Here is a 72,089-nt window from a genome sequence, read left to right as displayed (position 1 = left end):
TGAAATCGAGAGAAATTCGAAATATTTCTTTTCATATGTAAAAAGCAAGGCAAAAACCACATCTAGTATAGGGCCCCTGCTCAGACATGATGGATGCAACACAGATGGCAACAAAGAAATGAGTGAGATACTGAAATCTCAATATGACTATGTTCAGCGACCCACTAATCAGTTTAAAGATAGGTAGTCCAAACAATTTTTTCATGAATGAGCCTGAATACCCTTACAATGTATGTCAAATTTCTGACATAACCCTAACTCCACTAGATTTTGAGAAGGCCATCAACAACATGTCCATTCACTCAGCCCCAGGCCCAGACTCGTGGAACTCTATGTTCATCAAGAACTGCAAGAAACCCCTTTTACGGTCCCTAAGTATGCTATGGAAAAGGAGAATAGACACAGGTGAGATTCCATAGTCACTAAAAATAATGGATATAGCCCCACTAAATAAAGAGTTATAGACCAATAGTTTTAACGTCCCAGATAAAAAACTTTGACAGAGTTCTAAGAAGCAGGATTGCAAATCACTTGGACTCCCAAAAATTGCACAATCCAGGGCAACATGGGTTCAGAGCAGTTCGCTCTTGCCTCTCGCAACAACTGGACCACTATGATGTGATCTTGGATGCACTGGAAAACGAACAAAATGCAGATGTAGTATTCACAGATTTTCCAAAAGCCTTTGATAAGTGCGATCATTGTGTAATAGCAGACAAAATGCTTACTAAAGGGAAACTTCTGGGGAATATTACTTAGCTAAGGCTTGATTGGAATTGTAGTGTTTCGTAGAATGTTGCACTGTCTTCCACTCAGTCGGGAATGTTCTGTATACACTCGTATTGTTGCACTACACTAAAATCAGAGTTTGTCTTGGCTTCGTGGTATTTCACAGCAGGAAGACCTGTTACACTGCACTGTGTCAGTTGTTCTACAGCGAATTTCTGAGATTGTACAAGAGAAAAACACACAATTGTTCCTTTGTTTCACGTTTGTCTCCTGAAGGCAATCTGAGCTCTCCTGCACACTTGAACCTCGGTGCGGCCCCTAATTGCTGAGTTGAGTGTGATTCCCCTCCTTGCTTAACATCGTCTCAGTATTCAATGCAAGGTGGTTGATTTCTTATTATCTAACTATCGACGACAGTTCATTATTGTCCTACACTGTAAGTGGTGCAGGGTTTCCTGTAATTTTCCTGCTAAGGGGAAGAGAGCTATTTTTCTCGTTTCACTATTACACATATTAAACGAACACCATGGTGCAAGACAAGTGGCGTGAATTATGCCACTTCTAGTCGCATGAGAATTCAATTAAACTGTTTATGTGGAAGCAAGAGAGGCTATCAGCCCCTCTGGAGGGCTGAGTCCCTCAAGTCCCTCAGGGGCTGAAGGGGGCTGAGAGAGCTAAAATCCCCTTTCTAGAGAATTTTCTCCACACTGGGGGGCGGGCGGAAGTTCGCAGCAGGTGAACTATTCATCTCTTAACATTAATTTGATTTTCTCACTCGCCATCACTGCTGATTGTATTATCTAAGCAACTTCAATCTATGGGGTTTCTGGAGAATCACTAAGTTTGTTTTAAGCACTGTAATTCTAACAGCACTAGTTTATATATTGTCCGCTTATTCACTACACCTTTGCTCAAAACATCAACCGTCCTGATGGTTCCATGTGCATCAGGTCGTATGGTCACTATTTTTTCAAGAGGCCATTGAGATCTCGGACCATCATTATCAATAATCACTATGTCACCAGGTCTTCAGGACGCATGATTTGCAGGAACACCAGCGCTATAGAAGTGTTCGTTCATTGAAGGGAGATAGTCTTCTTGCCAAATTTTCTCTCAACGTTCAATCACATTATTAAGGTGTTTGAATTTACGTCTGAGTTGCTTAGGTTCGAAATAAGTAGGATATCCTCTATGATTTCTTTATCATTCATGGGAGGAACAGATTTGAGCCTTCTGTCATGGAGTAAATGAGATGGACTTAACACTTCTAAATTGTCCAGATCATCGGTAACATAAGTTAGAGGTCTGTTGTTAACTCTATTTTCTATTTCAGCTACAACTGTACGGAATTCTTCTAAGTCGATTCTTTGACGATGAAGAGTATTTCTTAAACAACGTTTAACGATGCCTATCATTTTTATGTTTTTACTAACACATTGGCCGTTTCCCACCAAGGCAGGGTGGCCCGAAAACGAAAAACTTTCATCATTCACTCCATCACCGTCTTGCCAGAGGCGCCCTTGCACTACAGTTATAAAACTGCAACATTAACACCCTTGATGAAATTAAGACACATGTGCAACATCTGGGTATGTTTACAATAAAGATACCCAGATGTTGCACATGTGTCTTAATTTCATCTTGTCGGTATTATATACCATTCTTGCATTAACACCCTTCCTTCAGAGTGCCGACACTGTACTTCCCATCTCCAAGACTCAAGTCCGACCTGCCGGTTTCCCTGAACCCCTTCATAAATGTTACCTCTCTTACTCTCTAACAGCACTTCAGGTCCTAAAAACCATTCATCTCCATTCGCTCCCATCTAACACACGCATGTTTGCTGGAAGTCCAAGCCCCTCGCATACAAAACCTCCTTTACCCCCTCCCTCCAACCTTTCCTAGGCCAACCCCTACCCCACCTTCCCTCCACTAAAGATTTATACACTCTCGAAGTCATTCTATTTCGTTCCAGCCTCTCTACATGTCCAAACCATCTCAATAACCCCTCCTCAGCCCTTTTGATAATAGTTTTGGTAATTCCACACCTCCTCCTAATCTCCAAACTACGGATTCTGTGCATTATATTCACACCTCGCATTGCCCTCAGACATGACATCTCCACTGCCTCCAGCCTTCTCCTTGTTACAACATTCACAACCCATGCCTCATGCCAGGAGCTTGGACTGGACCCTTGCAACCTCAACTAGGTGAGTACACCCATACGAGAGTTGGTATAGCTATACTCTCATACATTTTCCCCTCTTTGCTTTCATGGATAGAGTTCTTTGTCTCCACAGACTCCTCAGTGCACCACTCACCTTCTCCCCTCGTCAGTTTTATGATTCACTCCATCCTTCATAGACGCATGTGCTGACATGTCCATTCCCAAATATCTGAACACATTCACCTCCATACTCTCTCCCTCTAGTCTGATATCCAATCTTCTTTCAATCATTCTATCATAAAATTCGCCGTGCCATGGAGCCATGGACGAAATGTGTCTCCAACGACAACGACGCTGACTCAGCATCTGTTGTACTTCTGGTTCATCAAAGGTCTTGCTTACATAAGTAGCACCAGCAACAAAATTCGTTGCATTGTCTGAAATTATCAGTTTGGAACATGCCCTTCTGGCTGCAAACCTTCTGAATAGTTTGCTTATGGTTTCAGCAAACATGTCAATGGCTACTTCTAGATGTACTGCTCTAGTCGTAGTACAGGTGAACAAACAAATGTACACCTTGATAAGAACTTTGTCAACTATTTTAATTAAAATTATTGGTCCAGTGTTTTCTACAACTGTCACCTCAAATGGCATGACATGACAAACTCTTTCAGAGGGATATGGAGATGGACCTGGATACTGACATACATATCGTAGTGACGACAAGTAATGCAGTCTCTTATTTATTTTTTCACACTTTGTCGACCTTGAGGCATCCAGTAGGATTGTCGTATATGACAAAGTGTGTCAGCTACCCCACCATGTAACACGTTACTGTTGGGGTTTTGAACAATCAGTTTTGTTAGCCAATTATTCCTAGGGCTCAATATTGGATGTATTACTTCTTTAGGTAGTGAAGAATTATGAATTCTTCCTCGACATCTTATAATCTTTTCTGAGTCTAGATGAAATCCTAAAGAATTAATCGTATTATATTTCTTTGGGGATTTATCCTGGGTTTCCAGAAATTTATACTCCATATAGAAGACATCTTCCTGCATTTTTTTATCCAGTATTTAATGGGTTCAGCAAATTCATAATTTGGTTTTGTTTCTTTAATGACTTTGGATATCTTAAATAACATGAATCTGAACCATTGTCTTCAGAGGTTCAACTCTGGCAACTTGAGTATGCTCGAGACATATTCTCTTAAGGAAAAGGAAGAGAAGGAGTAAACTGGGAAGAGAGAAATGCTCTCTCTACAGGCGATGGTGAAGAATCACAGAGCTTCTCCAGGAGACTATGAAATGCAGAGGTAGGAAACATTAAAATTAGGTTATATGATTGAAACAGGATCCAAAAGAGACAGAAATAGCTAAAAGCAATTAATGAAATTGAAAGAAATGCAAAATATTTCTTTTCATATCCCTCAGTCAAAGCAAAAACTACATCCAGAATAAGGCCCGCGCTTGAACAAGACGAGACTTACACACACGACAGTAAGGAAATAAGTTAGGTACAGAACTCTCAGTAAGACTGTTTAGTGATCCATAAATCAGACTAAAGATCTATAATCCAAATGATTTTTTCATGAACGAGCTTCAAAAGCAGGTCAATGTATACCAAATTTCTGACATAACCCAAACTCAACTGGATTTGGACAAAGCCATTGATATGTCAATGCACTCTGCCCGAGGTCCAGACTTGCAGAAATCCATATTCATCAAGAACTGCAAAAAACCCTTTTTGCATGCCTTAGGCATTGTATTGAGAGGTAGCCTGGGCACGGGAGTCATTCCACAGTCACTAAAAGTAACTGATATAGCCCGATTCCATTACTGAATTCGAAAATGGCAGTAGGTTTTTCAAACTGGCTCTAGTTTGTGAAATGCTGCATTCCTACCCTCATTAACAGGGAACATAGCCATAACGCGTGTATTTGTAGTGATAATTTGTATATACAGATATTTTTAATAAAGATTAAAATTTTGTTTTTAAAAGATTTAATATGTAAACGAAAGGAGTTGTATTAACAACGACCACGTGACAATATTGTAATGTTTAATTAATTTTTTCCAGATAAACACGAGTTCTTCACGATGAGTCTCCTTATACTATCACAGTGCATTTTGCTACATTTGTGGCGAATACTCTTTTTGAAAAAAAAAAAAAAAAAAAAAAAAAAAAAATCACAGATTTTATAGAATAAGCTTATCTTACTTATTTTTGAGTGGCACTTGGAGATCAAGACAAGTCTTGGGCTCCCCATACGGTTTGCAAAAATCTTTATAGAATGTTTTCGACAGTGGAAAATTTGGCATCCGTTTGGCGAAGAGAGAACCGATAGCCACTGCGACGGTAGTTATTTCTGTATGGTGAATGTGAAAGGTTTCAATCAATACTAGAAAGTCATGGGGAATATCATGATTTTGAGTCAGCAAGGAGACCTGTGCCACACAGTGAAGACGTTACCATACCAATGTTTACAACACTGACTCATATTGTCAGACGTTATAGAAACTCAGGGTTTAGGATATAACAGGTGACAGTAGTGGAAGTGAATATGAAATAAGTATTTCAACCCCACAACAGTTCTCCCAAGAAGAACTCAGTGATCCTGTATGTCACCTCAGTCTGTTAAACCAGCATACAGATTAAAAGTTTATTATAATAAAAAAGAAGTGCTAAACCACAAAGGTTATATAGCGCTTCAGGGCAGGGAATGATGCATTGGTATTGGGGAGTAAGAGGTAGAAAGGACTGTAAGTGGTAGAAGAGGACAGAGAGAGTGCTAGAGGCATCATCCTTAGTTGTCAAAAAGTCAATAAGAGAGTCAGGATTGGAAACACGGTTGACCGCATGCTGGAGAGAAACTGCAATGAGGTGACAGTCAGCGCCTGTACAAGCTATAGCAAAGTCATCAACATAGAGTGATGACCAAATATTGGACGGAAGAATAGAGCAAGGAGAAACAGTGTTGTGCTCAGAACACATCCTTGGAGGACACCTTCAGCTTGAACAAAGTCCGGGGAAAGCATATTATTAACCCGAACACGGAAATGTCTTTCAGTTAAGAAGTTAAGGAAGAATGGTAGACTGCCTCGGAGGCCTAAGGAGTGGGCTTGGGCTAAAATATTATATTTCCAGGTTGTGTCATGTGCGTTCATAAGGTCAAAAAAATATTGCAATAACTGAGTGGTTATTCACAGAGGCATTACGAACACACATATCCAAGCGTAGTAAGGGTCAATGGTAGAACGGCCTTACGAAAGCCATACTGACTAGTGGAAAGATTATTGTGTATCTTCAAATACCACGTCAAACGTCTATTTACCAGACGCTCCATCACCTTGCCAATAGTACTGCTAAGAGTAATGGAACGATAGTGAGAGGCATCATGTCCATTAGTACCCAGTTTGCGGAAAGGGAGAACAATGGCAGATTTCCACAGTTGGGGAAGAACTCATTGTGACCAAATAAGATTAAGGGCTGACTGATGTAAATGCTGTAGCATACGAATATGCATGTCATCAGGCTCAGCTGCCGATGATCGATGATCGGCAAGCCGAGAGTGTCGCCTCCAGTTCCAGAAGCGAAAAAGGCACATTATAAGATTCTTCTCTGATAAAACAAAAAATTTAAGTGCTCTAACTCTCTGGCAGACTTTGAGGAACGAAACGAGGGGCATAGATGAAGCCTCTGAGAGATACGGACATGATTACCAATTTCGGTGGCATCGTCAAGAGGGTTGGCAATATCACCACTGGCAACCCGAAGAACAGGAGCCGGGTCGTATTTTTCCCCAGACTGCACTCATAGAGGAAGCAGAGGTGATGGTGGAAACAATCTCGCCAGCAAGTGCGTTTAGCGTCATGGATTACATGGCGAGCAACCGCTCGCTTCTGCTTAAACTCAAGGAGTCTCTCTGTGGTTCTACTGTACCAGTATCTGCCCAATACAGTGCATTTCAAATGTACAGCACGAGCACAAGCAGACCACCACCAAGGTATGCACTTCTGAGAATGGCTGTCAGAGGTTTGGGTTATAGAATGTGAAGCTGCGGTTAAAATTGAGGTCGAGAAGAGGTGTAAAAGCTCGTCAATGGAGGACGAAGAAGCAACCTCACTAAAAGCAGTTAGTTGCGAGTGAAGGTCCCAATTTGCTCGGTCGAATTGCCAGCGCGGGCTATGGAGGGGGGGGGGTGAATATGAAGAAATAATAATGATCGGAAAATGATCGCTGTCATGTAAGACAGGGAGGAGAGACCAGGTGAAGTCTAGTGCAGTGGAGGAAGAGCAGACCGAGAAATCGATGCAAGAGAGAGAATGAGTACTAGGATCAAAATGGGTGGGAGAACCCGTATTTAAAACATGGAGGGGAAGAAAAGCAAGAAAAGCCTTCAACTGAAGGCCGTGGGAGTCAGAGTGAGAACCCCCCAGAGGAAATGGTGGGCATTAAAATCGCAAAGTAACAAATGTGGCAGCGGTAAAGAAGAAACCAGAAATGCATTACCAGAGATAGATAAGTCCCGAGAAGGAAAGAGATACATAGAACAGACTGTATACCACTTATTAAATACAAGCAGATATGGGCTACAATGTAATGCAGCGAAGTATGAACAAAGAGCTGATGGAATGGAATACTGATGCATAAAAGGAGTGCACTTTCAATAAAGGAGAAGGAAAAGGAGCCAATGAATATAATAAATCGTAGCCTGAGATATGATGGATAACAGTGGAGCATAATTTGGGTTCTTGTAAACAAACACAAACAAGGAAAAACTGGGAGAGCAACACCTGGAGCTCACCCCGGTTACCTTTGAGTCAGAAGATATTCCACTGTAAATAATCCATGATTTGAGAAGAGAAAGATACAAGAAATCTGAAGGTTGAGGTATCTATGGACTAATAAGGTTAGAAATGTCAGCATATGGAGGTAGCAGAACACTTGTAAGCAGCAAAGGATTGGGATGCTGCGAAGAAAGTGGTTGTGCAGATAGAGAAGAGTGAAGAGGAGGAACAGGAGGTGGATCAGTGTCCATCATTGGTCAAGTGTCCTAAATATATTCTGAGATAGCTTCAAATGTTTCTGAGGACAAGGATGTTGTATGTGATACAGTATTGGAGATGGAAGGAGGGTGAGTAAAGAGTGGGGGAAAGATTGACTGTACCAAAGTAGGGGGGGGACGAAAGGGTAGACAGAACTAGAGAAGCTTGGGAGGGGACATCTGGAGAGGAAGCGACCTGGAAGGGGGCAGAAGAGGAAGAAACTTGGGATGGGCATTGAAAGAAGGTACTGTATAAGGAGGATGAACCTCCACTTTCGTAACAGAGCCAGTTAGAGGTGAAAAACTGAGAACAGAAACTGGGAAGGAAAAATGAGCGGGTTGCAGAAGGGAAGGGGGGGAAGAAGAAAGGAGATTTTAACAATGGGGAAGTTATGGACTTTGGAGGAGAGGGGTAATGGGGAGTTGGTGTTGTACAAGGTCTCGTAGACAGAAACTTCTGAGTGAGAAGAAGAAGAAGTGAGAACAGAATGAGGTGTCGAGGTAGGGACTCGAAGCCTAGGGCAGCAAAAGAATTAGACATGGGTGACTGTGAAAGGGGTGACCACAGAGAAGGCTGCAGAAGTTGGGACCCCAGAGGGAGGACGTTTAGTAAATCGAGAATATGAAATACGGGGAAGTTTCCCTTGGAGGCATAGATGAGAGACTGTCATAGCATATGGGAGGCCTTCTGCCTCTGAGGCAATGGATTTCACGCTCATTTAAGTAAAACTGGCATCAGCGAGAGTAAGATGGGTGAGCCTCATGACAATTAAGGCAAGAGGGAGGGAGACTACAAGATGTATTGGCATGGTCGTCGGCACCACAGACTGGGCATTCGGCGACGGCCCTGCAATATTTTGCTGGATAATCAAAACGCCAACAATTTATACACTGTTGTGGTGTAGGGATCATCTTTCATACTTATAAACGGTGTTCCGCTATATGTACAGAGGATGGAAGCTCACGACAGTCAAAAATTAAGCAAGCTACATTGCTTGGGATCGTCTCTGCCTGCAGGCAGGGAGGACATAAGTGTCTGCTTTGAGGACTGGGAGGTCTTGGAGTTCTAGCTGTTCCAGAATGTCATCGCCACATGTCCAGAAATTCTGTTGGACAATGGTATTTGGCAGAATGACAGTACCACTACAAGAACTAAGGGAATGATACTTGTAAGGAGAGAAAGTTCGTGAGCTTGGGTAGCATTCTGGACAGTGATGATGCATGTACCGCTCTTGAGAGCATGAAAGGATATATCTCTACCAACGTGGCAGAGGAGCGCCTTACCAATACTATCGTCAGAAAGACTGGCACTAGAGGAAGTCTGTCGGAGAGTAAAAGACTTAGTCCTGTAAGTATTTCGAAACATAGCTTGTAAAGGGAGTGCGTGATGTGTCTGTGGAATGAGAAGGAAGTGAAGCATCATCAGGTAATGGTCGTGGGTATTTAGGCGCGGGACTGGAGTGGGTCTGACGTGGGATGGGAGGGCAATCCGAAAATTGCCACACCATAGAGGAAGAAGCTGGAAGCATAATCAAAGAAGAGCAGAGGTCAGACGTATCGAAGGTGTCGAAACGGCACCAGCAGGAGGTACAGGGGCTTTAGAGATGTCTGAAGAGTAGTCAAATAACGAGGCAGGGTCAGAACAGGGTGCAGCATCAGAAAGTGGCCTGGGGGAGCAGGTTCACGGGATGGGTACTTCATGGTTAGGTCACTCCTTTTATTTTTTAGAAACAAAGAAAAAAAAAGAAAAAAATGGGGGGAACGTGGAGGAATAGCTCGTAGGAGGAATGAAAGGGCCGTAAGTCCTCCTATGCGCCCAAGAGGACCTCAGCACCGCTAGTAGTGCAGGTGTGGCATGGAACCCCTGCCATACCCTACTCTTCATGCCAGTAAACCAGCAATCCGGGATAGCAACCTCACATCCGCCGAGCCACCTCTGTGGACAAAAGAGGGCGGCCAGATAACCGCCACAAAGAACACCCCCTTTGGCCACCACCTCCCGGAATCCGAAAGGTAGCCTCCAGAGATACACCCGTCACCCAAAAGACACCCAAAGTCACCCCTCCCCCCGAGACACTGGAGAGGGATCGGGACATCCCCAGGTGTTCCAGATTCCACGGCAAACTACGCTACCGCCAAGGACCTCAATGGAATGGTATGGACCCCGGTACCCTTCCCCCTACCTAGGAACTAGATTGCCTAGAGCAAGAAGCCCAAAGGCTGAAAATAGGAAAGGAATAGGGAAGGGATAGGGAGGATGGGATAGGGAAGGGGGGATTGGGGGGTAATTAAGTTTGGTTTGATGAAGGAGACCGAAAGGTCTAATTCCTCAGACCAAGAGCCTCTTCACCGCGCCAAAGAGCCCTCCCCTTGAAGAGGCCAGATTAAAAGAAAAGACCTGCCTACAACAAGTAAACATAGCAGCTTATCAGGCAAGAGAGGCCGAACTCTCTCCTTCAGCCAAGATGAAGAATTTAGTGCAATAACATTCTTGAACTTCTTCAAATGGGACTTTAATATCAACCAGGATATTATAGGCTGTTTATAGACAGCTCCATTAGGAGCTTGAACCGTGTCATACTGCACAATATGCATTTCTTCCAATTTTTCACTCAAAATTGTGCTCATTACCAACATAGAAGAAAGTTTTACAAATATTTTCATATTCAATAATTAATGGTATCTGAATTATCAATGTTAATCTGTTATATAGAATGTATGTAATACATTATTTTACTTTTGCATGATCTAAAAAATCATTTCAATACTATTTATAAGTTAGCCCGGCCTAATTAACATATTTTATCCACATTATGTTTTTCAATGGGATACCAAATTTATCAAAAACTAGAGCCAATCAAGAAAATCTGATGGCATATTTGGAATCAGCACCACAAACTATCCATAAAATCTGTAATATCTATGCCCAGAAAATGAGTGTTGACCAGTGATTATTTTATAGACCGATAGCTCTAATGTCTCAGATTATAAAAATGTTTGAAAAAGTGATCGCCAACCACTCAGATTTCCAACAACTGCACAACCCAGAGAAACATGAGTATAAAGCAGGTCGCTCCTGCCTCTTGCAACTACTGGACCACAATGACATGGTAGTGGATGCGCTGGTGGACCAACAGAATACAGATGCAGTATAAACAGACTGCTAAAATCTTTGAGAAGTGCCATAATGTTGCAATAGCACACGAAATACAAGCTAAAGGTATATTAACCACTTTTTCCAACAGGCTACGGACAGCAATATGGTGTTCATTGAAGACAAATTGCAGTTACTGTGTTATGGAAAATATGAGGAAATAATAGATAAGAACGAGCATATTACGAACACTGACAACAAAATAAAACAAGAAACAAATGTGAAGGACATGGGAGTGTTAATGTCAGAGGATCTCATCTTCAAGGATCACAACAGCGTCACTATCACATCTGCTAAGAAACTGATAAGATGGATAATGAGAACTTTCAAAACTAAAGATGCAAGGCCAATAATAATTCTTTTTAAGTTACTTGTTCTCTCTAGTTTGGAATATTGCTGTTCACTGGCAAAGGAGGCGAAATTGCAGATCTAAAGAATGTACAGACCCATAATTACACATATTAATTCAGTCCAGCCCTTTAATTACTGGAAATGTTTGAAGTCCTTTGACCTGTACTCCCAGGAACGCAGGCAAGAAAGATGCATCATAACCAACACTCTGAAAATTCTAGAGGCACTGGTCCTTAATCTGCACCTAGGAATCGCTCCATACAAAAGCAGTAGACTAAACAGACGGTGCAGTTTTCCTCCCCCTCCCCCCAAGTGAAGAGTAGGAGCGCCACTAAGAGAAAATGTAATAAGTGTTGGGGGCCCAAGACTTCAACAGCATCCCAGGATACTTAAGAGAAATCTCCAATAGACACCAGTCTTTCTTCATGAGGGAACTGGACAGATACCTAAAGCCAGTGCCCGATCAGCCAGGCTAATATTCATGTTGGATTTCGTGCGGCTATTAGTAACAGTCTGGTTGGTCAGGCCCTAATCCACTGGGATGCCTGGCCAAGGACTGGGCCCTGAGAGCGTTGACCCTGGGAACGACTTCCAGGTAGATTACATGTAGGATCTTGGAACACTTAGCATATAAGACCAGAGTTGTTTAACCCATTCTTAGCATCCTGGAATTGCTGTGATAACTTCCAAAACCTTCTGTAACCTAGCTTCAAACAATCAAATAAAGGGTCAATTAATCAGACAACGGTGGAGAGTGAAAATCAAGTGTGTTGAGGCAGACCAGACCATTTTATGTATAAAATAGAGTGAAATATTTATCCCCGTTAAATAACTGTCTATTTACCTCTTAAGGCCTAGATAGTACCCATTAATTTTTGTGTTTGTACTGCAAATTTAGCATTATAATAATATAGTTAAATACAGCTTAGGAATCATTTTAATCCATGCCATAACTGGAGAATGACTCTTCGTACTGGGTTTATACTGGCTTTATGTTTCCACTGTTACTGCCTGACATAAGTCTCGCTTGCAAATTTTATTCAGTTATTTAAGAATGTGTGATTTCATCTGCTTCAATATGTTAATGGTGATATGAATGCATCAGTATTAATCCCTCATTAACCACGAATATCTTTAGTCTTAGTTGATACAAATTTAAATATTAACCTGCAAATGTAGGCATCAGATAAATTACTGGAGAATGCCTTTTCTGACTTGCTTAAAATTTCAGAGTTTGTACCATTTGTTAAAAGAAAGTCTGGCGTTCACTTTGAGCAGTGAAAATCTTAAATTTCCAGCTTTACTCAGTAAATTCTTTCCCATATAGAAAGTAATAGAATGGTTTTTCTCACAGGTTAATTGAAAATATTTTTTAACTGATTTTAGCTTAACTGTGTGTCTGTTTAAGCCAATTAAAATATAAGAGTGTAGAAAATTCTAAAAAGAATATGAATCAGAGAAGAAAACTGAAAAAAAAACACTTTTATATGATTTTATATGATTTTATATGATTTTTTATATGATTTTATATGATTTCTTTTAAGTTTACTGATGATATACATTCCTATTTTTGAATAATTCTTAGCAATTAATTTCACTTTTTATCGAATATTTCTCGACAATTCACTGTTCTATTAGCTTCCAATTTTCAACACTTATGTACTGTATCTCGCACAATATTCATGGGACAATTTGCACTCGTGGGAATATTTTGAACAATGTTACATTGGCCATTTCCAGATTTTGTTTTCCTGTGATAAGTCGAGAAAGAATCGTCCGATAGGCTTCAAAATTTTAGCATTCGTATATTCTACATAAAAGACGGTTAGTATTGTTACTGTCTAAATACCATTTTGCCTTTTTAATCTCGAAATGGATTTGAATTACTTTCTATAATTGCATTATTTTGCATTGTTGCTGGTGAGAGTCACGTGATCCAAGGAAATACAGCCATCTCTTCTATGAATCCAATCTGAATGTTTCCTATTTCCCAGAATTTGTGATCCCTGCTGACTTAGCTTATCTTCTAATTAAAATACAAAAAACTGGAGGGCATTAATTTATATTGGCTGATTTATCTCAGGAAATGGCTGAAGCATTTCTTGCAACATAGTTTATCTGATTCTGTATAAAAGCTAGAGAACACATCTTCTCGTTAGCTTCAAGGAGCACCTAAGTTCATTTTTCCACTGTACTCTACCTTGTCCATAATTACTATTGGATTTGCTTTGTCTGTTTCGTAAGGTGAAGTCCAGGATCTTTCTTTAATTCATGGCATAACTTAACAAATCTTTGAGGACAGTTGTGTTGCAGAGGTCTGAGTTAAACTCCGGCTCTAATGTGTTGTCAGGTTTATACCAGGTTGTGTTACTTATAATGTGTTTGATATTATTAGGTTACTCGAGTTTGCACAATGGACTTACATGTGATTATAACATCCGTGAACTTTGGAGATCAGTCGAGAAAAATTAATGAGGCTGAAGCTTAATTAATTACATAAAACATACTTATTTTTCCAGCTTTTTTACTTACCTCCTTACTTATTACTTATTTACCTACTTACATACTGACTTACTTACGTACTTACATACCTACTTACAAACGTTCTTACGTAATTACCTACTTACATACGTACTTTACTTACATACCTGATTACATAAATCTTATTTACATACCTACTTACAGACGTACTTACATACCTACTTACAGACATACTTACATGCCTACATACATAATTATTTACATACCTACTTACATACGTATTTACTTGCATACCTTCGTACGTACTTACCGACTTTCTTACATTACATAATTAATTACTTAATTAGTTACTTTCATATTTACATACATACGTACATACAAACATACGTATATACATACGTATATACATACATACATATATAAATACATACATACATACATACATACATACATACCTTCCAACTTATTAATTTGCATCCATACTTATTTACATACTTTTTTGCCTGCATACTTACTTGCTTACATACCTACCATCTTAATTATTTAAACAATGGTAACTCTTACTTAGAGAAATGTTGGACTAAATTTAGCTTTGGTGACTCCCAATTTATAAATCAAATTCCGAGCTTCACCGACCTTAATGTGCTTATGTATTTTAGGATATTTTTATATTTATTCTCTTTGTAAGTTTTTTATAAAGTCTTGGGTGTTCATAAACTAATTTAATATTTAAATCAAAGAAAATTGGATAATAGTGTCGTCATAATTTGAAAATGCCTCTTCTCATTCGCTGTTCCAGTTGTGAACATCGAGGTTCAGGATACTGAGGTTATTCAGTACGTGAATATTATCTCTTATCGCGCAGCGACCGAAATACATAGATTTCTCATGCATAACTGCAGAAAATTTAATATAGAATATAGCTGTAAAAAGTGAGAAATATTGAAAGCCCACATTTGTATTACGATATTAAGTTTATCGCGTTTATTAAGCCTTTGAGTTTCCTTTTTTCATGAATATTCTCTGCTATATTTAACTTTCTTGTAAGCTTTAGTTAATAATTCATCATCACAATTTCCAATCATTAAATTTTCAACGATGCTTCACACCTATATAAGAGTGTTGGTACCACTGTACACTCACACTGCGCACTCACATTCCTCTCTTTTCCTGCATGGATAACGTTCTTCGTCTCCACCGATGTTTGAACCCACAACCCACCTTTTTCCCTTCATCAATTCTATGGTTTACTTCGTCTTTTATATACCCATCTGCCGACACGTCAACTCCCAAATATCTGAACACATTCACTTCTTCCACACTCCCTCCCTCCAATCTGATATCCAGTTTTTCTTTACCTAAATCGTTTGATATCCTCATCACTTTTCTCTTATCTATGTTCACTTTCAACTTCCTCTACACACCCACCCAAACTCGTCCACTAACCTTAGCAACTTCTCTTCAGAATCTCCCAAAAGCACAGTATCATCAGCAAAAACTAACAGTGTCATCTCGCATTTTGTATTTGATATTCCATAATTTACTCCCACACCTCTCCTTAACACCCTAACATTTACCTCTTTTACAACCCCATCTATGTAAACATGTTAAACAACCATTTTGACATCACACATCACTGATATGCCTAATAAACCAAACTTGACGAATAGGCAGAAGTCCATTAATTTTTTTTTTCAAAAAAATACAGAATGACATTTAATTTTTTTTTCATTGGCAATGATATAGAGATTTTTATTTTTGGACCTAAACTTAGAAACCTTAGCTAACCTCACTTAAGAACCAGTTGCCTCAATACCATTGTTAAACTTGGTTACTTACGTTTCGGCTTACTTAAGTATCGGCTTACATATGTATCGGCTTACTTATGTATAAGCTTAAAAGCTGGTTAATCATATTTAGAATAATTGATTTATTTTGCATTTCATTTGTTAATTTCTGAGTGTCGTATCTGATTAGCTTCCACTTTTCATCCCTGAGAACTTAATAAGGCAGATTCTATTCCACATTAGTCTTGATGTGTTGGCGTATTTCATTATACGGATTTCTCAGAGATATGAGAATACGTGTTTAGTGTTTCCTAGTGGAAGGTTACAATTAGATTTGGGCCGTGAACATTCTAATTTTACAATTTTTTTTAAATTGGATATAAATATCCAACACTTCAACAATAACATACAACTTCATTACAGCGCTTTACGCTATTTCAGTCACATCCGTTGAGATACAGGAGACAGGGATTAAGCATTATGAGGATACCTTTCTCATATCCCGTAATACATCTTGGTTAGTTTCATTGTTTCAGAGCTTGACATGGTTGAGCTCTAACTCGAGGTCTAACACAAAAGTTATAATCTAATGATCCTGTGCCTTCTGAGTGTATTGATTCACCGCGCCTCGAGTTTGAGGATTTTAAGTAGCAGGATCCAGGCAATATACAAGTGTTATGCTGCAGCTCCAAACACTTTTGAGGGTGTTGACGTTGAGCTACTAGTCCTCTAGAGAGGGTGATGATCTTCAGTACTAGTCCTCTAGAGAGGGTGATGATCTTCAGTACTAGTCCTCTAGAGAGGGTGATGATCTTCAGTACTAGTCCTCTAGAGAGGGTGATGATCTTCAGTACTAGTCCTCTAGAGAGGGTGATGATCTTCAGTACTAGTCCTCTAGAGAGAGTGATGATCTTCAGTACTAGTCCTCTAGAGAGGGTGATGATCTTCAGTACTAGTCCTATAGAGAGGGTCATGATCTTCAGTACTAGTCCTCTAGAGAGGGTGATGATCTTCAGTACTAGTCCTCTAGAGAGGGTCATGATCGTCAGTACTAGTCCTCTAGAGAGGGAGATGATCTTCAGTACTAGTCCTCTAGAGAGGGTGATGATCTTCAGTACTAGTCCTCTAGAGAGGGTGATGATCTTCAGTACTAGTCCTCTAGAGAGGGTCATGATCGTCAGTACTAGTCCTCTAGAGAGGGAGATGATCTTCAGTACTAGTCCTCTAGAGAGGGTGATGATCTTCAGTACTAGTCCTATAGAGAGGGTGATGATCTTCAGTACTAGTCCTCTAGAGAGGGTGATGATCTTCAGTACTAGTCCTCTAGAGAGGGTGATGATCTTCAGTACTAGTCCTCTAGAGAGGGTGATGATCTTCAGTACAAGTCCTCTAGAGAGGGTGATGATCTTCAGGACTAGTCCTCTACAGAGGGTGATGATCTTCAGTACTAGTCCTCTACAGAGGGTGATGATCTTCAGTACTAGTCCTCTAGAGAGGGTGATGATCTTCAGTACTAGTCCTCTAGAGAGGGTGATGATCTTCAGTACTAGTCCTCTAGAGAGGGTGATGATCTTCAGTACTAGTCCTCTAGAGAGGGTGATGATCTCAGTACTAGTCCTCTAGAGAGGGTGATGATCTACAGTACTAGTCCTCTAGAGAGAGTGATGATCTTCAGTACTAGTCTTCTAGAGAGGGTGATGATCTTCAGTACTAGTCCTCTAGAGAGGGTGATGATCTTCAGTACTAGTCTTCTAGAGAGGGTGATGATCTTCAGTACTAGTCCTCTAGAGAGGGTGATAATCTTCAGTACTAGTCCTCTAGAGAGGGTGATGATCTTCAGTACTAGTCCTCTAGAGAAGGTGATGATCTTCAGTACTAGTCCTCTAGAGAGGGAGATGATCTTCAGTACTAGTCCTCTAGAGAGGGAGATGATCTTCAGTACTAGTCCTCTAGAGAGGGTGATGATCTTCAGTACTAGTCCTCTAGAGAGGGTGATGATCTTCAGCACTAGTCCTCTAGAGAGGGTGATGATCTTCAGTACTAGTCCTCTAGAGAGGGAGATGATCTTCAGTACTAGTCCTCTAGAGAGGGTGATGATCTTCAGTACTAGTCTTCTAGAGAGGGTGATGATCTTCAGTACTAGTCCTCTAGAGAGGGTGATGATCTTCAGTACTAGTCTTCTAGAGAGGGTGATGATCTTCAGTACTAGTCCTCTAGAGAGGGTGATGATCTTCAGTACTAGTCCTCTAGAGAGGGTGATGATCTTCAGTACTAGTCTTCTAGAGAGGGTGATCATCTTCAGTACTAGTCCTCTAGAGAGGGTGATGATCTTCAGTACTAGTCCTCTAGAGAGGGTGATGATCTTCAGTACTAGTCTTCTAGAGAGGGTGATGATCTTCAGTACTAGTCCTCTAGAGAGGGTGATGATCTTCAGTACTAGTCTTCTAGAGAGGGTGATGATCTTCAGTACTAGTCTTCTAGAGAGGGTGATGATCTTCAGTACTAGTCCTCTAGAGAGGGTGATGATCTTCAGTACTAGTCCTCTAGAGAGGGTGATGATCTTCAGTACTAGTCCTCTAGAGAGGGTGATGATCTTCAGTACTAGTCCTCTAGAGAGGGTGATGATCTTCAGTACTAGTCCTCTAGAGAGGGTGATGATCTTCAGTACTAGTCCTCTAGAGAGGGTGATGATCTTCAGTACTAGTCCTCTAGAGAGGGTGATGATCTTCAGTACTAGTCCTCTAGAGAGGGTGATGATCTTCAGTACTAGTCCTCTAGAGAGGGTGATGATCTTCAGTACTAGTCTTCTAGAGAGGGTGATGATCTTCAGTACTAGTCCTCTAGAGATGGAGATGATCTTCAGTACTAGTCCTCTAGAGAGGGTGATGATCTTCAGTACTAGTCCTCTAGAGAGGGTGATGATCTTCAGTACTAGTCCTCTAGTGAGGGTGATGATCTTAAGTACTAGTCCTCTAGAGAGGGAGATGATCTTCAGTACTAGTCTTCTAGAGAGGGTGATGATCTTCAGTACTAGTCCTCTAGAGAGGGTGATGATCTTCAGTACTAGTCCTCTAGAGAGGGTGATGATCTTCAGTACTATTCCTCTAGAGAGGGTGATGATCTTCAGTACTAGTCCTCTAGAGAGGGTGATGATCTTCAGTACTAGTCCTCTAGAGAGGGTGATGATCTTCAGTACTAGTCCTCTAGAGAGGGAGATGATCTTCAGTACTAGTCCTCTAGAGAGGGTGATGATCTTCAGTACTAGTCCTCTAGAGAGGGAGATGATCTTCAGTACTAGTCCTCTAGAGAGGGTGATGATCTTCAGTACTAGTCCTCTAAAGAGGGTGATGATCTTCAGTACTAGTCCTCTAGAGAGGGTGATGATCTTCAGTACTAGTCCTCTAGAGAGGGTGATGATCTTCAGTACTAGTCCTCTAGAGAGGGAGATGATCTTCAGTACTAGTCCTCTAGAGAGGGTGATGATCTTCAGTACTAGTCCTCTAAAGAGGGAGATGATCTTCAGTACTAGTCCTCTAGAGAGGGTGATGATCTTCAGTACTAGTCCTCTAGAGAGGGTGATGATCTTCAGTACTAGTCCTCTATATAGGGTGATGATCTTCAGTACTAGTCCTCTAGAGAGGGTGATGATCTTCAGAACTAGTCCTCTAGAGAGGGTGATGATCTTCAGTACTAGTCCTCTAGAGAGGGTGATGATCTTCAGTACTAGTCCTCTAGAGAGGGTGATGATCTTCAGTACTAGTCCTCTAGAGAGGGTGATGATCTTCAGTACTAGTCTTCTAGAGAGGGTGATGATCTTCAGTACTAGTCTTCTAGAGAGGGTGATGATCTTCAGTACTAGTCCTCTAGAGAGGGTGATGATCTTCAGTACTAGTCCTCTAGAGAGGGTGATGATCTTCAGTACTAGTCCTCTAGAGAGGGTGATGATCTTCAGTACTAGTCCTCTAGAGAGGGTGATGATCTTCAGTACTAGTCTTCTAGAGAGGGTGATGATCTTCAGTACTAGTCTAGAGAGGGTGATGATCTTCAGTACTAGAGAGAGGGTGATGATCTTCAGTACTAGTCCTCTAGAGAGGGTGATGATCTTCAGTACTAGTCCTCTAGAGAGGGAGATGATCTTCAGTACTAGTCCTCTAGAGAGGGTGATGATCTTCAGTACTAGTCCTCTAGAGAGGGTGATGATCTTCAGTACTAGTCCTCTAGAGAGGGTGATGATCTTCAGTACTAGTCCTCTAGAGAGGGTGATGATCTTCAGTACTAGTCCTCTAGAGAGGGTGATGATCTTCAGTACTAGTCCTCTAGAGAGGGTGATGATCTTCAGTACTAGTCCTCTAGAGAGGGTGATGATCTTCAGTACTAGTCCTCTAGAGAGGGTGATGATCTTCAGTACTAGTCCTCTAGAGAGGGTGATGATCTTCAGTACTAGTCTTCTAGAGAGGGTGATGATCTTCAGTACTAGTCCTCTAGAGATGGAGATGATCTTCAGTACTAGTCCTCTAGAGAGGGTGATGATCTTCAGTACTAGTCCTCTAGAGAGGGTGATGATCTTCAGCACTAGTCCTCTAGAGAGGGTGATGATCTTCAGTACTAGTCCTCTAGAGAGGGAGATGATCTTCAGTACTAGTCCTCTAGAGAGGGTGATGATCTTCAGTACTAGTCTTCTAGAGAGGGTGATGATCTTCAGTACTAGTCCTCTAGAGAGGGTGATGATCTTCAGTACTAGTCTTCTAGAGAGGGTGATGATCTTCAGTACTAGTCCTCTAGAGAGGGTGATGATCTTCAGTACTAGTCCTCTAGAGAGGGTGATGATCTTCAGTACTAGTCTTCTAGAGAGGGTGATCATCTTCAGTACTAGTCCTCTAGAGAGGGTGATGATCTTCAGTACTAGTCCTCTAGAGAGGGTGATGATCTTCAGTACTAGTCTTCTAGAGAGGGTGATGATCTTCAGTACTAGTCCTCTAGAGAGGGTGATGATCTTCAGTACTAGTCTTCTAGAGAGGGTGATGATCTTCAGTACTAGTCTTCTAGAGAGGGTGATGATCTTCAGTACTAGTCCTCTAGAGAGGGTGATGATCTTCAGTACTAGTCCTCTAGAGAGGGTGATGATCTTCAGTACTAGTCCTCTAGAGAGGGTGATGATCTTCAGTACTAGTCCTCTAGAGAGGGTGATGATCTTCAGTACTAGTCCTCTAGAGAGGGTGATGATCTTCAGTACTAGTCCTCTAGAGAGGGTGATGATCTTCAGTACTAGTCCTCTAGAGAGGGTGATGATCTTCAGTACTAGTCCTCTAGAGAGGGTGATGATCTTCAGTACTAGTCCTCTAGAGAGGGTGATGATCTTCAGTACTAGTCTTCTAGAGAGGGTGATGATCTTCAGTACTAGTCCTCTAGAGATGGAGATGATCTTCAGTACTAGTCCTCTAGAGAGGGTGATGATCTTCAGTACTAGTCCTCTAGAGAGGGTGATGATCTTCAGTACTAGTCCTCTAGTGAGGGTGATGATCTTAAGTACTAGTCCTCTAGAGAGGGAGATGATCTTCAGTACTAGTCTTCTAGAGAGGGTGATGATCTTCAGTACTAGTCCTCTAGAGAGGGTGATGATCTTCAGTACTAGTCCTCTAGAGAGGGTGATGATCTTCAGTACTATTCCTCTAGAGAGGGTGATGATCTTCAGTACTAGTCCTCTAGAGAGGGTGATGATCTTCAGTACTAGTCCTCTAGAGAGGGTGATGATCTTCAGTACTAGTCCTCTAGAGAGGGAGATGATCTTCAGTACTAGTCCTCTAGAGAGGGTGATGATCTTCAGTACTAGTCCTCTAGAGACGGAGATGATCTTCAGTACTAGTCCTCTAGAGAGGGTGATGATCTTCAGTACTAGTCCTCTAAAGAGGGTGATGATCTTCAGTACTAGTCCTCTAGAGAGGGTGATGATCTTCAGTACTAGTCCTCTAGAGAGGGTGATGATCTTCAGTACTAGTCCTCTAGAGAGGGAGATGATCTTCAGTACTAGTCCTCTAGAGAGGGTGATGATCTTCAGTACTAGTCCTCTAAAGAGGGAGATGATCTTCAGTACTAGTCCTCTAGAGAGGGTGATGATCTTCAGTACTAGTCCTCTAGAGAGGGTGATGATCTTCAGTACTAGTCCTCTAGTATAGGGTGATGATCTTCAGTACTAGTCCTCTAGAGAGGGTGATGATCTTCAGTACTAGTCCTCTAGAGAGGGTGATGATCTTCAGTACTAGTCCTCTAGAGAGGGTGATGATCTTCAGTACTAGTCCTCTAGAGAGGGTGATGATCTTCAGTACTAGTCCTCTAGAGAGGGTGATGATCTTCAGTACTAGTCCTCTAGAGAGGGTGATGATCTTCAGTACTAGTCTTCTAGAGAGGGTGATGATCTTCAGTACTAGTCCTCTAGAGAGGGTGATGATCTTCAGTACTAGTCCTCTAGAGAGGGTGATGATCTTCAGTACTAGTCCTCTAGAGAGGGTGATGATCTTCAGTACTAGTCCTCTAGAGAGGGTGATGATCTTCAGTACTAGTCCTCTAGAGAGGGTGATGATCTTCAGTACTAGTCCTCTAGAGAGGGTGATGATCTTCAGTACTAGTCCTCTAGAGAGGGTGATGATCTTCAGTACTAGTCCTCTAGAGATGGAGATGATCTTCAGTACTAGTCCTCTAGAGAGGGTGATGATCTTCAGTACTAGTCCTCTAGAGAGGGTGATGATCTTCAGTACTAGTCCTCTAGAGAGGGTGATGATCTTCAGTACTAGTCCTCTAGAGAGGGTGATGATCTTCAGTACTAGTCCTCTAGAGAGGGTGATGATCTTCAGTACTAGTCCTCTAGAGAGGGTGATGATCTTCAGTACTAGTCCTCTAGAGAGGGTGATGATCTTCAGTACTAGTCCTCTAGAGAGGGTGATGATCTTCAGTACTAGTCCTCTAGAGAGGGTGATGATCTTCAGTACTAGTCCTCTAGAGAGGGTGATGATCTAGAGAGGGTGATGATCTTCAGTACTAGTCCTCTAGAGAGGGTGATGATCTTCAGTACTAGTCCTCTAGAGAGGGTGATGATCTTCAGTACTAGTCCTCTAGAGAGGGTGATGATCTTCAGTACTAGAGAGGGTGATGATCTTCAGTACTAGTCCTCTAGAGAGGGTGATGATCTTCAGTACTAGTCCTCTAGAGAGGGTGATGATCTTCAGTACTAGAGAGGGAGATGATATTCAGTACTAGTCCTCTAGAGAGGGTGATGATCTTCAGTACTAGTCCTCTAGAGAGGGAGATGATCTTCAGTACTAGTCCTCTAGAGAGGGTGATGATCTTCAGTACTAGTCCTCTAGAGAGGGTGATGATCTTCAGTACTAGTCCTCTAGAGAGGGTGATGATCTTCAGTACTAGTCCTCTAGAGAGGGTGATGATCTTCAGTACTAGTCCTCTAGAGAGGGTGATGATCTTCAGTACTAGTCCTCTAGAGAGGGTGATGATCTTCAGTACTAATCCTCTAGAGAGGGAGATGATCTTCAGTACTAGTCCTCTAGAGAGGGTGATGATCTTCAGTACTAGTCCTCTAGAGAGGGTGATGATCTTCAGTACTAGTCCTCTAGAGAGGGTGATGATCTTCAGTACTAGTCCTCTAGAGAGGGTGATGATCTTCAGTACTAGTCCTCTAGAGAGGGTGATGATCTTCAGTACTAGTCCTCTAGAGAGGGTGATTATCTTCAGTACTAGTCCTCTAGAGAGGGAGATGATCTTCAGTGCTAGTCCTCTAGAGAGGATGATGATCTTCAGTACTAGTCCTCTAGAGAGGGAGATGATCTTCAGTACTAGTCCTCTAGAGAGGGTGATGATCTTCAGTACTAGTCCTCTAGAGAGGGTGACGATCTTCAGTACTAGTCCTCTAGAGAGGGTGACGATCTTCAGTACTAGTCCTCTAGAGAGGGTGATGATCTTCAGTACTAGTCCTCTAGAGAGGGTGATGATCTTCAGTACTAGTCCTCTAGAGAGGGTGATGATCTTCAGTACTAGTCCTCTAGAGAGGGTGATGATCTTCAGTACTAGTCCTCTAGAGAGGGTGATGATCTTCAGTACTAGTCCTCTAGAGAGGGTGATGATCTTCAGTACTAGTCCTCTAGAGAGGGTGATGATCTTCAGTACTAGTCCTCTAGAGAGGGTGATGATCTTCAGTACTAGTCCTCTAGAGAGGGTGATGATCTTCAGTCCTCTAGAGAGGGAGATGATCTTCAGTACTAGTCCTCTAGTGAGTGTGATGATCTTCAGTTCTAGTCTTCTAGAGAGTGTGATGATCTTCAGTACTAGTCCTCTAGAGAGGGTGATGATCTTCAGTACTAGTCCTCTAGAGAGGGTGATGATCTTCAGTACTAGTCCTCTAGAGAGGGTGATGATCTTCAGTACTAGTCCTCTAGAGAGGGTGATGATCTTCAGTACTAGTCCTCTAGAGAGGGTGATGATCTTCAGTACTAGTCCTCTAGAGAGGGTGATGATCTTCAGTACTAGTCCTCTAGAGAGGGTGATGATCTTCAGTACTAGTCCTCTAGAGAGGGTGATGATCTTCAGTACTAGTCCTCTAGAGAGGGAGATGATCTTCAGTACTAGTCCTCTAGAGAGGGTGATGATCTTCAGTACTAGTCCTCTAGAGAGGGTGATGATCTTCAGTACTAGTCCTCTAGAGAGGGTGATGATCTTCAGTACTAGTCCTCTAGAGAGGGTGATGATCTTCAGTACTAGTCCTCTAGAGAGGGTGATGATCTTCAGTACTAGTCCTCTAGAGAGGGTGATGATCTTCAGTACTAGTCCTCTAGAGAGGGTGATGATCTTCAGTACTAGTCCTCTAGAGAGGGTGATGATCTTCAGTACTAGTCCTCTAGAGAGGGTGATGATCTTCAGTACTAGTCCTCTAGAGAGGGTGATGATCTTCAGTACTAGTCTTCTAGAGAGGGTGATGATCTTCAGTACTAGTCCTCTAGAGAGGGTGATGATCTTCAGTACTAGTCCTCTAGAGAGGGTGATGATCTTCAGTACTAGTCCTCTAGAGAGGGTGATGATCTTCAGTACTAGTCCTCTAGAGAGGGTGATGATCTTCAGTACTAGTCCTCTAGAGAGGGTGATGATCTTCAGTACTAGTCCTCTAGAGAGGGTGATGATCTTCAGTACTAGTCCTCTAGAGAGGGTGATGATCTTCAGTACTAGTCCTCTAGAGAGGGTGATGATCTTCAGTACTAGTCCTCTAGAGAGGGTGATGATCTTCAGTACTAGTCCTCTAGAGAGGGTGATGATCTTCAGTACTAGTCCTCTAGAGAGGGTGATGATCTTCAGTACTAGTCCTCTAGAGAGGGTGATGTACTAGTCTCTAGAGAGGGTGATGATCTTCAGTACTAGTCCTCTAGAGAGGGTGATGATCTTCAGTACTAGTCCTCTAGAGAGGGTGATGATCTTCAGTACTAGTCCTCTAGAGAGGGTGATGATCTTCAGTACTAGTCCTCTAGAGAGGGTGATGATCTTCAGTACTAGTCCTCTAGAGAGGGTGATGATCTTCAGTACTAGTCCTCTAGAGAGGGTGATGATCTTCAGTACTAGTCCTCTAGAGAGGGTGATGATCTTCAGTACTAGTCCTCTAGAGAGGGTGATGATCTTCAGTACTAGTCCTCTAGAGAGGGTGATGATCTTCAGTACTAGTCCTCTAGAGAGGGTGATGATCTTCAGTACTAGTCCTCTAGAGAGGGTGATGATCTTCAGTACTAGTCCTCTAGAGAGGGTGATGATCTTCAGTACTAGTCCTCTAGAGAGGGTGATGATCTTCAGTACTAGTCCTCTAGAGAGGGTGATGATCTTCAGTACTAGTCCTCTAGAGAGGGTGATGATCTTCAGTACTAGTTCTCTAGAGAGGGTGATGATCTTCAGTACTAGTCCTCTAGAGAGGGGGTGATGATGATCTCTAGAGAGGGTGATGATCTTCAGTACTAGTCCTCTAGAGAGGGTGATGATCTTCAGTACTAGTCCTCTAGAGAGGGTGATGATCTTCAGTACTAGTCCTCTAGAGAGATCTTCAGTACTAGTGATGATCTTCAGTACTAGTCATCTAGAGAGGGTGATGATCTTCAGTACTAGTCCTCTAGAGAGGGTGATGATCTTCAGTACTAGTCCTCTAGAGAGGGTGATGATCTTCAGTACTAGTCCTCTAGAGAGGGTGATGATCTTCAGTACTAGTCTAGTCTCTAGAGAGGGTGATGATCTTCAGTACTAGTCCTCTAGAGAGGGTGATGATCTTCAGTACTAGTCCTCTAGAGAGGGTGATGATCTTCAGTACTAGTCCTCTAGAGAGGGTGATGATCTTCAGTACTAGTCCTCTAGAGAGGGTGATGATCTTCAGTACTAGTCCTCTAGAGAGGGTGATGATCTTCAGTACTAGTCCTCTAGAGAGGGTGATGATCTTCAGTACTAGTCCTCTAGAGAGGGTGATGATCTTCAGTACTAGTCCTCTAGAGAGGGTGATGATCTTCAGTACTAGTCCTCTAGAGAGGGTGATGATCTTCAGTACTAGTCCTCTAGAGAGGGTGATGATCTTCAGTACTAGTCCTCTAGAGAGGGTGATGATCTTCAGTACTAGTCCTCTAGAGAGGGTGATGATCTTCAGTACTAGTCCTCTAGAGAGGGTGATGATCTTCAGTACTAGTCCTCTAGAGAGGGTGATGATCTTCAGTACTAGTCCTCTAGAGAGGGTGATGATCTTCAGTACTAGTCCTCTAGAGAGGGTGATGATCTTCAGTACTAGTCCTCTAGAGAGGGTGATGATCTTCAGTACTAGTCCTCTAGAGAGGGTGATGATCTTCAGTACTAGTCCTAGAGAGGGTGATGATCTTCAGTACTAGTCCTCTAGAGAGGGTGATGATCTTCAGTACTGAGTCCTCTAGAGAGGGTCTTCAGTACTAGTCCTCTAGAGAGGGTGATGATCTTCAGTACTAGTCCTCTAGAGAGGGTGATGATCTTCAGTACTAGTCCTCTAGAGAGGGTGATGATCTTCAGTACTAGTCCTCTAGAGAGGGTGATGATCTTCAGTACTAGTCCTCTAGAGAGGGTGATGATCTTCAGTACTAGTCCTCTAGAGAGGGTGATGATCTTCAGTACTAGTCTAGTCTCTAGAGAGGGTGATGATCTTCAGTACTAGTCCTCTAGAGAGGGTGATGATCTTCAGTACTAGTCCTCTAGAGAGGGTGATGATCTTCAGTACTAGTCCTCTAGAGAGGGTGATGATCTTCAGTACTAGTCCTCTAGAGAGGGTGATGATCTTCAGTACTAGTCCTCTAGAGAGGGTGATGATCTTCAGTACTAGTCCTCTAGAGAGGGTGATGATCTTCAGTACTAGTCTTCTCTAGAGAGGGTGATGATCTTCAGTACTAGTCCTCTAGAGAGGGTGATGATCTTCAGTACTAGTCCTCTAGAGAGGGTGATGATCTTCAGTACTAGTCCTCTAGAGAGGGTGATGATCTTCAGTACTAGTCCTCTAGAGAGGGTGATGATCTTCAGTACTAGTCCTCTAGAGAGGGTGATGATCTTCAGTACTAGTCCTCTAGAGAGGGTGATGATCTTCAGTACTAGTCCTCTAGAGAGGGTGATGATCTTCAGTACTAGTCCTCTAGAGAGGGTGATGATCTTCAGTACTAGTCCTCTAGAGAGGGTGATGATCTTCAGTACTAGTCCTCTAGAGAGGGTGATGATCTTCAGTACTAGTCCTCTAGAGAGGGTGATGATCTTCAGTACTAGTCCTCTAGAGAGGGTGATGATCTCTAGAGAGGGTGATGATCAGTACTAGTCCTCTAGAGAGGGTGATGATCTTCAGTACTAGTCCTCTAGAGAGGGTGATGATCTTCAGTACTAGTCCTCTCGAGAGGGTGATGATCTTCAGTACTAGTCCTCTAGAGAGGGTGATGATCTTCAGTACTAGTCCTCTAGAGAGGGTGATGATCTTCAGTACTAGTCCTCTAGAGAGGGTGATGATCTTCAGTACTAGTCCTCTAGAGAGGGTGATGATCTTCAGTACTAGTCCTCTAGAGAGGGTGATGATCTTCAGTACTAGTCTCTAGAGAGGGTGATGATCTTCAGTACTAGTCCTCTAGAGAGGGTGATGATCTTCAGTACTAGTCCTCTAGAGAGGGTGATGATCTTCAGTACTAGTCCTCTAGAGAGGGTGATGATCTTCAGTACTAGTCCTCTAGAGAGGGTGATGATCTTCAGTACTAGTCCTCTAGAGAGGGTGATGATCTTCAGTACTAGTCCTCTAGAGAGGGTGATGATCTTCAGTACTAGTCCTCTAGAGAGGGTGATGATCTTCAGTACTAGTCCTCTAGAGAGGGTGATGATCTTCAGTACTAGTCCTCTAGAGAGGGTGATGATCTTCAGTACTAGTCCTCTAGAGAGGGTGATGATCTTCAGTACTAGTCCTCTAGAGAGGGTGATGATGATCTTCAGTACTAGTCCTCTAGAGAGGGTGATGATCTTCAGTACTAGTCCTCTAGAGAGGGTGATGATCTTCAGTACTAGTCCTCTAGAGAGGGTGATGATCTTCAGTACTAGTCCTCTAGAGAGGGTGATCTTCAGACTAGTCTTAGAGAGGGTGATGATCAGTACTAGTCCTCTAGAGAGGGTGATGATCTTCAGTACTAGTCCTCTAGAGAGGGTGATGATCTTCAGTACTAGTCCTCTAGAGAGGGTGATGATCTTCAGTACTAGTCCTCTAGAGAGGGTGATGATCTTCAGTACTAGTCCTCTAGAGAGGGTGATGATCTTCAGTACTAGTCCTCTAGAGAGGGTGATGATCTTCAGTACTAGTCCTCTAGAGAGGGTGATGATCTTCAGTACTAGTCCTCTAGAGAGGGTGATGATCTTCAGTACTAGTCCTCTAGAGAGGGTGATGATCTTCAGTACTAGTCCTCTAGAGAGGGTGATGATCTTCAGTACTAGTCCTCTAGAGAGGGTGATGATCTTCAGTACTAGTCCTCTAGAGAGGGTGATGATCTTCAGTACTAGTCCTCTAGTACTAGTCCTCTAGAGAGGGTGATGATCTTCAGTACTAGTCCTCTAGAGAGGGTGATGATCTTCAGTACTAGTCCTCTAGAGAGGGTGATGATCTTCAGTACTAGTCCTCTAGAGAGGGTGATGATCTTCAGTACTAGTCCTCTAGAGAGGGTGATGATCTTCAGTACTAGTCCTCTAGAGAGGGAGATGATCTTCAGTACTAGTCCTCTAGAGAGGGTGATGATCTTCAGTACTAGTCCTCTAGAGAGGGTGATGATCTTCAGTACTAGTCCTCTAGAGAGGGTGATGATCTTCAGTACTAGTCCTCTAGAGAGGGTGATGATCTTCAGTACTAGTCCTCTAGAGAGGGTGATGATCTTCAGTACTAGTCCTCTAGAGAGGATCTTCAGTGATGATCTTCAGTACTAGTCCTCTAGAGAGGGTGATGATCTTCAGTACTAGTCCTCTAGAGAGGGTGATGATCTTCAGTACTAGTCCTCTAGAGAGGGTGATGATCTTCAGTACTAGTCCTCTAGAGAGGGTGATGATCTTCAGTACTAGTCCTCTAGAGAGGGTGATGATCTTCAGTACTAGTCCTCTAGAGAGGGTGATGATCTTCAGTACTAGTCCTCTAGAGAGGGTGATGATCTTCAGTACTAGTCCTCTAGAGAGGGTGATGATCTTCAGTACTAGTCCTCTAGAGAGGGTGATGATCTTCAGTACTAGTCCTCTAGAGAGGGTGATGATAGTCTTAGAGAGGTTGATGATCTTCAGTACTAGTCCTCTAGAGAGGGTGATGATCTTCAGTACTAGTCCTCTAGAGAGGGTGATGATCTTCAGTACTAGTCCTCTAGAGAGGGTGATGATCTTCAGTACTAGTCCTCTAGAGAGGGTGATGATGATCTTCAGTACTAGTCTCTAGAGAGGGTGATGATCTTCAGTACTAGTCCTCTAGAGAGGGTGATGATCTTCAGTACTAGTCCTCTAGAGAGGGTGATGATCTTCAGTACTAGTCCTCTAGAGAGGGTGATGATCTTCAGTACTAGTCCTCTAGAGAGGGTGATGATCTTCAGTACTAGTCCTCTAGAGAGGGTGATGATCTTCAGTACTAGTCCTCTAGAGAGGGTGATGATCTTCAGTACTAGTCCTCTAGAGAGGGTGATGATCTTCAGTACTAGTCCTCTAGAGAGGGTGATGATCTTCAGTACTAGTCCTCTTCAGTACTAGTCCTCTAGAGGAGTGATGATCTTCAGTACTAGTCCTCTAGAGAGGGTGATGATCTTCAGTACTAGTCCTCTAGAGAGGGTGATGATCTTCAGTACTAGTCCTCTAGAGAGGGTGATGATCTTCAGTACTAGTAATCTAGAGAGGGTGATGATCTTCAGTACTAGTCCTCTAGAGAGGGTGATGATCTTCAGTACTAGTCCTCTAGAGAGGGTGATGATCTTCAGTACTAGTCCTCTAGAGAGGGTGATGATCTTCAGTACTAGTCCTCTAGAGAGGGTGATGATCTTCAGTACTAGTCCTCTAGAGAGGGTGATCTTCAGTACTAGTCCTCTAGAGAGGGTGATGATCTTCAGTACTAGTCCTCTAGAGAGGGAGATGATCTTCAGTACTAGTCCTCTAGAGAGGGTGATGATCTTCAGTACTAGTCCTCTAGAGAGGGTGATGATCTTCAGTACTAGTCCTCTAGAGAGGGTGATGATCTTCAGTACTAGTCCTCTAGAGAGGGTGATGATCTTCAGTACTAGTCCTCTAGAGAGGGTGATGATCTTCAGTACTAGTCCTCTAGAGAGGGTGATGATCTTCAGTACTAGTCCTCTAGAGAGGGTGATGATCTTCAGTACTAGTCCTCTAGAGAGGGTGATGATCTTCAGTACTAGTCCTCTAGAGAGGGTGATGATCTTCAGTACTAGTCCTCTAGAGAGGGTGATGATCTTCAGTACTAGAGAGGGTCTTCAGTACTAGTCCTCTAGAGAGGGTGATGATCTTCAGTACTAGTCCTCTAGAGAGGGTGATGATCTTCAGTACTAGTCCTCTAGAGAGGGTGATCTTCAGATCTTCTTCAGTACTAGTCCTCTAGAGAGGGTGATGATCTTCAGTACTAGTCCTCTAGAGAGGGTGATGATCTTCAGTACTAGTCCTCTAGAGAGGGTGATGATCTTCAGTACTAGTCCTCTAGAGAGGGTGATGATCTTCAGTACTAGTCCTATAGAGAGGTTGATGATCTTCAGTACTAGTCTAGAGAGGGTGATGATCTAGAGAGGGTGATGATCTTCAGTACTAGTCCTCTCAGAGAGGGTACTAGTACTAGTCTCTAGAGAGGGTGATGATCTTCAGTACTAGTCCTCTAGAGAGGGTGATGATCTTCAGTACTAGTCCTCTAGAGAGGGATGATCTTCAGTACTAGTCCTTAGAGAGGGTGATGATCTTCAGTACTAGTCCTCTAGAGAGGGTGATGATCTTCAGTACTAGTCCTCTAGAGAGGGTGATGATCTTCTAGTAGAGAGGGTGATGATCTTCAGTACTAGTCTCTAGAGAGGGTGATGATCTTCAGTACTAGTCTTCTCTAGAGAGAGGTGATGATCTTCAGTACTAGTCCTCTAGAGAGGGTGATGATCTTCAGTACTAGTCCTCTAGAGAGGGTGATGATCTTCAGTACTAGTCCTCTAGAGAGGGTGATGATCTTCAGTACTAGTCCTTTAGAGAGGTTGATGATCTTCAGTACTAGTCCTCTAGAGAGGGTGATGATCTTCAGTACTAGTCCTCTAGAGAGGGTGATGATCTTCAGTACTAGTCCTCTAGAGAGGGTGATCTTCAGTACTAGTCCTTTAGAGAGGTTGATGATCTTCAGTACTAGTCCTCTAGAGAGGGTGATGATCTTCAGTACTAGTCCTCTAGAGAGGGTGATGATCTTCAGTACTAGTCCTCTAGAGAGGGTGATGATCTTCAGTACTAGTCCTCTAGAGAGGGTGATGATCTTCAGTACTAGTCCTCTAGAGAGGGTGATGATCTTCAGTACTAGTCTCTAGAGAGGGTGATGATCTTCAGTACTAGTCTAGAGAGGGTGATGATCTTCAGTACTAGTCCTCTAGAGAGGGTGATGATCTTCAGTACTAGTCCTCTAGAGAGGGTGATGATCTTCAGTACTAGTCCTCTAGAGAGGGTGATGATCTTCAGTACTAGTCCTCTAGAGAGGGTGATGATCTTCAGTACTAGTCCTCTAGAGAGGGTGATGATCTTCAGTACTAGTCCTCTAGAGAGGGTGATGATCTTCAGTACTAGTCCTCTAGAGAGGGTGATGATCTTCAGTACTAGTCCTCTAGAGAGGGTGATGATCTTCAGTACTAGTCCTCTAGAGAGGGTGATGATCTTCAGTACTAGTCCTCTAGAGAGGGTGATGATCTTCAGTACTAGTCCTCTAGAGAGGGTGATGATCTTCTGTACTAGTCCTCTAGAGAGGGTGATGATCTTCAGTACTAGTCCTCTAGAGAGGGTGATGATCTTCAGTACTAGTCCTCTAGAGAGGGTGATGATCTTCAGTAGAGAGGGTGATGATCTAGTACTAGTCCTCTAGAGAGGGTGATGATCTTCAGTACTAGTCCTCTAGAGAGGGTGATGATCTTCAGTACTAGTCCTCTAGAGAGGGTGATGATCTTCAGTACTAGTCCTCTAGAGAGGGTGATGATCTTCAGTACTAGTCCTCTAGAGAGGGTGATGATCTTCAGTACTAGTCCTCTAGAGAGGGTGATGATCTTCAGTACTAGTCCTCTAGAGAGGGTGATGATCTTCAGTACTAGTCCTCTAGAGAGGGTGATGATCTTCAGTACTAGTCCTCTAGAGAGGGTGATGATCTTCAGTACTAGTCCTCTAGAGAGGGTGATGATCTTCAGTACTAGTCCTCTAGAGAGGGTGATGATCTTCAGTACTAGTCCTCTAGAGAGGGTGATGATCTTCAGTACTAGTCCTCTAGAGAGGGTGATGATCTTCAGTACTAGTCCTCTAGAGAGGGTGATGATCTTCAGTACTAGTCCTCTAGAGAGGGTGATGATCTTCAGTACTAGTCCTCTAGAGAGGGTGATGATCTTCAGTACTAGTCCTCTAGAGAGGGTGATGATCTTCAGTACTAGTCCTCTAGAGAGGGTGATGATCTTCAGTACTAGTCCTCTAGAGAGGGTGATGATCTTCAGTACTAGTCCTCTAGAGAGGGTGATGATCTTCAGTACTAGTCCTCTAGAGAGGGTGATGATCTTCAGTACTAGTCCTCTAGAGAGGGTGATGATCTTCAGTACTAGTCCTCTAGAGAGGGTGATGATCTTCAGTACTAGTCCTCTAGAGAGGGTGATGATCTTCAGTACTAGTCCTCTAGAGAGGGTGATGATCTTCAGTACTAGTCCTCTAGAGAGGGTGATGATCTTCAGTACTAGTCCTCTAGAGAGGGTGATGACTAGTCTTAGAGAGGGTGATGATCAGTACTAGTCCTCTAGAGAGGGTGATGATCTTCAGTACTAGTCCTCTAGAGAGGGTGATGATCTTCAGTACTAGTCCTCTAGAGAGGGTGATGATCTTCAGTACTAGTCCTCTAGAGAGGGTGATGATCTTCAGTACTAGTCCTCTAGAGAGGGTGATGATCTTCAGTACTAGTCCTCTAGAGAGGGTGATGATCTTCAGTACTAGTCATCTAGAGAGGGATGATGACTAGTCTCTAGAGAGGGTGATGATCTTCAGTACTAGTCCTCTAGAGAGGGTGATGATCTTCAGACTAGTCCTCTAGAGAGGGTGATGATCTTCAGTACTGATGTACTAGTCCTCTAGAGAGGGTGATGATCTTCAGTACTAGTCCTCTAGAGAGGGTGATGATCTTCAGTACTAGTCCTCTAGAGAGGGTGATGATCTTCAGTACTAGTCCTCTAGAGAGGGTGATGATCTTCAGTACTAGTCCTCTAGAGAGGGTGATGATCTTCAGTACTAGTCCTCTAGAGAGGGTGATGATCTTCAGTAATTGTCCTCTAGAGATGGTGATGATGTTCAGTACTAGTCCTCTAGAGAGGGTGATGATCTTCAGTACTAGTCCTCTAGAGAGGGTGATGATCTTCAGTACTAGTCCTCTAGAGAGGGTGATGATCTTCTGTACTAGTCCTCTAGAGAGGGTGATGATCTTCAGTACTAGTCCTCTAGAGAGGGTGATGATCTTCAGTACTAGTCCTCTAGAGAGGGTGATGATCTTCAGTACTAGTCCTCTAGAGAGGGTGATGATCTTCAGTACTAGTCCTCTAGAGAGGGTGATGATCTTCAGTACTAGTCCTCTAGAGAGGGTGATGATCTTCAGTACTAGTCCTCTAGAGAGGGTGATCTTCAGTATAGTCTTCTAGAGAGGGTGATGATCTTCAGTACTAGTCCTCTAGAGAGGGTGATGATCTTCAGTACTAGTCCTCTAGAGAGGGTGATGATCTTCAGTACTAGTCCTCTAGAGAGGGTGATGATCTTCAGTACTAGTCCTCTAGAGAGGATCTTCAGTACTGATGATACTAGTCAGTACTAGTACTAGTCCTCTAGAGAGGGTGATGATCTTCAGTACTAGTCCTCTAGAGAGGGTGATGATCTTCAGGACTAGTCCTCTAGAGAGGGTGATGATCTTCAGTACTAGTCCTCTAGAGAGGGATCTTCAGATGATCTTCAGTACTAGTCCTCTAGAGAGGGTGATGATCTTCAGTACTAGTCCTCTAGAGAGGGTGATGATCTTCAGTACTAGTCCTCTAGAGAGGGTGATGATCTTCAGTACTAGTCCTCTAGAGAGGGGTGATGATGTTCAGTACTAGTCCTCTAGAGAGGGTGATGATCTTCAGTACTAGTCCTCTAGAGAGGGTGATGATCTTCAGTACTAGTCCTCTAGAGAGGGTGATGATCTTCAGTACTAGTCCTCTAGAGAGGGTGATGATCTTCAGTACTAGTCCTCTAGAGAGGGTGATGATCTTCAGTACTAGTCCTCTAGAGAGGGTGATGATCTTCAGTACTAGTCCTCTAGAGAGGGAGATGATCTTCAGTACTAGTCCTCTAGAGAGGGTGATGATCTTCAGTACTAGTCCTCTAGAGAGGGTGATGATCTTCAGTACTAGTCCTCTAGAGAGGGTGATGATCTTCAGTACTAGTCCTCTAGAGAGGGTGATGATCTTCAGTATAGTTCTAGAGAGGGTGATGATCTTCAGTACTAGTCCTCTAGAGAGGGTGATGATCTTCAGTACTAGTCCTCTAGAGAGGGTGATGATCTTCAGTACTAGTCCTCTAGAGAGGGTGATGATCTTCAGTACTAGTCCTCTAGAGAGGGTGATGATCTTCAGTACTAGTCCTCTAGAGAGGGTGATGATCTTCAGTACTAGTCCTCTAGAGAGGGTGATGATCTTCAGTACTAGTCCTCTAGAGAGGGTGATGATCTTCAGTACTAGTCCTCTAGAGAGGGTGATGATCTTCAGTACTAGTCCTCTAGAGAGGGTGATGATCTTCAGTACTAGTCCTCTAGAGAGGGTGATGATCTTCAGTACTAGTCCTCTAGAGAGGGTGATGATCTTCAGTACTAGTCCTCTAGAGAGGGTGATGATCTTCAGTACTAGTCCTCTAGAGAGGGTGATGATCTTCAGTACTAGTCCTCTAGAGAGGGTGATGATCTTCAGTACTAGTCCTCTAGAGAGGGTGATGATCTTCAGTACTAGTCCTCTAGAGAGGGTGATGATCTTCAGTACTAGTCCTCTAGAGAGGGTGATGATCTTCAGTACTAGTCCTCTAGAGAGGGTGATGATCTTCAGTACTAGTCCTCTAGAGAGGGTGATGATCTTCAGTACTAGTCTTCTAGAGAGGGTGATGATCTTCAGTACTAGTCCTCTAGAGAGGGTGATGATCTTCAGTACTAGTCTTCTAGAGAGGGTGATGATCTTCAGTACTAGTCTTCTAGAGATGGAGATGATCTTCAGTACTAGTCCTCTAGAGAGGGTGATGATCTTCAGTACTAGTCCTCTAGAGAGGGTGATGATCTTCAGTACTAGTCCTCTAGAGAGGGTGATGATCTTCAGTACTAGTCCTCTAGAGAGGGTGATGATCTTCAGTACTAGTCCTCTAGAGAGGGTGATGATCTTCAGTACTAGTCCTCTAGAGAGGGTGATGATCTTCAGTACTAGTCCTCTAGAGAGGGTGATGATCTTCAGTACTAGTCCTCTAGAAAGGGTGATGATCTTCAGTACTAGTCCTCTAGAGAGTGTGATGATCTTCAGTACTAGTCTTCTAGAGAGGGTGATGATCTTCAGTACTAGTCCTCTAGAGATGGAGATGATCTTCAGTACTAGTCCTCTAGATAGGGTGATGATCTTCAGTACTAGTCCTCTAGAGAGGGTGATGATCTTCAGTACTAGTCCTCTAGAGAGGGTGATGATCTTCAGTACTAGTCCTCTAGAGAGGGAGATGATCTTCAGTACTAGTCCTCTAGAGAGGGTGATGATCTTCAGTACTAGTCTTCTAGAGAGGGTGATGATCTTCAGTACTATTCCTCTAGAGAGGGTGATGATCTTCAGTACTAGTCCTCTAGAGAGGGTGATGATCTTCAGTACTAGTCCTCTAGAGAGGGTGATGATCTTCAGTACTAATCCTCTAGAGAGGGAGATGATCTTCAGTACTAGTCCTCTAGAGAGGGTGATGATCTTCAGTACTAGTCCTCTAGAGAGGGAGATGATCTTCAGTACTAGTCCTCTAGAGAGGGTGATGATCTTCAGAACTAGTCCTCTAGAGAGGGTGATGATCTTCAGTACTAGTCCTCTAGAGAGGGTGATGATCTTCAGTACTAGTCCTCTAGAGAGGGTGATGATCTTCAGTACTAGTCCTCTAGAGAGGGTGATGATCTTCAGTACTAGTCCTCTAGAGAGGGTGATGATCTTCAGTACTAGTCCTCTAGAGAGGGAGATGATCTTCATTACTAGTCCTCTAGAGAGGGTGATGATCTTCAGTACTAGTCCTCTAGAGAGGGTGACGATCTTCAGTACTAGTCCTCTAGAGAGGGTGACGATCTTCAGTACTAGTCCTCTAGAGAGGGTGATGATCTTCAGTACTAGTCCTCTAGAGAGGGTGATGATCTTCAGTACTAGTCCTCTAGAGAGGGTGATGATCTTCAGTACTAGTCCTCTAGAGAGGGTGATGATCTTCAGTACTAGTCCTCTAGAGAGGGTGATGATCTTCAGTACTAGTCTTCTAGAGAGGGTGATGATCTTCAGTACTAGTCCTCTAGAGATGGAGATGATCTTCAGTACTAGTCCTCTAGAGAGGGTGATGATATTCAGTACTAGTCCTCTAGAGAGGGTGATGATCTTCAATACTAGTCCTCTAGAGAGGGTGATGATCTTAAGTACTAGTCCTCTAGAGAGGGAGATGATCTTCAGTACTAGTCCTCTAGAGAGGGTGATGATCTTCAGTACTAGTCCTCTAGAGAGGGTGATGATCTTCAGTACTATTCCTCTAGAGAGGGTGATGATCTTCAGTACTATTCCTCTAGAGAGGGTGATGATCTTCAGTACTAGTCCTCTAGAGAGGGTGATGATCTTCAGTACTAGTCCTCTAGAGAGGGTGATGATCTTCAGTACTAGTCCTCTAGAGAGGGAGATGATCTTCAGTACTAGTCCTCTAGAGAGGGTGATGATCTTCAGTACTAGTCCTCTAGAGAGGGAGATGATCTTCAGTACTAGTCCTCTAGAGAGGGTGATGATCTTCAGTACTAGTCCTCTAGAGAGGGTGATGATCTTCAGTACTAGTCCTCTTGAGAGGGTGATGATCTTCAGTTCTAGTCCTCTAGAGAGGGTGATGATCTTCAGTACTAGTCCTCTAGAGAGGGAGATGATCTTCAGTACTAGTCCTCTAGAGAGGGTGATGATCTTCACTACTAGTCCTCTAGAGAGGGAGATGATCTTCAGTACTAGTCCTCTAGAGAGGGTGATGATCTTCAGTACTAGTCCTCTAGAGAGGGTGATGATCTTCAGTACTAGTCCTCTAGAGAGGGTGATGATCTTCAGTACTTGTCCTCTAGAGATGGTGATGATCTTCAGTACTAGTCCTCTAGAGAGGGTGATGATCTTCAGTACTAGTCCTCTAGAGAGGGTGATGATCTTCAGTACTAGTCCTCTAGAGAGGGTGATGATCTTCAGTACTAGTCCTCTAGAGAGGGTGATGATCTTCAGTACTAGTATTCTAGAGAGGGTGATGATCTTAAGTACTAGTCTTCTAGAGAGGGTGATGATCTTCAGAACTAGTCTTCTAGAGAGGGTGATGATCTTCAGTACTAGTCCTCTAGAGAGGGTGATGATCTTCAGTTCTAGTCCTCTAGAGAGGGTGATGATCTTCAGTACTAGTCCTTTAGAGAGGGTGATGATCTTCAGTACTAGTCCTCTAGAGAGGGTGATGATCTTCAGTACTAGTCTTCTAGAGAGGGTGATGATCTTCAGTACTAGTCCTCTAGAGAGGGTGATGATCTTCAGTACTAGTCCTCTAGAGAGGGTGATGATCTTCAGTACTAGTCCTCTGGAGAGGGTGATGATCTTCAGTACTAGTCCTCTAGAGAGGGTGATGATCTTAAGTACTAGTCCTCTAGAGAGGGAGATGATCTTCAGTACTAGTCCTCTATAGAGGGTGATGATCTTCAGTACTAGTTCTCTAGAGAGGGTGTTGATCTTCAGTACTAGTCCTCTAGAGAAGGTGATGATCTTCAGTACTATTCCTCTAGAGAGGGTGATGATCTTCAGTACTAGTCCTCTAGAGAGGGTGATGATCTTCAGTACTAGTCCTCTAGAGAGGGTGATGATCTTCAGTACTAATCCTCTAGAGAGGGAGATGATCTTCAGTACTAGTCCTCTAGAGAGGGTGATGATCTTCAGTACTAGTCCTCTAGAGAGGGAGATGATATTCAGTACTAGTCCTCTAGAGAGGGTGATGATCTTCAGTACTAGTCCTCTAGAGAGGGTGATGATCTTCAGTACTAGTCCTCTAGAGAGGGTGATGATCTTCAGTACTAGTCCTCTAGAGAGGGTGATGATCTTCAGTACTAGTCCTCTAGAGAGGGAGATGATCTTCAGTACTAGTCCTCTAGAGAGGGTGATGATCTTCAGTACTAGTCCTCTAGAGAGGGAGATGATCTTCAGTACTAGTCCTCTAGAGAGGGTGATGATCTTCAGTACTAGTCCTCTAGAGAGGGTGATGATCTTCAGTACTAGTCCTCTAGAGAGGGTGACGATCTTCAGTACTAGTCCTCTAGAGAGGGTGATGATCTTCAGTACTAGTCCACTAGAGAGGGTGATGATCTTCAGTACTAGTCCTCTAGAGAGGGTGATGATCTTCAGTACTAGTCCTCTAGAGAGGGTGATGATCTTCAGTACTAGTCCTCTAGAGAGTGTGATGATCTTCAGTACTAGTCCTCTAGAGAGGGAGATGATCTTCAGTACTAGTCCTCTAGAGAGGGTGATGATCTTCAGTACTAGTCCTCTAGAGAGGGAGATGATCTTCAGTACTAGTCCTCTAGAGAGGGTGATGATCTTCAGTACTAGTCCTCTAGAGAGGGTGATGATCTTCAGTACTAGTCCTCTAGAGACGGTGATGATCTTCAGTACTAGTCCTCTAGAGAGGGTGATGATCTTCAGTACTAGTCCTCTAGAGAGGGTGATGATCTTCAGTACTAGTCCTCTAGAGAGGGTGATCTTCAGTACTAGTCCTCTAGAGAGGGTGAAGATCTTCAGTACTAGTCCTCTAGAGAGGGTGATGATCTTCAGTACTAGTCCTCTAGAGAGGGTGATGATCTTCAGTACTAGTCCTCTAGAGAGGGTGATGATCTTCAGTACTAGTCCTCTAGAGAGGGTGATGATCTTCAGTACTAGTCCTCTAGAGAGGGTGATGATCTTCAGTACTAGTCCTCTAGAGAGTGAGATGATCTTCAGTACTAGTCCTCTAGAGAGGGAGATGATCTTCAGTACTAGTCCTCTAGAGAGGGTGATGATCTTCAGTACTAGTCCTCTAGAGAGGGTGATGATCTTCAGTACTAGTCCTCTAGAGAGGGAGATGATCTTCAGTACTAGTCCTCTAGAGAGGGTGATGATCTTCAGTACTAGTCCTCTAGAGAGGGTGATGATCTTCAGTACTAGTCCTCTAGAGAGGGTGGTGATCTTCAGTACTAGTCCTCTAGAGAGGGTGAAGATCTTCAGTACTAGTCCTCTAGAGAGGGTGATGATCTTCAGTACTAGTCCTCTAGAGAGGGTGATGATCTTCAGTACTAGTCCTCTAGAGAGGGTGATGATCTTCAGTACTAGTCCTCTAGAGACGGTGATGATCTTCAGTACTAGTCCTCTAGAGAGGGTGATGATCTTCAGTACTAGTCCTCTAGAGAGTGAGATGATCTTCAGTACTAGTCCTCTAGAGAGGGAGATGATCTTCAGTACTAGTCCTCTAGAGAGGGTGATTATCTTCAGTACTAGTCCTCTAGAGAGGGTGATGATCTTCAGTACTAGTCCTCTAGAGAGGGAGATGATCTTCAGTACTAGTCCTCTAGAGAGGGAGATGATCTTCCGTACTAGTCCTCTAGAGAGGGAGATGATCTTCAGTACTAGTCCTCTAGAGAAGATATTGATTTATAGTTTGCAATTTTTTTGAGGGAACTGAGATGTAGCTTCTGTTTCTATAGCAACCAAGATTTTAAGTACTGTGAGGTACATAGGAACTTTATTAATATTAGCAGAGTTACTCACAGTATGTTGGTTATAAGAACACATGTGTAACTAATGCTACATTTTGCTGTAGCAACGGTTCGTTATCCAGTTCTCTGCTTAGCCAGTAACTGCTTAACAAAACTCTTGTAGAGCGAAACGTTGCAACAGTAAAATGTCACATCAACTGTACATGTGTGCTTTTATTAGGTATGATCAGTTGTCTTCAGGATAGCGCTGTAAATAAAATGCTTTTGTATTTAAGTGGTAATAAAGACGGTGCCTGGTAATCTTAATGTGAATTTATTTGGAATTATATGTGAAGCCTTCTTGTCGCTCTCTAGAATTGTCAAATTGTCTGGATGTTTTTAATATCTAGACAATTAAACAAAACTTTCAGCTCTCACCTGTATTCTTCAAGTGTCATCAGTGTATTAGATGAAAGTGATGGGTTTTATTTTCCGAGAAAACACTTGTCCTACTAGTGTACCAAGCTGCAATATTACCTTGGAAACTTTGCTTCTTGACAGAGAAGACGAAAGTTCTGGGATCTGTCAGACACATTCACTCTAACTTTCTTTCCTTCTCTCCCTCTCCTTCTTCTTCTTCTGTCTCTTTCTTTCTTTCTCTCTCTCTCTCTCTCTCTCTCTCTCTCTCTCTCTCTCTCTCTCTCTCTCTCTCTCTTTAATTATTGCACAAAGGTATTTAGCTTTGTTTACAAGCTAAGAGGTGCTACCTAAGATGAAGGGAAACCCTCTTTGTTAAAACACATACAAACAGGAACAAGATGAAGATTTGTTCATCTGTGGGACAGCAATTTCTCTGGTGAATTTATTTAATCGATATCCAATCATTCTAGGAATGACTGATATCAGATGAAGTTAAAATGTCTGCCGCCCGACTTGTGTAGAAGCTGTCTTTTTTTTCAAAAGTGGAAGCAACTGTGATTCTTTGAAACACTGGCCTTGTACTTTACAGGAAGACCACCCATATTTCTCCACTGTTGAAAGCTCTGCTGAAATTACAGATTAGTTTAAAATGGGTCCAGGCGAGAGATGAGTTGTCTTGCTCTGTTCTCTTTATTGTCAAGAAGTCGTTGGTGAAATGGAGGGGAAGCAATCCAAGAAAGCGGAACATACTCAAGGTGTAAGCGAACTCGTGTCTTGCAACCTCTACTGTGGAGCAGATGCGAGATACATCTGAGTGCTGTAAGCTTCCTGGTTGCATTGACTGCAGGACTTACAACGTGGTTTATCATAGTCAGTTTGGAGTCAAATTTCACGCCAAGGATAGCAGCTTCGCCCCGGGGTACCAATATTCTCCAACTTATTCTTACCATTTCTCCAGCATTACCATCATGGTGCCTAGAGACCATCACCATTTGTATTTTCTCAGGAGAAAATGTGACCTGCCATAATTTTCCCAAGGCCGATATAGCTGTAAGCTGGTGATTGATGTAAGTTAGAGCAGCTGGCATTTCCTCTCTTGGATAAGTAAATGTGAGAGTACAGTCGTCTGCATATGCATGTGATTCTGGGATAAGTTAAATCTCAGTCTCTCTCTCTCTCTCTCTCTCTCTCTCTCTCTCTCTCTATTTATCTTTCCTCCTCTGATTCTTCTGCCACTTCTTCCTCCCACTAATATTGTTTATCCTCGTCTTCTTTTTCTTCTTGCACTGCCACCTCCACCCCTTTCCCTCATCATACTGTTCCTCCTGCTCATCTTATTTCTCCACTTTCTCTACTTCTTCCTTCCTCTATTCTTGCTACTATTCTTCTCTTTCCTCCTCCTCTTCATTCTCTCCTCCTCCTCTTGCTCTTGAGTTTTGTTGATGTTGTTCTTCTTCCTCTTTTCTTTTTTTTCATATTTTCTCGACCTTCTTCTTTCCTGCCTCCTTCTTCCTCCTCCTCCTGTTCCATCTCCTCTTCCATTCCAGACTTTCCTCTCTTTCTTCGTCACTTTTTCTATGTCTTTTTAGCCCTATATTGTACTCACCTTCTTCAGTGTCTCCTGCGTTTCCTTCTCCTTCATCAATACTCTCACAAGTGATCCTTGCATCCTGTGAGACATAAATTTTTTACTGGAATGATTCAATCTCTGCATTCTGTCTGCCTGTCTTCCCTCATGAGAATGTTCTTGTTTGTACTTGTCTGTCTGATTCTCAGTCTTCGTAGCTATTTCTTTGTTTCTGCCTCTGTACCTGCCTACATGTCTGCTGTGGGTCTGTCTCTTACTTTGGCATTCCTCCATTCCTACCTACGTGAATATCTGTCGCTTCCTGCCTGTCTGGACGGTGTTCCGTGGATCAACGTCCCCGTGGCCCAGTCCTTGACCAGGTCTCCCGGTGGATCAGGGCTCAACCAGGCTGTTGCTGCTGGCTGCATTCAGTCTAACGTACGAACCACATACTGGTGTTGATTTAGGAGTCTGTCCAGCTCACTCTTGAACACAGCCAGGGGTCTATTGGTAATCTTCCTTATGTATGCTGGAAGGCAGTTGAAGTCTTGGGACACTGATACGAATTTTGGTATCTCATAATGTACTGCCTTTAACTGGGAGAGATGTTGTTCCGCTTGCCGAATCTTTTTCTTCCATAGGGGTAATTTTCTTGTGCAGATTTGGGACAAGTCCCTTTAGGATTTTCCTGGTGTAAATTATGAAGTACTTTTCTTGCCTTCGTTCCAAGAAGTACAGATAAAGAGACTTCAAACTGTCTCATTACTGAGGTGCTTCACAGTACTTATACACGTGAAATGAAAATTTATGTTTATTCTTCAGATCTGCAATTTCGCTGTTTTGAAAGGGGGCCGTTAGTGTACAGTAATATTCCAGGCTAGAAACAACATGTGATTTAATGAGAATCATCATCGGCATCCGTTATTTTGAAGGTTCTCATTATCCATACTCTCATTTTCCTAGCATATGAGATAATTACATTGGTGTGATCTCTGAATATGAATTCGTCTGATATTATCACTCCTATGTCCTTCATATCAGATGTCCACTCTATTGCGTGGTTAGAATTTTTCTGCACTCAGATCTAGCTATTATTTGCTCAGTTCATCAGTGAACTTCAAATTACTTTCTGTGGACTTAGTCTATATCAACTTGGAGATTTACAGTGTCTTCAACACGTGACACTGTCAGTGAAATTCTAGAATCGTCAACAAAGGAAGACTCGGTGCAATGGTTTTCATCTCTTTCTACGTCAGATGTGAGGATGAAGGAAAGCATGGGAGCAGGTACTATAACTTGTTGGATAGAACATTTCACTGTAGCGGCCTCCCTACTTTACCATGTTTACTATTACAGTTTGTGTTCTATTCGTGAGAAAGCTAAATATCCATCTTCCCACTTTTCCCGTTATTTACTTACCGTGCATTTTGTGTGTTGTTACACCCAGATCGCACTTGTGAAAGGCTTCTGCAAACCCTTTCTAGACTACATCTGCATTTTGTTTGCCCTCCAGTGCATCCAACACTACGTGATAGTGATCAGTAGCTATGAGAGCCAAGAACCAACTGCTTTAAACCCATGCTGCCCAGGGTTGTACATTCGATCTTGCTTCTTAGAACCCTTTTAAATATTTTTATGATGTGGGACATTAGTGTTATCTGTCAATAATTCTTTGCAATTATTTTACTGCCACTTTCGTGGTGTGAGGCTATATACGTTGTTTTAAGTGAGTATGGAATAAACCCCGTGTCTAGAATCCATCTCCATAAGGCACTCGAAACGAACTCTTGCAGTTCTTGGTGGTCACGAAGTTCAACGAGTTCGGGCTTGGAGGAGAGTGCATATGCCTGTCATTGATTGTGGTGTTAGCGTCAATTCAAAAATTCTAAAAATATTTCCCAAATTTTGAGTCTGTCACATAAATTCATTCAAATTATCGACCCATAATCTAATTATCGGCTCATTAAATACTAAGACGTTATGAGACTTCAATATCTCACTCATGTCTTTGCTGTCATCTGTGCAAGTCCCATCTAGTTTAAGCAGGGGTCCAGTACTGGATGTACTGGGATGTACTGGTTCACTGGTTGGGAGGGCATACCTACATTGGCTTGTGATATACGTCATATAAATTGTAACGCACTCTTCGCATGTCACACACCCACCCTAAGAGGACTCCAATACCCAGGTTAGGCATCCCTCAATTGGTTGCGTGCCACCATGGTTCAATACGTACTAGTGGGACCATCTTACCTCTCAACCAACCAACCCAACAGGCAGTGTTCAAGCCACCAATATTCAGGCATAACAAAAAATATATCATAGATCGTAAGCAATATTAAATAAATTTAAATAGATTTATGGTATATATAACATAATTTAAGTAAAAAATATGCAAATTTAATTTAGGTGAGCTTTCTAAGAAGCGGGTGTGTCACGATATATGTTAAGTGAAATTTATGAAGAACCTGTCACGCATGGTATAAATTTCTCACAAATTCTATTCAGATTACATATTCAGATTAAAATCAAAAATATTTTTTTTATGAAAATTGATTCAGTTATATTTCTGTTAACTATAGACCTCTTGATACAACTTTCTCAGTGTGACAATGTTGAACTTTCTGTATTGAGAGCTCTGTATGTTGAGCCCAGAGCTCTGTATGTTGAGCCCAGAGCTCTGTATGTTGAGCCCAGAGCTCTGTATGTTGAGCCCAGAGTTCTGCATGTTAAGACCAGAGCTCTTCTTTATGTGCCCAGAGCTCTGCATTTTGAGCCCAGAGCTCTGCATGTTAATCCCAGAGTTCTGCACGTTAAGCCCAGAGCTCTGCATGTTGAGCCCAGAGCTCTGCATGTTGAGCCTAGAGCTGTGCATGTTGAACCCAGAGCTCTACATGTTGAACCCAGAACTGTGCATGTTGAACCCAGAGCTCTACATGTTGAACCAGAGCTCTACATGTTGAACCCAGAGCTCTAGATGTTGAACCCAGAGCTCTACATGTTGAACCCAGAGCTCTACATGTTGAACCCAGAGCTCTACATGTTGAACCCAGAGCTCTACATGTTGAGCTCAAAGCTCATAGATTAAGAAATTTTTAAGGTTTTTAAATTGCTGATCCGAAATACCCATAATAAATAATTGATAAATCATTTAAAATTGCTAAAAATACATTTTACGATTCGAGAAAGTTCAACCAAGCATATTTAACCAAGAATATGTTGGATCTCTCTTACCAAGAATACCTTCCTACATATCTCTTTGCTCAAGAATTTTAAATCAAAGTTGTATTCATGAATATGCGTAGAGTAAAAAATAAATCCGATTAAAAATTCCCCAAAATATGATGATGGATGTGTCTACAAGATCACCTTTGAAAATATAATAATCGTAATTAATGTAATAAATGTAATAACGCTTAAGTGGAAGAAGCCTTGGGCTAAAATTTCAACAATTGATTTTCAAATTCCCTTGAAAGATGTATCAAGCAAATCTATGGTTGAGAGAAATATAATTGAATCAAGTTTCATAAAAAAATAGTTTGGAAATAAATATGAAAAATTATTCCAGGGTTATATAAATTATGTTCATTTATTGTTGATAGAATTTGTAAGAAATTTAAGCACTTGACACGGATCTTGATACCCACAGCCACATCATACTGGGTCGGCTGTGGGTATTGATCAATATCACTTGTTCGTGGTTACAATAATATGAAATACTGCTCGTTGAACTAGTACACCAAACAGGGACTAGAATGAAATTAGCCTAGAGTCATCCAAACTATCGTGTGTCCTTGGGTAGCGAGTACAACATCCAGTTCAGCTGGATGCACTACACTTAAGGATCGTATGGTCCAGTGGAAAAGGGCGTCATGTGTTCTCGCCCATCATGAGGCAGGCCAAAGCAGCATGGGTTCGAGTCCTTGGCTAGTGCAGTGTTGTTATTGATCAATACCACTCGTTCGTGGTCACAATAATATATATATATATATACATAAATATATATATATATATATATATTATATATATATATATATATATATATATATATATATATATATATATATATATATATATATATATATATATATATATATATATATATATATATATATATTAGGTCACGCTACACATACATGTACACGTTTATTTATACACACTCATCCGAGTTTTCTTTGATTTTATCTTAATAGTTCTTGGTCTTATTACTTTTCCTTTTATATCCATGGGGAAGTGGAATAAGAATCTTTCCTCCGTAAGCCATGCGTGTTGTAAAAGTCAACTAAAATGCCGGGAACAATGGGCTAGTAACCCCTTTTCCTGTAAAGATTACTAAAAAGAATAAGAAGAAGAAAATTGTCAAAGTGGGAAGTCTGAATGTGCGTGGATGTTGTGCAAATGATAAGAAAAAGATGATTGTGGATGTTATGAATGAGAAGAAACTGGATGTCCTGGCTTTAAGTGAAACAAAGCTGAAGGGGGTGGGAGAGTTTCAATGGAGAGGAATAAATGGGATTAGGTCAGGGGTTTCAAATAGAGTTAGAGCTAAAGAAGGAGTAGCAATAATGTTGAAGGATAAGCTATGGCAGGAAAAGAGGGACTACAAATGTATAAATTCAAGGATTATGTGGAGTAAAATAAAGATTGGATGTGAAAAGTGGGTTATAGTAAGCGTGTATGCACCTGGAGAAGAGAGAAGTGTAGAGGAGAGAGAGAGATTCTGGGAAATGTTGAGTGAATGCGTGGGGAGTTTTGAATCAAGTGTGAGAGTAATGGTGGTTGGGGATTTCAATGCTAAAGTGGGTAAAAATGTTATGGAGGGAGTAGTAGGTAATTTTGGGGTGCCAGGGGTAAATGTAAATAGGGAGCCTTTAATTGAGCTATGTGTAGAAAGAAATTTGGTAATAAGTAATACATATTTTATGAAAAAGAGGATAAATAAATATACAAGGTATGATGTAGCACGTAATGAAAGTAGTTTGTTAGATTATGTATTGGTGGATAAAAGGTTGATGGGTAGGCTCCAAGATGTACATGTTTATAGAGGGGCAACTGATATATCGGATCATTATTTAGTTGTAGCTACAGTTAGAGTAAGAGGTAGATGGGAAAAGAGGAAGGTGGCAACAACAAGTAAGAGGGAGGTGAAAGTGTATAAACTAAGGGAGGAGGAAGTTCGGGCGAGATATAAGCGACTATTGGCAGAAAGGTGGGCTAGTGCAAAGATGAGTAGTGGGGGTGTTGAAGAGGGTTGGAATAGTTTTAAAAATGCAGTATTAGAATGTGGGGCAGAAGTTTGTGGTTATAGGAGGGTGGGGGCAGGAGGAAAGAGGAGTGATTGGTGGAATGATGAAGTAAAGGGTGTGATAAAAGAGAAAAAGGTAGCTTACGAGAGGTTTTTACAAAGCAGAAGTGTTATAAGAAGAGCAGAGTATATGGAGAGTAAAAGAAAGGTGAAGAGAGTGGTGAGAGAGTGCAAAAGGAGAGCAGATGAAAGAGTGGGAGAGGCACTGTCAAGAAATTTTTATGAAAATAAGAAAAAATTTTGGAGTGAGTTAAACAAGTTAAGAAAGCCTAGGGAAAGTATGGATTTGTCAGTTAAAAACAGAGTAGGGGAGTTAGTAGATGGGGAGAGGGAGGTATTAGGTAGATGGCGAGAATATTTTGAGGAACTTTTAAATGTTAAGGAAGAAAGGGAGGCGGTAATTTCATGCCCTGGCCAGGGAGGTATACCATCTTTTAGGAGTGAAGAAGTGCAGAATGTAAGTGTGGTGGAGGTACGTGAGGCATTACGTAGAATGAAAGGGGGTAAAGCAGCTGGAACTGATGGGATCATGACAGAAATGTTAAAAGCAGGGGGGGATATAGTGTTGGAGTGGTTGGTACTTTTGTTTAATAAATGTATGAAAGAGGGGAAGGTACCTAGGGATTGGCGGAGAGCATGTATAGTCCCTTTATATAAAGGGAAAGGGGACAAAAGAGATTGTAAAAATTATAGAGGAATAAGTTTACTGAGTATACCAGGAAAAGTATACGGTAGGGTTATAATTGAAAGAATTAGAGGTAAGACAGAATGTAGAATTGCGGACGAGCAAGGAGGCTTCAGAGTGGGTAGGGGATGTGTAGATCAAGTGTTTACATTGAAACATATATGTGAACAGTATTTAGATAAAGGTAGGGAAGTTTTTATTGCATTTATGGATTTAGAAAAGGCATATGATAGAGTGGATAGGGAAGCAATGTGGCAGATGTTGCAAGTATATGGAATAGGTGGTAAGTTACTAAATGCTGTAAAGAGCTTTTATGAGGATAGTGAGGCTCAGGTTAGGGTGTGTAGAAGAGAGGGAGAATACTTCCCGGTAAAAGTAGGTCTTAGACAGGGATGTGTAATGTCACCATGGTTGTTTAATATATTTATAGATGGGGTTGTAAAAGAAGTAAATGCTAGGGTGTTCGGGAGAGGGGTGGGATTAAATTATGGGGAATCAAATTCAAAATGGGAATTGACACAGTTACTTTTTGCTGATTATACTGTGCTTATGGGAGATTCTAAAGAAAAATTACAAAGGTTAGTGGATGAGTTTGAGAATGTGTGTAAAGGTAGAAAGTTGAAAGTGAACATAGAAAAGAGTAAGGTGATGAGAGTATCAAATGATTTAGATAAAGAAAAATTGGATATCAAATTGGGGAGGAGGAGTATGGAAGAAGTGAATGTTTTCAGATACTTGGGAGTTGACGTGTCGGCGGATGGATTTATGAAGGATGAGGTTAATCATAGAATTGATGAGGGAAAAAAGGTGAGTGGTGCATTGAGGTATATGTGGAGTCAAAAAACGATATCTATGGAGGCAAAGAAGGGAATGTATGAAAGTATAGTAGTACCAACACTCTTATATGGATGTGAAGCTTGGGTGGTAAATGCAGCAGCGAGGAGACGGTTGGAGGCAGTGGAGATGTCCTGTCTAAGGGCAATGTGTGGTGTAAATATTATGCAGAAAATTCGGAGTGTGGAAATTAGGAGAAGGAGTGGAGTTAATAAAAGCATTAGTCAGAGGGCAGAAGAGGGGTTGTTGAGGTGGTTTGGTCATTTAGAGAGAATGGATCAAAGTAGAATGACATGGAAAGCATATAAATCTATAGGGGAAGGAAAGAGGGGTAGGGGTCGTCCTCGAAAGGGTTGGAAAGAGGGGGTAAAGGAGGTTTTGTGGGTGAGGGGCTTGGACTTCCAGCAAGCGTGCGTGAGCGTGTTAGATAGGAGTGAATGGAGACGAATGATACTTGGGACCTGACGATCTGTTGGAGTGTGAGCAGGGTAATATTTAGTGAAGGGATTCAGGGAAACCGGTTATTTTCATGTAGTCGGACTTGAGTCCTGGAAATGGGAAGTACAATGCCTGCACTTTAAAGGAGGGGTTTGGGATATTGGCAGTTTGGAGGGATATGTTGTGTATCTCTATACATATATGCTTCTAAACTGTTGTATTCTGAGCACCTCTGCAAAAGCAGTGATAATGTGTGAGTGTGGTGAAAGTGTTGAATGATGATGAAAGTATTTTCTTTTTGGGGATTTTCTTTCTTTTTTTTGGGTCACCCTGCCTCGGTGGGAGACGGCCGACTTGTTGAAAAAAAAAAAAATATATATATATATGTCGTGCCGAATATGTAAAACTGGTCATTTAGCAAGAACTCATTTAAAATTAAGTCCTTTCTAAAAATTTCTCTTATACGTTTAAAGATATATTTTTTTCATTAATGTTAATGTAAAAAAAATTAATTTTGCACCAAAAAGAATCTTAGAAAACTTACCTAACCTTAATATAACAGGAAAAAATTATTTTAGCCTAATCCTACTAAATATATTTTAAATACATTTACAGTAATTTAATAATAAACAGACACAATGAAACATATTTTTTTCGTAATGTTTAGAATGATTTTTGCGAAATTATTGCATACACGAATTTTCACTTGTCCTATATAGCAAGATGAGCGTTGTTATTTAAGCCAAGATCGCAAGTTCTGCCTATTCGGCACGACATATATATATATATATATATATATATATATATATATATATATATATATATATATATATATATATATATATATGTCGTGCCGAATATGTAAAACTGGTCAATTAGCAAGAACTCATTTAAAATTAAGTCCTTTCTGAAATTTTCTCTTATACGTCTAAAGATATATTTTTTTCATTAATATTAATGTAAAAATTTTTAATTTTGCACCAAAAGAATCTTAGAAAACTTACCTAATCTTATTATAACAGGAGCAATTTATTTTAGCCTAACCCAACTAAATATATTTTAAATACGTTTACAATAATTTAGTACTAAACAAACACAGTGAAATATATTTTTTTCGTTAGGTTCAGAATGATTTTGGCGAAATTATTGCATACAAATTTTCGCTTGGCCTATATGGCAAGAGAAGCGTTGCTATTTAAGCCAAGATCGCAAGTTCTGCCTATTCGGCATGACATGTATATGTATAAATATATATATATATATATATATATATATATATATATATATATATATATATATATATATATATATATATATATTATTATCGCACTGGCCGATTCCCACCAAGGCAGGGTGGCCCGAAAAAGAAAAACTTTCACAATCATTCACTCCATCACTGTCTTGCCAGAAGGGTGCTTTACACTACAGTTTTTAAACTGCAACATTTACACCCTTCCTTCAGAGTGCAGGCACTGTACTTCCCATCTCCAGGACTCAAGTCCGGCCTGCCGGTTTCCCTGAACCCCTTCATAAATGTTACTTTGCTCACACTCCAACAGCACGTCAAGTATTGAAAACCACGCTCACGCACGCCTGCTGGAAGTCCAAGCCCCTCGCACACAAAACCTCCTTTACCCCCTCCCTCCAACCTTTCCTAGGCCGACCCCTACCCCGCCTTCCTTCCACTACAGACTGATACACTCTTGAAGTCATTCTGTTTCGCTCCATTCTCTCTACATGTCCGAACCACCTCAACAACCCTTCCTCAGCCCTCTGGACAACAGTTTTGGTAATCCCGCACCTCCTATTAACTTCCAAAATACGAATTCTCTGCATTATATTCACACCACAAATTGCCCTCAGACATGACTGTTCCACTGCCTCCAGCCTTCTCCTCGCTGCAACATTCATCACCCATGCTTCACACCCATATAAGAGTGTTGGTAAAACTATACTCTCATACATTCCCCTCTTTGCCTCCAAGGACAAAGTTCTTTGTCTCCACAGACTCCTAAGTGCACCACTCACCCTTTTCCCCTCATCAATTCTATGATTCACCTCATCCTTCATAGACCCATCCGCTGACACGTCCACTCCCAAATATCTGAACACATTCACCTCCTCCATACTCTCTCCCTCCAATCTGATATCCAGTCTTTCATCACCTAATATTTTTGTTATCCTCATAACCTTACTCTTTCCTGTATTCACTTTTAATTTTCTTCTTTTGCACACCCTACCAAATTCATCCACCAATCTCTGCAACTTCTCTTCAGAATCTCCCAAGAGCACAGTGTCATCAGCAAAGAGCAACTGTGACAACTCCCACTTTATGTGTGATTCTTTATCTTTTAACTCCACGCCTCTTGTCAAGACCCTCGCATTTACTTCTCTTACAACCCCACCTATAAATACATTAAACAACCACGGTGACATCACACATCCTTGTCTAAGGCCTACTTTTACTGGGAAATAATTTCCCTCTTTCCTATGTACTCTAACTTGAGCCTCACTATCCTCGTAAAAACTCTTCACTGCTTTCAGTAACCTACCTCCTACACCATACACCTGCAACATCTGCCACATTGCCCCCCTATCCACCCTGTCATACGCCTTTTCCAAATCCATAAATGCCACAAAGACCTCTTTAGCCTTATCTAAATGCTGTTCACTTATATGTTTCACTGTAAACACCTGGTCCACACACCCCCTACCTTTCCTAAAGCCTCCTTGTTCATCTGCTATCCTATTCTCCGTCTTACTTTTAATTCTTTCAATAATAACTCTACCATACACTTTACCAGGTATACTCAACAGACTTATCCCCCTATAATTTTTGCACTCTCTTTTGTCCCCTTTGCCATTATACAAAGGAACTATGCATGCTCTCTGCCAATCCCTAGGTACCTTACCCTCTTCCATACATTTATTAAATAATTGCACCAACCACTCCAAACCTATATCCCCACCTGCTTTTAACATTTCAATCTTTATCCCATCAATCCCGGCTGCCTTACCTGGAGGTTACCTGGAGGTTATTCCGGGGATCAACGCCCCCGCGGCCCGGTCCACGACCAGGCCTCCCGATGGATCAGGGCCTGATCAACTAGGCTGTTACTGCTGGCCGCACGCAGTCCAACGTACGAGCCACAGCCCGGCTGATCCGGCACTGACTTTAGGTATCTGTCCTGCTCTCTCTTGAAGGCAGCCAGGGGTTTATTGGCAATTCCCCTAATGCTTGATTGGAGGCTGTTGAACAGTTTTGGGCCCCGGACACTTATGGTGTTTTCCCTTAGTGTACCAATGGCGCCCCTACTTTTTATTGGGGGCATTTTGCATCGCCTGCCCAGTCTTTTACTTTCGTAGGGAGTGATTTCTGTGTGCAGATTTAGGACCATTCCATCCAAGATTTTCCAAGTGTAGATTATGATATATCTCTCCCTCCTGCGTTCCAACGAGTACAAGCCAAGTGCTTCCAAGCGTTCCCAGTAGTTAAGGTGCTTGACAGAACTTATACGTGCAGTAAAGGATCTCTGTACACTCTCTAGATCTGCGATTTCACCTGCTTTGAATGGAGATGTTAATGTACAGCAGTATTCCAGCCTAGAGAGAACAAGTGATTTGAAAAGGATCATCATGGGCTTGGCATCTCTCGTTTTGAAAGTTCTCATTATACATCCTATCATTTTCTTTGCACGTGCGATCGTGGCACTGTTGTGATCCTTGAAAGTGAGATCCTCAGACATTACTACTCCCAGGTCCCTTACATTATTTTTCCGCTCTATTGTATGGCCGGAGTCAGTAGTATACTCTGTTCTAGTTATTATCTCCTCCAGTTTTCCATAACGGAGTAGTTGGAATTTGTCCTCATTGAACATCATATTGTTTACCGTTGCCCACTGGAAAACTCTGTTTATATCTTCTTGGAGGTTAACCGCGTCCTCAGCAGATGACAGCCTCATGCAGATCCTAGTATCATCCGCAAAGGATGATACGGTGCTGTGGTGTACATCTCTGTTTATGTCTGATATGAGGATAAGGAATAAGATGGGGGCGAGTACTGTGCCTTGTGGAACAGAGCTCTTCACTATGGCAGCCTCCGATTTAACTCTGTTGACCACTACTCTTTGTGTTCGATTTGTTAGGAAGTTGAATATCCATCTCCCCACTTTCCTAGTTATTCCTTTAGAACGTATTTTATGGGCTATTACGCCATGATCGCATTTGTCAAATGCTTTTGCAAAGTCTGTGTATATTACATCTGCATTCTGATTTTCTTCCAGTGCATCCAAGGCCATGTCATAGTGATCCAGTAGTTGTGAGAGGCAGGAGCGACCTGCCCTGAACCCATGTTGCCCTGGATTGTGCAGATTTTGGGAATCCAGGTGATTTGCAATCCTGCTTCATAGCACTCTTTCAAAGATTTTTATGATGTGGGACGTCAGAGCTATTGGTCTATAGTTCTTAGCTAATGCTTTGCTGCCACCTTTATGGAGTGGGGCTATATCCGTTGTTTTAAGTGACTGTGGAATTTCACCCATGTTCAAGCTCCTCCTCCATAGTGTACTTAGGGCACGAGAGAGGGGTTTCTTGCAGTTCTTAATGAAAACAGAGTTCCACGAGTCTGGGCCTGGGGCTGAGTGCATAGGCATGTTGTCAATGGCTTTTTTCGAAATCTATCGGAGTTAGGGTAATTTCGGAAATCTGGCATACATTTACGGAGTTTTGAGGCTTATTCATGAAGAAATCATTTGGGTCGTCGATCCTCAGACCGATTAGTGGTTCACTAAACACAGAGTCGTACTGGGATTTCAATATTTCACTCATTTCCTTGTTGTCATCTGTGTAAGTCCCATCCTGTCTGAGTAAGGGCCCGATACTAGATGTGGTATTTGCCTTGTTTTTGGCATATGAGAAGAAATATTTTGAATTTCTTTTTTCACTAATAGCTTTAAGCTCTCCTGCCTCTCCTGGTTCCTGTAAGAGTCATTTAGCTTAAGTTCGATAGTTTCCACTTCCCTAGTCAGCGCCTCCTTTCGTGTATCAGATATTCTAGCACTCCTGAGGAGCTCAGTGACTCTTCGTCGTCTTCTGTAGAGGGAGCGTCTTTTTCTCTCCAGTTTACTCCTGCTCTTCTTCTTTCTTAGGGGAATATGCCTAGAACATGCTTCGGCTACCAGGAAGTTGATCCTTTCAAGGCACTGGTTTGGATCCATGTCATTTAAGACATCTTCCCAACATGTTTCGTTTAGGACATGGTTTACCTGGTCCCAGTTGATGTTCTTGTTGTTGAAATTGTATTTTGTGAAGACACCTTCACAGGTACATGCATTCTGCTGTTCAGGACCCCTATGCATGTACGTCTGGACTTCGATTAGATTGTGATCGGAATTAGTTGTTTTTGATATTCTTATGTCTCTTATCAGGTCCTCATTATTTGTGAAGATAAGGTCAAGTGTGTTTTCTAGTCTTGTTGGCTCCACTATCTGCTGGCTTAAGGTGTGTTTTTCGCAGAGACTTAGTAGCTCATGTGTGTGTGACCTTTCATCTGCGCTACCTCCGGGGATTGTTTCAGCTATAACATTATTTGCTACATTCTTCCATTTTGTATGCCTTAGGTTGAAATCACCAAGCAGTAAGATGTTTGGGGATGGAGCTGGAAGGTTTTCCAAACAGTAATCGATTTTCAGTAACTGTTCCTTGAACTGTTGTGAGGTTGCATCTGGTGGCTTGTATACAACCACAATGACTAGGTTTTGGTTCTCGATCTTTATTGATAGAACTTCAACTACCTCATTTGTGGTGTTCAGCAACTCTGTGCAGATAAGGGATTCTTTGACATACAGGCCAACCCCCCCTTGTTGCCTGTTTTTTCTGTCGCATCTAAAAAGGTTGTAACCACTTATCCATATTTCACTGTCAAAGTGATCTTTTGTGCGAGTCTCTGTGAAGGCTGCAAACATTGCATTAGACTCCACTAGAAGTCCACTGATAAAAGGTATTTTGTTGTTCGTGGATGGCTTAAGGCCCTGTATATTAGCAAATATGAACGAGGTTGTATTCTGTGTTTGTTGGGGGGATTTTGTTATTGGCATCAGTAATTGTAATTCTGGAGGGCCATGGGTGGCCACTGGCTGCGCCTCCAGTCCAACAAGGCTCCAAGGTGGTGGACTATTTTTGTTATTTCCTTCCATTTTCTTTTTTCGTTTCCTGCCACTAAAAAATCACCTGGAGTTGGGTTGTCGTAGCTACTATTGTTTGTCTTGTGGGGTCTGTGCCTCCTGGTCCCTTTTAGATGGTATGCAGGGCACTCGATGTTGTAACACTGCTTCTGGAGGACCGAGGAGTGGCACATTTTTGGGTGAAAGAAAGTACAGGAAGAAGAACGACACACTCCTTTAGACAGGAGGTCGCTACATTTTTTGGGATGGTCAAAGTTGCACGTCCCATTTTTTTCCCCTGTTATTCCATGCTTACAGATGCCCCAAGCATAATATTTGCACAAATTCACCTTTGGTTGAGAATTGTTGGGAGGTGTGTTGTTAATTTCTGCAGGTTCTGGGACTGCACTATAATCCTCAGTATCCAAGCCAGGGCCACCCCGTCCTGGATTCCATCTACTTTCCCCAGTAGAGGAAGGAGGAGACTCCTCTCCAACATCTGTACTGTGGGCCACGGTCTTGCGCAATGATGGTTGTATATTTACTGTTTTTGTGGTGGTTTGGGTAGTGTCCCTAGGAGAGTCTGGGCTGGCAGTAAGGCTGGTGGCTGGGTCTGGGTCAGCACTGGGGCTGGGGGCTGGGGCTGGGTCTGGGTCAGCGGCTGGGCCTGGGCCAGCACCAGCACTGTGGGTCTTAGTGCTATGACTGGGGGAGCCTGGGCCAGCACCAGCACTGTGGGTATTGGTGCTATGCCTGGGGGAGCCTGGGCCAGCACCAGCACTGTGGGTATTAGTGCTATGCCTGGGGGAGCCTGGGCCAGCACCAGCACTGTGGGTATTAGTGCTATGACTGGGGGAGCCTGGGCCAGCACCAGCACTGTGGGTATTGGTGCTATGCCTGGGGAGCCTGGGCCAGCACCAGCACTGTGGGTATTAGTGCTATGACTGGGGGATGGGTCTGGCTAAGCACCATGTGGGTGACTAGATAGTTTCGAGTCATCTGTTGTGGTATGGACATTCTGCATTTTTTGATACACTATCTCTTGCTCCCATGTTTTATATATTTTTGGTAGACTATCCAAGAGGTCATCCTTGTTTTCTTGATTATTTTTATCATTTATTACTCTCCTTAGTACCTTTCTGATACCTGCCCAAAGTTCTACATCTTTATTGCACAACCAGAAGCACCTTGCTAGTTCGAGGTCATTTTTTGAGGCTGTATTTAGTCTAGTACAAGAGATATGGTGTTTGGAAGAGCATAGGTTGCATGTGATTCTGGATTTCCTTCCAAGGATTTTTTTACATGTCCCACAGATATGCTGTGCTGACATCCTGTCTGTATCCTACTACACTCTGTATGCCACGGAAGAAAATTGATTTCAACTTTACCTTTCTCTTGCTGGTGCCAGTAATATGCAAGATGTATTTATACAAACCAAGTTTGCAGTATGTGGGTGGTGGTGTAGGGTGGGTGGTGGGTGTAGGATGGGTGTGAGCCGGGCAGACTTGCCCGCACTGCCACACTTCACTATTTTTTTTTATTATTATTATTATTATTATTATTATTTAAATTCCTTTTATGTAGTGCTGTACACTGGTTATCTCAAGGATATACACTGTATTCTTTCAAAATACACTTTTCACTGCGTTATACTGGGATCATTGTTTTATTATTTACAGAGCAGCTAGGCCTACGCTAACTTTACCCTACACTTCTATGGAAAAGATTATTTCCTGTTTAGTAGAGGTAACGGTTGTATGCTCAATTTATGTATGCTGTGATTCCCTGCACCTCAATGCTACCACCACTCGTTTCATATCTTATGACTATAGTAGTTACTTATCCGTTATTAACACTTCACTGGACCTCTGGCAATAGTTCGCTAGTGCCAGTTGCTTGTAAAATATTCCCCTATCTACACTATTTATTGTACGCTATACTTGGGGATAATTAAGATTACTCTTATCTACAATTTAGTTCACTATGTCACTGCACATATATATCCTTGTCACTCAGTATATTACTTATAGATAGATCGATATTTGTTTATTTCCACTTGTGTCGACATCCGGCAATAATTCACTAGTGCTGGTCAGGTCTATTTCCCACGGTAACCGTTTCTCCACCGGCACTCTCCATGTGACACTATAATCCATATTTTCCTATTTAGCGTTCACTGATATTCCTTTTTTGTTTGTTCAAAGGAGTATATGCACTTTATGGTTGCACATGCTTATTTCCCGCATTCTGTTCCTTCTGCTACTATCAAGACACGCCTTAACCCCTTTCATTTTACCTACTGCCTCACGAACTTCCCCCACACTCACAACTGGCTCTTCCTCACTCCTACAAGATGTTATTCCTCCTTGCCCTATACACGAAATCACAGCTTCCCTATCTTCATCAACATTTAACAATTCCTCAAAATATTCCCTCCATCTTCCCAATACCTATAACTCTCCATTTAATAACTCTCCTCTCCTATTTTTAACTGACAAATCCATTTGTTCTCTAGGCTTTCTTAACTTGTTAATCTCACTCCAAAAGTTTTTCTTATTTTCAACAAAATTTGTTGATAACATCTCAACCACTCTCTCATTTGCTCTCTTTTTACATTGCTTCACCACTCTCTTAACCTCTCTCTTTTTCTCCATATACTCTTCCCTCCTTGCATCACTTCTACTTTGTAAAAACTTCTCATATGCTAACTTTTTCTCTCTTACTACTCTCTTTACATCATCATTCCACCAATCGCTCCTCTTCCCTCCCGCACCCACTTTCCTGTAACCACAAACTTCTGCTGAACACTCTAACACTACATTTTTAAACCTACCCCATACTTCATCGACCCCATTGCTTATGCTCTCATTAGCCCATCTATCCTCCAATAGCTGTTTATATCTTTCCCTAACTGCCTCCTCTTTTAGTTTATAAATCTTCACCTCTCTCTTCCCTGATGCTTCTATTCTCCTTGTATCCCATCTACCTTTTACTCTCAGTGTAGCTACAACTAGAAAGTGATCTGATATATCTGTGGCCCCTCTATAAACATGTACATCCTGAAGTCTACTCAACAGTCTTTTATCTACCAATACATAATCCAACAAACTACTGTCATTTCGCCCTATGTATGTATATATGTATGTATGTATGTATATATATATATATATGTATATATATATGTATATATATATATATATATCATTAACTAGTCGGCCGTCTCCCACCGAGGCAGGGTGACCCAAAGAGAAAGAAAATCTCCAAAAAGAAAATACTTTCATCATTCAACACTTTCACCTCACTCACACATAATCACTGTTTTTGCAGAGGTGCCCAGAATACAACAGTTTAGAAGTATATACATATAAAGATACACAACATATCCCTCCAAACTGCCAATATCCCAAACCCCTCCTTTAGAGTGCAGGCATTGTACTTCCCATTTCCAGGACTCAAGTTTGGCTATATAAAAATAACCGGTTTCCCTGAATCCTTTCACTAAATATTACCCTGCTCACACCACAACAGATCGTCAGGTCCCAAATACTATTTGTCTCCATTCACTCCTATCTAACAAGCTCTCGCAAGCTTGCTGGAAGTCCAAACTCCTCGCCCACACCTCCTTTACCCCCTCCCTCCAACCTTTTCGAGGACGACCCTTACCCTGCCTTCCTTCCTCTACAGATTTATACGCTCTTCATGTCATTCTATATTGATCCAATCTCTCTAAAGGACCAAACCACCTCAACAACCCCTCTTCAGCCCTTTGGCTAATACTTTTATTAACTCCACACCTCCTAATTTCCACACTCCGAATTTTCTGCATAAAATTTACACCACACATTGCCCTTAGACAGGACATCTCCACTGCCTCCAACCTCCTCCTCGCTGCAGCATTTACAACCCAAGCTTCACGCCCATATAAGAGTGTTGGTACTACTATACTTTCATACATTCCTTTCTTTGCCTTAATAGATAACATTTTTTGCCTCCACATATACCTCAATGCACCACTCACCTTTTTTCCTTCATCAATTCTATGGTTAACCTCATCCTTCATAAATCCATCCGCTTACACGCCAACCCCCAAACATCTGAAAACATTCATTTCATCCATACTCAACCTTCCCAATTTGATATCCAATTCTTCTTTACCTAAATCATTTGATACTCTCATCACCTTACTCTTTTCTATGTTCACTTTCAACTTTCGACCTTTACACAATCTCCCAAATTTGTCCACTAACCTTTGCAATTTTTCTTTAGAATCTCCCATAAGCACAGTATCATCAGCAAAAAGTAACTGTGTCGCTTCCCATTTAATTCCCCATAATTTAATCCCACCCCTCTCCCGAACACCCTAGCATTTACTTCTCTTACAACCCCATCTATAAATATATTAAACAACAATGGTGACATTACACATCCCTAAGACCTACTTTCACCGGGAAGTAGTCCCCCTCTCTTCTACACACCCTAACATGTATATACATACATATATATATATATATATATATATATATATATATATATATATATATATATAAATATATATATATATATATATATATATATATATATATATATATATATATATATATATATATATGGTATAAACCTTGGTAATAAATACCGACAAGTTGGTTTAGAAAGACACGTAAGCAAACACTATGACATATTGACTTAAGAAATCGTAATGACACGATTGCAAATAAACCATACCCCCGGCCGGGATTGAACCCGCGGTCATAGAGTCTCAAAACTCCAGCCCGTCGCGCTAACCACTAGACCAGCTAGCCACAATAAGATTCATCCAACTAGGTATATTTCTACACCATAGGAAAGTTAGCACAGGCACCTCTGTGACCACAAATGCAAGTTTTTACAGACGAATCTCCGGCAGTGAAGGGACTTGAGCTAGAGTTCGTCACGGCCACGCTAGCTGGAGATTCGTCTGTAAAAACTTGCATTTGTGGTCACAGAGGTGCCTGTGCTAACCTTCCTATGGTGTAGAAATATACCTAGTTGGATGAATCTTATTGTGGCTAGCTGGTCTAGTGGTTAGCGCGACGGGCTGGAGTTTTGAGACTCTATGACCGCGGGTTCAATCCCGGCCGGGGGTATGGTTTATTTGCAATCGTGTCATTACGATTTCTTAAGTCATGTTGACGGCAGTGAAGGGACTTGAGCTAGAGTTCGTCACGGCCACGCTAGCTGGAGATTCGTCTGTAAAAACTTGCATTTGTGGTCACAGAGGTGCCTGTGCTAACCTTCCTATGGTGTAGAAATATACCTAGTTGGATGAACCCTATTGTGGCTAGCTGGTCTAGTGGTTAGCGCGACGGGCTGGAGTTTTGAGACTCTATGACCGCGGGTTCAATCCCGGCCGGGGGTATGGTTGACTATGACATATTTATTAGAAAACGTTTCGGTCCTGGGACCTTGATCACTTCTCACGGTCTCAGGTCCGAAACGTTTTCTAATAAATATCCTAGTGTTTGCTTAAGTGTTTTACTAAACCATGTATATATATATATATATATATATATATATATATATATATATATATATATATATATATATATATATATATATATATATATATATACTGCCTATTCTGCCGAATAGGCAGAACTCCCTTAAAAAATAAACTTTAGCAAAACTTTTTTTTTTTTTTTTAGAACGCTGAATATTTTTCTTTGAGAATGATATAAAGATATTTAACACTGGACCAAAGGTAACTTAGAAAGTTAACCTGACCTTTGTGAAACTAACACAATTTTTTCCCACTTAACTCTACTTTATAAATCTGAAACCAAGACAACAGTGCATTAAGGTTCGCAATAAAGCTAACAGAATCCTTGGCTTCATATCAAGAAGTATAAATAATAGAAGTCCACAGGTTGCTCTTCAACTCTTTGGTTAGACCTCATTTAGACTATGCTGCTCAGTTCTGGTCACCGTATTACAGAATGGATAAAAATGTTCTGGAAAACGTACAAAGGAGGATGACAAAGTTGATCCCATGTATCAGAAATCTTCCCTATGAGGACAGACTGAAGGTCCTGAATCTGTCCACTCAAGTTCTGTATCCTGAATGCGTAATCTATTCACAGGATCTGGTCCCTTGAACATCATTGCAAGAGACTTCTCGGCGGAGATCTTGAGGCCTAGTTCCTTGCAAGACTGTGCAATTAGGTCCAACGCTCTCTGGACCTGTCGCTGCGTACCACTATGAAAGGGAAGGCTTGCAAGTTCCTGAATAAGAAAGTTAATAGGTCTGATGCCGTGCTCCTTCCTTAAGGGGATGATGTGTCCTGGACCTGACTAGGCTGGGTTAGTGACATAAGCCGGTAGGCGACTTGGACATGCCTCGCTCGGGCCAGTAGGCCTGCTACAGTGCTCCTTCTTTCTTATGTTCCTATATCCACCCTATAACAAAGTGGTTTTAAGCGAATACAGTGCTGCGATTGTCCGGGGATCGAACCCGCGACATTTACCTAGCCTCCCTGGACACTGGGTAAATTTCCAGACTCCTTCATATTAACAAAAGTTTTGATACTGCACTATGATCCCCAAAGTTTAAAGCAAATTTTATGTAAAAGTGCTTACTAGATTTTTGTCTCGGTTAACTTGGGTCTAATTATATATCAAACTTATATATTAACTCTGAAAGTTTGCCTCTCGTAAGAGAAATCTTTCTCCTTCTCTTCTTCTTCTTCTTCGTGTTTTGCATTTTCCTTCTCACTACCCTCCCTCTAATCTTTCTCATTCTCATTCCAGTTCTTCTTTCTCTATTTCCCACTTGTTCTCATTCGTTTGTTTCATATTCATCTTCGCGTGTTGTTCATCGATTATCTCTGAGGCTTTCCTGGTATCCGTTACGAATTTCTTATTTGTATTATTCAGTCTGTGAATATGGTCTACCTTCCTACCTGTCTACCTAGCTGCATGTCAGTGAGCCAGTGATCCCCTTACCTTCCTGTCTACCTGCCTGCTTGTCAGTGAGCCAATGATCTCTACCTCTCTAGCTGTCTGCATGTCAGTGAGCCAGTGATCACTTTACCTTCCTACCTGTCTACCTGCCTGCATGTCAGTGAGCCAGTGATCTCTACCTCTCTAGCTGTCTGCATGTCAGTGAGCCAGTGATCACTTTACCTTCCTACCTGTCTACCTGCCTGCATGTCAGTGAGCCAGTGATCACTTTACCTTCCTACCTGTCTACCTGCCTGCATGTCAGTGAGCCAGTGATCTCTCTACCTTCCTACCTGTCTACCTGCCTGCATGTCAGTGAGCCAGTGATCTCTCTACCTTCCTACCTGTCTACCTGCCTGGATGTCAGTCTCCCAGGTTCTCATAGCTTATCTTCCTGCTTGCTTGCACATTTATCTTCCAGTCAGTCTTAACTACTTCGTTGCCTTCCCGAGAAAAGTGTCTGCATGTGTGTCTACCAATGATTCTATCTCAACCTATTTGCTTACATATCTGCATATTTATCTTCAATTTTATCTCTGTCTACCTCCTAGTATACTTGACTTGATGTGCTTTCCATTGCCTTTCTGCATGATTGCCTCCCTTCATGACTATCTACTAAGGTATCTACATCTCTAAATGTCTACGTGCGTGCAATTATCTTTTTCTCGGGTTGTCAAGGACTTCTTGTCCGTGTCAATATCGGCTTGCATGTCCATGTCATTTTCTCTTAATCTCTGCTTGTTTGCCTTTATAGCTGTCTGCTCTCAGGCTACCTAAACACCTGCTTTCAGTGTCTGTCTGTTATTATGTCAGTCTGCGAATCTACATCTCTGCATATATGACTTTTTCATTTTTATAAATTTGTGAATTTTCATTCAACAATATTTAAGAAAGGCCAACTGACATTTAGTACTAATTAAGTTACCACTTCTGAGGACTTAATAATTATAAGTAGATGTTAATGTTAGAGCCAGAGCCATAAGCAGGGATGAGTTCACTCCTAGCACTGCTGTGAGAATGATAAAGTATAATTAGCAGATACCACAGACAGGTGGCAGCACTGTCCTATAAGGAAAACCTTAAGGCAAAATGCTTAGGTTACATTTTAAATCCCATATTTCGCTTTAAGTCTCGTCAATCTGTCAGTTAGTTTGTCAGTATTTTAGACTGTTTGTCAGTGAAGGCTTACTCAGTCCTGTAACAACTTCAGTCAGTATTATTTAGAAAATATAAAACACTTAAATATGAAATATTGATCCTACATTAAAGAAAATGAAAAATGAAATATATAAATATCTGAATTCAACGCTAATATATATAAAACTTGGGTGTCTGGTGTTGGTGACACTGTGTTGTTGAAATCGTAGCCGCTGCTGATGATGGGGGGGGGTCGCAGGTGTTGGTTACAACCCACTGGCTAGTTCTTCACAGTATAGCCGTGATTAATCCGTCCAGATGACAGGAAAGCAGGTTTTTTTCCACTGCAATGATGAGGGGTAATATCCTGCTACTTGCATACACAAACAGGTAAGTGGATCAGAATTTGGGACATCTCAGAACGTTAGTCCGTCTCCTTCAATTCTACTCGTTGACTGGCAGGTGACCCTCTCTGTCATCCAAGCTGGAAAGATAGACAGGTTACCCACTGCTTAAGAAATCACTCTCCATGATAAGTACAATACCTAAAAGATGTGGTGATTATTACAACAGTCAACTTAGAGCAAGACTGAAAGGACTAAGTTTATTATTGGTCAAAAGTGAAGCTTTCAACCAATAAATCCACTAGAATACAAGGCAGGCATGTACTTACAGTAGTGCTGGGAGCTGTGAGTCTAGTGATTACTGTTTGGACCGGAGCCCCACACGTCACCTTTCGAGGGGGGAGGGGTAAGGAGGGGAAGGGATTGCCGGAGCTAGACTGACCCTACCTTAACAAGCAGCCGGCAATGAAACTTATGTTACTATATACTCCATCGCTACTCCTATCTATTGAACTTTTCCCTCACATTGTCTGTCGATGTCTGTCTATTTGGCATATTGTCTGTTTCTCTTTAAACTTGCTATGTGCATGTATTTATACATATAATATATATATATATATATATATATATATATATATATATATATATATATATATATATATATATATATATATATATATTAGATGTATTATATATGTATTATATATATAATACATATATATATAAAGAGAAGCCTCGCCACAGCCCGTTGCCCAGCTCAACGGGAACCCCAAGTGCAGAGGTCTGACGGAAGTCAAAAGCATCCTGATGGAGCCACTATGCTACCTTGGAAGGATGGAAAGCAGATTGCCTGGGACTACACACGTGCCACCACATTGGCAGACACCTACTTGCCATATTCCGTAGTGGAAGGGGGTGGAGCTGCCAGCCAAAGGGAGACCCAGAAGATCCGCAAATATGAAGACGTTGTCCCTTGCTATACCTTCATCCCAATAGGGTCAGAAACCCTTGGAGCATGGGGCAAGTGTGCTCTAAAGTTCCTAATAGAGCTGGGTGAAAAGCTCTTCATAGAAACCAAGGACCACAGGGCGACCAGCTTCCTCTTTCAGAGACTCAGTATTGCGATCCAGAGAGGAAATGCCTGCAGCATTCTGGGCACCCGGTCCACCGCCGGGGAGCTGGACGAGGTATTCGAGATGTAGCTCTGAGTTACCTATGTTGTTTTACTTTCTATCGTATTTTTGTGAATGTTTTGTCAATGTATTTTGTCTTTAAATAAAATATATATAAAATATAGGGGGTGGTAGGAGAAAATTCTCAAACAGCTTCAGGGAGAACCTTGAGATTTCCCTGAAGCAAATTTATTCTTTTCTCTGAGGATGAGGGTCCCTATAACAGTTCTAGAGGTGGTACCTCCCTATCTATCTATAATATATATATATATATATATATATATATATATATATATATATATATATATATATATATATATATATAATATAGGAAGGTACCACCTTTGGAACTGTCCTGGAGACCCTCATCCTCAGAGAAAAGAATGAACTTGCTTTAGGGAAAACTCAAGGTTCTCTCTGAAACTGTTTGAAAATTTTCTCCAAAATACATTGATAAAAATACAATAAAGAGTAAAGCAACATAGATAACAACTCAGAGATGCATCTCAAATACTTCGTCCAGATACTCGGCGGTGGGTCGCGTGCCCAGAATGCTGCAGGCATTTCTCCTCTGGATCGCAACACTGAGTCTCTGAAAGAGGAAGCTGGCTGCCCTGTGGTCCTTGGTCTCTATGATGAGCTTTCCACCCCAGCTCTTTGAGGAACTTTAGAGCACACTTGCCCCATGCTCCAAGGGTCTCCGACCCCTATTAGAATGAAGTTATAGCAAGGGGGAAGGCCTTCATATTTGCGGGTCTTCTGGGTCTCCCTATAACTGGCAGGTCCACCCCCTTCCACTACGGAGTATGGCAAGTAGGTGTCTGCCAATGTGGCAGCACAGGTGTAGTCCAAGGAAATCTGCTTTCCATCCTTCCAGGGCAGCATAGTGGCTCCATCTGGATGCTGTGACTTCCGTCAGACCTCTGCACTTGGGGTTTCTGTTTGGCTGGGTAACGGGCTGTGGCGAGGCTTCTCTTTATGACCTCCTCATGTCTCGCATACTTCCCTTTTGCTGTGTGACACACGAGACCATGAAGTCCGAATTGATCAGCCGTCGCCCTGCTGCAATTATACCAATGTTCGGTGAGGATGGGGGCGGCTAGGCGAAGAGCAACACCAATCCGAATGACCTGTGGGTCGAGTCGCGTGCCCAGGGAGGAATTGGGAACAGCTAGAAGGAAATCTCCTGAGTGTGGTGCCTTCACCGCTAGGAGATGAGCTTTGTCCTTTCTCGAAGCGCTGGTGAGCATTATGTTGGCGATTTTTTTTTTCGTGATCGGTATGTTCCCGTGGAAGTGTTTGTGCTCTTTGGGAGGAGCTGATCTACTGGAGGAGTCTGCAGGGTTGTCCCACCAACTGGCTGCATCAGTGAACCTTGGGTCTTGAGCTCCTACCGCGTCTCTCAAGCATTCAGAGACAATCTTCTTGACTAATCGACTGGAAACCAAACACAAAGACAGAAATGCAGGTAAAGCTACCTGAGTTGCTTTGCGCACCCTTATACCTCCCAGTCGCACTGGGAAGGTTGCCTGAACCCATTGCCGATCCTCTAGTGACAGATTCAGTGCCTTCTTAAAGGTTGATCTCAGGTGTGAGTCATATTCGTCGAGTGTTGAGTTGTCAAAAGAGGCTGCGCACCTCAGTGAGTCTAGGCATAGTAAGACACCTTCTCATTAGATACAGGGCATTATGGGCATTAAGATCGCTTATTCTCTCCTCCATTCTCTTCAGGTCATTCAATTTGTCCTTGAGGACCGTGTCGATGGCCTGGTGACCCAGTGGTTCTCCCTAGAGGGTACTGTTGGATGGAGTGGTACTAAAGACTTCTAGGAGGATTGTTCACACAGCATTGGTTATTTCCTGGTTCGTTGTGATGATTTCACACTTGGAGGGATTGAGGATGAGTCCCAAGGCTTCTCCCTATGTCTTCACCAGTTGTAGGTCCTCTAACAGGGACTCTTGAGTACCTACCAGAGTGCCATCATCCAGGTACCAGATGTTGAGCTCGTTGCATATGCTGGAAGATAGTTCTCTTACTGCTAAGCAGAAGAGAAGTGGAGCGAGTTATTCACCCTGCTGAAGACCCTCTGATGAGGGAATTTCAAGGGCAGAGGCCTTTTGTTTTTAGGGATTTTAAGACTGAAGTTGAAAACTTATGGAAATTAAAATTTTACTTACCAAAAAAATAGTGCAAAATTCTGCCAACATGTTGATGCAATCAACCTGTTTCTATCATATTTCTAAGTATGTTTTTTTTTTAAAAATGTAATTTTTGTTTTTGCTGTCATCAAGAGGACATGTTGGCAGTGTTCTTTTCTTTTTTTTTTTTTACTCCAAAAATTACTATTGTTATGACTGTTTCTTTCCTAATATTCAACATGGCAAGTTGCGTGAGGACTAAAGTGAAGAGGACGGATTTGATGCCGCTCAGTTGCGTCTGGGTTGTCAACAATGACAGGGGTTTGCAACACGCTCAGATTTGACTTTTCATGTCCATAGAGTTTTATAGGAAAAAAAAATATGAATAACTCAGGAATAAGTTCTTGACATTTGTTTTATTTTTTCAAAGGGTAATAATAGGAGTGTCATGATTTTTTTCACACATTATTGATGAATGATGGTTCTATTAATATTCAGAGGTGATTTGCAATATGTTTTACCATTTTGTTTTTGACTCTTATTCTTCCAAATACACCTAAAAAAAAAAAAAAAAAATTACAATGCAATCTATTGACATTTCTCAAAAAAAAGTTTGAAATTTAGGTAATCTAACTCTTTATCTTTCATCTGATGTTGACTAGAACATAGTACATCCTACCAATTTTGTAGGCCAAGGAGGGTTTTATGATAAATACAATTTTGCAATGTCTTGCAACTTTGCAATAAGAAGTCAATACAAACACGTGTGTTGGATGCAAACTGCTTTTTAAATCACAGGATAAAGTTTCATTTGAAATTGGACAAAAAAAAAAAAGAAAAAAAAAAAAGAACTGAAGGTTTGCTGTAGCCGGGTGAAATGAAGGAAAAAAGACAGGGGAACTGATCCTGAACAGCCAGCAAGACAACATCTCTCTTCACAATATTAATGGTGTTTCTAAAATCAAGCGTGACTACGGCCTTGTCTTCTGGTAGGTCTGTAGTGTAGTGCCCTACCTCATGAGCTGCGGCTTCACTGCCTTGAGAGACCCAAAAGCCCAGTTGCTTTTGGGTCTCTCAAGGCTGGAGTAAACTGGAAGCTTCTAGGCGAATGTTTCTTACTGCTGCTTTGGCAACAATACACAGAAAAGTGTTACTAACAGCAATGGGTCTGATTCCCCCATCCTTCTTCTTCAAAGTGCATAATGAGGCTCCAAGACAGAAAGGTTTAATTTCTTCTGTGATTCGCCCAGCCAGGCAGTTGTTGACGAAAGTTGTTAACTCGGTGAGAGGAATTAATGCAGATGCACTGAGTACTGTATTTACCATCTCTTTGAGGTGTTGTGGTCGAATTCCAGCGTAACCTCCTGCAGATTCTGCTGGAAATGACACTATTGCATTATAGACTTCCGATTCTGGCAAAATTAATTGTTAAGTGTTTTCCTCAGAGTTGTGGCTGACGGCTATGGTGTCCCTTGTTGGATGAATGACGAGTGTCATTCTCTCGGCAGTTGGAGTTACAGCAGAGGTTCGTCTAAGCGCCCCCAGACTTGTTTCTCTACATATAACTGTATTCTGAAGGTCTGGAGGTGAAGTGAAACAAATCTCGATGGGAATAGTAGCAGGTACGATTCTGTAGAACATCACGAGTGACGAGCATAAGAGCTTTCTGTACAAGAGGGCTCGGTCGCTCGGGCTGACTGATAACAGCTGGCAAACGCACTGGTCACATCGGGTGACTTAGCACAGTGGTGCTACTCAGGTCTGGCTCAGACCTCACTGCACACATGGAAACTACACACACCCGCGGTACATGCGGTACACTATGATGTGAGAAAACTGAGAGGAAATAATTAACATACGACATACATCTTCTCTAAATCTTCTCGACAATACTGAAATAATTACTAGAACACTCATGTGGCATCATGTGATGTCGCGAGGAGACGTCAGCAGCACTGTGACGTCAGCAGACATCTCGAGGTGACGCCAGGCAGACATCGTGCAGGGCAGCAGACCACGGCATGTGGCCTGGGAGATCTGGTAACTCAGGTGGCTTGTAGATGCACGTGACATCGCCCACACTCACGTGGCATCGGGATCCACATGGCGTTGTGATCTACATGGCATGCTGATCCACGTAGCTTCGAGTGACCTCGGGCACTCGGATACACAGCTCTGGCAATGAATTCACACGAAAACAGCAGAAAACACAGCAGAGGGGGTGGGCAGTGGTGAGTGTATGGTAGACGGGTGAGCGTGAGTAGGGTGAGCATGGGCAAGTTGAGGAACGGCCACTTCCTCCTCCTCCTCCCCCACCCACAAACACGTGGAGAAGCTCACACTGGACGCAGAAATCACCACAAAACTCACCTCTGGCTTGCTGAAACAGCTGTGCTGAGCTGAACAACAGCAGCAACATACAAGTGACACTGAACACGTGACTTGAGAAACATCGTGGGACGCTGTAGCGTGGGGTCACTGGGACGCCACTTACAATTCTCGAAGAAATTCGGCAAATTTCGGTTAGATCATGCTTGTACCTGTGTCTGGATGCTCACACGTGCAGACACGACATCAGGATAACTCGTTGAGAGACGGATGCTTCTTGCACGGGATGATGAATTGTAGATGACTTCATACCTCTTCCTTCCTCTCTCTGGGCAAACACAACTGCTGCGACCACCGCTTCCCACCAATGTTTAATGAGTTTATTTGGTGCTCTGGTAGCGGGGAGTAAATGATATGTCTTCGGAGGCTTCTTACTTTATTTGTAATGTCGTGGTGGGTACACAGGCTTGTGTGTTGTGCCCATGGCCCGGGCAGGGCCATCCCACGAGAGCGAGCTAGTAGGACTACTTCTTGACTGAGTGAAGGGTGTCCCCACAGTGAGAGAGTGGCAAGGGCAGGCAGGCTGGCGTGCCCACCGAGAGGCCTGGCTGCAGAGGGCAGCATATTAGTGCTGTGAAATATGAACTAAGCTGGCAGACAGCATAGGCTGTCTGTGCAGACAGTACAGGCTGTCTACAATATATATATATATATATATATATATATATATATATATATATATATATATATATATATATATATATATATATATATATATATATATATATATATATGCAAAACAACCACTCTGAAAGAATAGAGAAATTCCAAGCACTTTCGTGACTACTCACATTATCAAGGAACTTGGAATTTCTCTATTCTTTCAGAGTGGTTGTTTTGCATATTTTGAAATCACCTGTTTACTGTGATCTTATTGCATATATATATATATATATATATATATATATATATATATATATATATATATATATATATATATATATATATATGTCGTGCCGAATATGTAAAGCTGGTCAATTAGCAAGAACTCATTTAAAATTAAGTCCTTTCTAAAATTTTCTCTTATACGTTTAAAGATATATTTTTTTCATTAATGTTGATGTAAAAATTTATAATTTTGCACCAAAAGGAACTTAGAAAACTTACCTAACCTTATTATAACAAGCGCAATTTATTTTAGCCTAACCCAACTAAATATACTTTAGATTTGTTTACAATAATTTAATACTAAACAAACACAGTGAAATATATTTTTTTCGTTAGGTTCAGAATGATTTTGGCGAAATTATTGCATACACAAATTTTCACTTGCCCTGTATGGCAAGATGAGCGTTGCTATTTAAGCCTAGATCGCAAGTTATGCCTATTCGGCACGACATATATATATATATATATATATATATATATATATATATATATATATATATATATATATATATATATATAATATAGGGAGGTACCACCTCTATAGCTGGACTGGGGACCCTCATCCTCAGAGAAGACAATATACGTACCTCAGGGAAAATTCAAGGTTCTCCTCAGAGCTATTTGAATATATATATATATATATATATATATATATATATATATATATATATATATATATATATATATATATATATATATATATACATATATATAAAACTGGTCAGTTAGCAAGTCCTTTTTAAAATTTTCTCTTATACGTTTAAAGATATATTTTTTCATTAATGTAAATGTAAAAAATTTTAATTTTGCTCTAAACGAATCTTAGAAAACTTACCTAACCTTATTATAACAACAACAATTTATTTTAGCCTAGCCTAACTAAATATATTTTAGATTTGTTTACAGTAGTTTAATACTAAATAAATATAGTGAAATATATTTTTTTCGTTAGGTTCAGAATGATTTTGGCGAAATTATTGCGTACACAAATTTTTACTTGTCCTATATGGCAAGATGAGCGTTGCTATTTAAGCCAAGATCGCAAGTTCTGCCTATTCGGCACGACATGTATATATATATATATATATATATATATATATATATATATATATATATATATATATATATATATATATATATATATATATATATATATATATATATATATGTCGTGCCGAATATGTAAA

The sequence above is a fragment of the Cherax quadricarinatus genome, chromosome 69 (assembly GCF_038502225.1).
Source record: "Cherax quadricarinatus isolate ZL_2023a chromosome 69, ASM3850222v1, whole genome shotgun sequence".
NCBI classification, from domain to species: domain Eukaryota; kingdom Metazoa; phylum Arthropoda; class Malacostraca; order Decapoda; family Parastacidae; genus Cherax; species Cherax quadricarinatus.
This window is presented reverse-complemented; position numbering follows the sequence as displayed.